We start from the raw sequence: 71569 nt of genomic DNA on the forward strand, positions 1-71569 counted from the left end.
TGACGAGGTTCAATCTGCTCCTTGTTCGACAATTTACATATCAAAACAAAGGAAATTTGTTCCTCTCTTTGATTTTGGCGGTACATTTTCAATTTGCGCTTGCTTAAGAGAGAAATCGCCCAAGACTCCTTGCTCGGTCTTGTTTTGACCACGAACGCCTTCTTAATTTTGACGGACCCGCTCGGGAAAAGGTGAAAATGACGAGGGAAAAACTTTACTTTGTAGTACGAAAATACACAAAATGGAAAGCCATGATATTATAGTTCAATATTTCGGTGGTACATTGTTAACTTTATATACAGAGAGTTGGCAAGATGATATAACATCCAAAAATCGCACTCCATTTGAGTGGGCCGATGAAGTGGGCGTGGTCACGAAATTCAGTAAGAGACTATTTGTACCCCGTGAGTTTGATATGGTTCTAGAAATATTGATACTCGACAGAAATACCCATTTTGATTGAAATTTCAAGTAACAATTTCCGTATTGAGCGGAATTTTGCGAATTTTCACGGATTGTGTGGGATTGTGCGGGTTTGACCGAATTGTGCGGTTCCGCACCCGCGCACACTGTCAGAAGGCCGGATCTTGTGAGAGATCCATATCATCCCTTCGGAATCTTAAGAACTATTTAAGAAATACTATGACCCAGGACAGACTTCATAGACTGGCACTGATGCATGCTCACAGAGACATGGATTTTGATTTAGACCGCATAATAGATTTATTTGCTGAGATACACCCTAGGAGAATGAGAATGGCATCCATTTTAATTTAAATTTTTGCAAAAGCTATTTTGCTCTCTTTAGTGCAATTAAATTATCTGAAAATGCAGGAAATAGCATTTAGAGAGCTTGAAATTTCAAATTTTCTCGGGGAGGGGGGGGGCACTCCTAGTGGGAGTGTCTCCTCGGGTGGAAACTACTCACTTCAAAACCTGCATCCACCCCTGCTGTGGTCCCAAACCGAATATTCTCAAGCCAGGTGCAATAATTTTATAATATTCACCTCCAAGCCCTTTGAATTTGGAGTGAGTTCTTTCAGCTGAAAACAAACTTCTTTTCTCTATGGATATTACGTCTCTTTACACTGTCATTCCTAATTGCGAAGGCCTTCTGACCCTTAAACATTTTTTTGATCAACGTACTGTTACGGAACCTAAATCTGAAACACTACTACGATTAGCCGAGCTAGTGCTCACACTCAATTGTTTTTCATTCGGCAACAACTTCTTCAAACAAACCAATGGTGTAGCCATGGGCACCAAAATGGGACCTAGCTGTGCCAATCTTTTTGTAGGTTTTGTCGAACATCAATTTTTCAGCCAAGACAACGTGTCCAAACCTGAACTCTACGGTCGCTACCTCGACGACTGTATCGGCGCTACCTGCTCTACCAGAGAGGAGCTCACTCAATTCATAACCGCAGTCAATTCTTTTCACCCGGCTCTGAAATATACTTGGGAAATTTCTGACAATTCTTTATCCTTTTTAGACATCAAAGTTTCAATTGAAGGTAACGGTTTATGCACTAGTGTGTATTACAAACCTACAGACTCGCATAATTACTTGTTATATTCGTCTTCGCATCCATCTCACGGGTTCTGTCCTCGTGTACCGGTTCACAAGAGCCAATAGAAAAGACCAAACAATACACAATAGCTAACCGATGACTCCTAAACAAAGAAAGAACAATGGTAATTCCCTTGTGAACCGGTACAGGACAGAACCCATCTCACGTTAAGAATTCCATTCCTTTTTCTCAGTTCCTAAGACTTCGTCGTTTATGTAGTGATGACTCTGATTTCTACCACAAATCAGAGTCAATGTGCCAGTTCTTCGATAAACGTGGTTACCCTGTTTCCGTCGTTCAAGCGGGTTACCACCGCGCTCAACTTATTGATCGACATCAGCACTACAAACGTCGCATAAGGAAGATTCCGACCGCATTCCATTCACTCTCACGTTTCACCCTCACAACCACTCAGTTAAATCCATCATTCTTAAAAACTTTAAATTGCTTCAAAACGATCCAGAGACAAGCACTATCTTTTCGCAGCCTCCGCTCATTTCATTCAAACGCGACAAAAACATAGGCAATTTTTTGGTCAGAAGTTCTTTTCAGACTAATGACCAACCAGGCACTTTTAAATGGGCTCGTGCACAATGCAAAACGTGTCCTTTCATTCACAACACTGATAAAATATCGGGGCCTAAACGATCCATTAAGATCACCGATCACTTTACGTGCACCTCCGCCAATGTAATCTATTGCATAACGCGCACTTATTGCAAAAAGATATACATCGGCGAAACAGGCAGAAGACTAGGTGACCGATTCCGAGAACACCTTCGAGACGTGGAAAGGAATGACAAGGATACGTCGAAACCAGTCGCTAGACATTTTAATCTACCTAATCATTCTAAGCAACATATGGCAATCTGCGGTCTTTCCTTGCACTTAGGTGGCACGGAAAGCCGTAAAAATCTTGAACAAGAGCTCATCTTAAACCGGCAGTGTAAATCCCACAGGGATCAACGAAAGCTTTTCATTCCACTAATTTTCTGCCTTTAAAAGCACACACAACCCACAATTCCTCTATTCGCTCCGACGAAGGGCTAACGCTCGAAACGTCAGCTTTTGTAATCGTTACGGTGGCTAATTTACCTTTCAACTTTGTTCAGTATATCCAAAATATCTCTTGATGGTTTCTAGTTTGTCCATGAACAGGATGGCCAGTGTACCTGAAATGTTAGAACCCATGGGTAGTCCTTCTCTTTGGCGAAAAACTTGATCTCTAAAGGGGAAGTACATGTTGTATAGTGTCACTTTGAGGATGTCTGAGATGTCTTGTTTGAAGGGGTGGAGTATTGGGTCCTGGATTCTATCTGTAGCGTTGGTGATAGCTTCTTGTATTGGTATTGTGGTGTATAGGGATTTCACATTGAGGCTGCATCGATGTGGTAGCGCTTCCAACACAGAATGGCATACCTTAAGATCCCGTACATTTCTGAATGACTCAGTCACAAGAATAAAGACTATAAAGGTATTCATGTCAAGATTATTATGAGCGAAAACGACCCCGCTAATTTACGCCTTTATGAAGCATTTTACATCAGAAAGTATAAGCCTACACTCAATTCCTGGGAATAATGTAGTGAATTCGCAGACCTTCTAGCAGTTTAGTATTTTATTTTCAAGACCATTCTTTAGCGCTCTTAGAGGGCCTTTGTCCAGAGACGGTCCATCATTAGAGCCTTGTGTTTCATTCGCAGTTTATTTCTATAGCTTTTATACATAGTCACATCTTTTACACATTTCAACGTATAATTTTTATACAGAGATATGATGCGGAAGATGGTGAAACAGATGAGGCCTGGAAGCGGATGAATGGGGCTCCGTTTGCCATCATGACAACGGTGGGAATATATTCCTTGCCTTTTTTTTTCTTTATGTGTCGATTGCTTTGGTCATCTAACTCATAATTTTCATACGAAAACGTTGACGCCATAAGATTTGTTGAAGGCTCTGAGCTTTTTTTGTTCCTTCTTTTTTGTTTTCTGTAGTATTTTCACAAAGTAACGTAAGGAAGGGCCGACGGAAACTAAATAGGAGGACAGAGAAGTGGCCATTCAGAACTAAAAGCAAAGCGCAGTATGAAATATGTTTTAGAAAATAGATTGCTTGTAAATAAAGTTTAATTCAATAAGAAAAGCAAATGCAATCGAGCTTTCGTAAAACTGTTTGAAAAAGCTTCATTTTGTAACCGACTTTAAAGTGTGATTAATATTATTTGCTTATCAAAAATAAAGTTGACCTTTGAGTGAGTTAGTTTTTAGAAAGTACTAGTTTTTGCTCTGTTTTATACAACCTTATTTCATGATTCACACCTTTTCTTTCATTATTTAACAATGTTTATTTAGCTTACATCCCTGTTGAATATTAACAAAGTGAAAGTCCGGGGAGGGCTTGATAATTAATGTAGCAGGGAAGAGCGTGCTGATGAATTGAATTTGATTGTAAATGAGGGATTTATCTGTGTAAATCCCTCGTTTCTGGGATTTATCTGTGTAAATCCCTCGTTTCTGGGATTTATCTATATAAATCCTTCGTTTCAGGGATCATTCCGTTTCGCTCCTCTGCCCATTCAGGTCAAGTACGAACTGCCCAAGATGTATTTATTCTTGTATTTGGCGATATTCGAGATTCCTTCCTCTTCTCAAGTTCTTTATCGTCAACGATAAAAATCTTCCTTACTGCTTCTGGGCAATTCGATGGGTCCTTCCGTCCATCGTTGATGCTTTCCTCAGTCACTGCTTGCTTGAATTCTTCCGCGCAGGAATTTCGTCGAGCAGGCTGATCACCAGCTACTAGCTAGGCCGTCTGAAGTAGAATCAATACTAAAATTGTGTTGTAATATTTCTTCCGAAAAACTATTTTGAGTAAGAAAAAGAAGGGGGGACTTTGAAGTCACTTATTAGACATGAATTACAAGATTTCTGGTGATTCTGTTGAATGGAGGAGGTGTTCCAACTAATTTTGCCGCTCATTGTAGCTTAACCAATCACCTCGATAATGGAATCGTAGATCTGTTTAATTAAACTTAGCATTGCAACAGGATTGTTTTGAAATGGCTCGATAGCTATCCAATAGCAAATAAGTCAAAAAGTATTAAAACAGAAATTTTCCGAGCTCTCAGTCATCATTGTGCCGAAGTATAGAGGTTTTGCACAGCAGCCATGTTGGATGGAAGGAACAATGAAAATATTTTCCATGAGAAGGAATTTTTTTCCCATGGGCAAAATAATCTATTTTTCCTGCCATCCAACATGGCTGCTGTGCAAAACCTCTATACAATCTTACCTGCGATGAAAGTAGAGCCAAGCAAATATACATGAACAGGGGGCGATGCAGAAAGGCTTTTAGGACGTTAGGACGTTAGAACTGTTTTACCTGCAGAATACATGACAGCCTGTGTACAACCTGATTTATTTCATCCCAAGCTTTGTCAGTTTATCATAGGAGAAAATAAAATATGCATTTTAAATGAGTGAACGTTATTGAGGATGTTTCTATGTAAGTGTTATAGGGGTGGGGTTTACGTGATCGTAGCTGGTGCTGTCAAGACAAAATGTCTCTCGTTACATGTAGTTACAAATAACAAAGTAACTGTTTCTTTCGTAAGGAAATGATGGAGAATATTTTCTAACATATGCCTTGTCTCCCGTTTTCAAGAAATGCGGCTCAAATTTCGATATAATTTCTATTTGTCATCTAACGGTATCACTGTTTCTCTTTCGATGCTCGATCGATTGAAATTGATTTACGCAAGCCGAGAAAAAAATTGAAAATATAAGCAAAGTATTATCTATATTTATTTAGGTAATTTGGGTTTTATCAACTGAGTTGATAATGTAAATTGGCCACTGTAAAGAAATTCGAAATAGTCTAAAGAATTTCATGGAATCTAGTCAGAATAAAAGGTGGCAGAGTTGCTAACTACTGAGAATTTAGAACCATACATGAAGTCCATCTCTGGGCGAAACCTTGGTCAAAACTATGAGGGCTCATGCCAAAACCTAAACACAGCCGTTCGAGAAAAATACATACGCCGGAAATTCATTGTGCAAAACAAATGGTTCACGTATTACGTTTAATTCAGCTCACATTAAACTAAAAAAGAAATCGTACACGTGGAAAAGATCTAATCATCTTTAATCAAGAATCACGAATAGCAAAAGTCAATTCCCAATTCACGAGAAAAAAAATCGCCCAATCACACCGGCTTCACCTTAAAAAGTATAGGGAACCTTCTTCTAGACTCCAGAGGAAGATTTGATTACAAGCACCTGCCATGGCAGCTTGTGTTCATGTAACAACCAAGGTTTTACCTCATCTCAGGAACAGTCAAATTAATAATAATATTATTTGCACGTGACACAAATTGTTCGTCAGAGAGATAGTAAAGGAAGATTTTTGGTAGCTCGAGGGAAGGGAATGATTGAATTTTGCAGGGAGAAAAAGGTAATAGACCGTGAAAGTTAACGGAAAGCAGACAATGATAAGGAGGGTTCTTTAATTTGCCACCGAAGTATTTCGTAACCGTCGAGTGATTGTCTCCGTTTTCAATTTTAGTCGGATGTGAGGGGCAGAGAAAAAAACGGTATGGAGTTTTCATTTACACAGTCTGCGTTGAAATCATGTCCAAATTGCATGCAGCTGATTAACGTTTCACCTTGAATATTAATTTTTCCTACCAACGCCAGTTTTCCTTAGCATCGGTGGCTTTTACACAATATTGTAAGATGATAGTAGCACATTTTTTAAAATTTTTTTTTCTTAATGTAAATTCATTCCAAGATTGAACTTAACCAGTTGGACCAACAGGAACTTATGACGCAGAACAAAGATAACTATCATGGATAATTGGCAAGAACATTTTCCCCTCCTGAAGAAATATCTCTATCGTTCATGGTGCCAAAAACAAAAATTTGGGATTTTGGAATGATTAATAAAAAGACTACCTGTTACAAGTGGACATGTGTGTATTCGCATTTTGAAAGAGTGAACGTTACGTTACTGCGGAAGTTTTTTTGTGAATGTTATTAAGAAAGTGTGGTGTACGTGATCGTTGCCTGGCAGGTGCTGTGAAGACAAAAATATCTCTCGCTATGTCGAGTTACAAGTAAACCGCAGGAATAACGAAACAACTGAATGTTTTATTAGCAAAATGATGGAAGATATTTCCAAGCATAAATATTTGCTCTTCTCTCAAGAAGTGCAATTTTCCTGGTTCAAATTTCATTTGACATCTCCTTGTCCGATAACTGTAAGTAACATTGTTTCTCTTTTGATGGTCGAGCGCTTGCTTGAAATTAATTTGCGAAAGCCGCAAAAAGAGGAGAAAATATGAACAAAGCAGCAAACAGGTCATACGTTAATACATTTTCTGCTTTTTTAGAACAGTTTGCTCCGGAAGAAGTTTTTTTTCTCATCACATAGTGAAACTATGGTACCAGTCATACACTTCCATGTATGTCCTATGCTCTTAGTTTTTTCTTTGTAATGTATAAGATGCTAAGACAAATAGTTGAGAAGCTTTCTCAGTGTAGAAGGTGGTTATACTCTTTCATAAAGACAAAAAAAGACGAAAATATCGCGCCATTTAAGGCTTAAAACTATTAACCTGTCATCAATTATGGTTTCGCCATTTTTTCTAAATAATTTTGATAAATTAAGAGCGATCCTCTCCATTTTTATTCGAAAGAATTCTATCTTACAAATTAGTGAATCTTTGATAAGCGCATTAAGGTGGAAGAGAGCGGGGGTCTCCTCTGATAATGCTGTTATAAAAAAAAATATTTCAGGTGAAATTTCCATATTTTGTCTATGAACTGACTTTATACATCTTGTACCTTGTAGCAAGAGAGAATTCCGTGAACTATATTATTGCAGTCGCAGCACTCTCCATAAAATTTGTGAAACTTACACGTTCGATCGCTGTTCACACGAGTGGTCCGGCAAAAAATCAATTTTGGCTTGTAGCGACGCAAAAAAAGAGAATTTGAGAAGAACTAAACTATTTTTGATAGATGTGGCTAATCCCATTTCATGGGCAAAAAATAAAAGAAAACTTTTTTCTCGAAGGGAAGTCGAGAGGTTCGTTCTTAGCGAGAGCGGCTTTCAACAACTATTCACCGAAGTGGATGTGGCTATGTAGCTAGCCACAGATGGTAACACTGAATGATTAGTTGTTTTAGTATATACTAAAACAATGAGATAATGTAGCACAAGAAGATGATTTCAACTATTTATTCCTGCAACGATTACAATATTGTCTGGCGCAAATCCCGCGCGAAAATGCTCGGAGATGAATCTTGCAAAGGATATTCGGAGTTTGATTAACAAATTAGAGCGCGACTTTAACGCCATTCACGATTTTAGTATATAATTAGTAACATCTACCCTATAGTGGAACAATCTAGAGAATTTTAAGGAATCTTATTAGCTGGTATCAGTGAGAAATTAATTCCTCCTTCAGATAATAGTAAATGCAAAACATAGACATACACAAGCGTGGCCATAAGCAAGGGTCTTCCAGGGGGGTCCTTGTTCCCTTGTTCCCTTCCAAAATTGTCCTAAGTTCCCATGTTCCCACACTGTTTCCTTATTTGTTCCCCGTTTAATAAATTTGCTTGCCACTTATCACCGCCCCCAATTCCCTCCCGCAAAAAAGAAAGACACAAAACAAAACTTATAAAAGAACAGAATACATTTTATGAGACGTTCAATTTGTGTGACATCATCTCGAACAACTGAATGAAATTCACAATCCATCAGATTGGAATGAGCTGCAGAACTAACCTTAATTTTCCTGGTCGATCATCATAATATCATAGCTATGTGACAAATTACTCCATAATTTTGGCGCGAAATTTCAGCATTAATTTTTAATTTCACATGTGAAATTACAAAATTGCCATGTAACATCTCTTGTATCTCGATCAGAGCCAAGATGGCGTCGAGATTTAAGACGGTGACCCTTGAAGAAGTTACGAAATTAAAAGAAGCGGCCGAAAATTTAAATACGCGAAAGAGTACAATTACTGGGTGCGAGTTTTTGAGAAGTGGTGTGACGAAAATAGCCTTGAGAAAAACCTGGAGATGATTCTTCCCGAGCAGTTGGATAAAGTACTGGAGCGATTTTACGCTTCCGTGTGTAAACAAGAACGTAATTTGTCACCCACGATATTGAAAGGTAATCAAATGGCGACGAGTGAAATTAGGAAATAATTTCACTTGCGTTTTGTCAAAATTCTGATAATTTCCCTCGCCTAAAAGCTCGGGAAATTATCAGAATTTTGACAAAACGCAAGTGAAATTATTTCCTAATTTCACTCGTCGCCATTTGATTACACATACTAATTATAAATTTGATAACCCTTATAAATGGAAGGTTATGTTAGAACAATCTAAAGAATTTTATGGAATGTCGTCAGAATGAAAGATAGCAGAGCTGCTAACGACTGATAATTTAGGTCTTCTCGTAGATGATAAAAATTGATGGAAGGTGAATAGATATTAAAAGGTAATGAGGTAAACTTGAAAGTAAAATTGAACGTTACCATACGTTTTCCTTTACTATTGTAATTATCATTATTATCTGTATTAATTAGTATCATCATCATCATCATCATCATCATCATCATTATTATTATTATTATTATTAAAATTATTATCATTATCATCATCAAGATTGTCGTTATCAGTATTAACATTACATGGATTGATTTCCGACTTCCCCATTTTGTCTTCAAATAATATTTGTTTGTTAATATTCCAAAACACTAAGCACCTGCAGCTTGTGTACCCGTTGGAAACCAAGCTTTTACCTCATATCGATCAAGCACAGTCAAATTGATATTAGTAATATTTGCACGTAATACAAATTGTTCGATGGAGAAATAGTAAGGGAAGATTTTTGATTGCTTGAGGGAAGGGAATGCTTGAATTTTGAAGGAAGAAAAAGGTAATAGATCATGAAAGATAACGGAAAGGAGACATGAGAAGGAGGGTACTTTAATTTGGCTGCGTAGTATTTCGTAACTTTCGAGTGATTGTCTCCGTTTTCAATTTTAGTCGAATGTGAACAACAGGAGAAAAACCGGTCTAGAGTTGTCATTTACGCAGTCTGCGTTCAAATCATTTCTAATTACATGCGGTCGATTAACATTTAACCTCGAATATTCATTTTTCCTATCAAGGACAGTTTTCTTTGGTATTGGCGGCTTTTACACCACATCGAGAAAATGATAATAGCACAATTTATACTTTTATCTCTTAGTGCAAATTCATTTCAAGATTGAACTAAACCATTTGGTTAAACACTCTGGAAGTTGTCACGTAGAACATATTTGGATGATAAACATCCTGCCTAACTAATTATTATGGATAATTGGCAAGAAGATCTTCCCCTCGAGAAGAGGGGAAAAGAATTACCTGTTACAAGTAAACATATGTGTATCCGCATTTTGAAGTAGTGAACGTTACTTCGTAAATTTCTGTTTGAATGTTATTATGAAAGTGAGGTTTTCGTCATCGTTGGCTGGCAGGTGCTGTCAATTTAAAAATGTCTCTCGTTACGTACAGTTACAAATAACCCTGAGGAGAATCGAAACATCTAAGGCTTTTTTAGAGAAATGATGGAAGAAGTTTCCTAAGAATAGTTTGCTTCGGAAGAAAGAGTTATGTCATCACAGAGCAAAATTATCATACTAGTGTCGAACATTTCTCTGTATGTCCTAAGTGCTAATTTAATAGCCTGAATACGCGGTTTTTAAAACACCTTTATCTCGTTTTGTTTTTATGTATAAGATGCCAAGACAAATAGTTGAGAAGCTTTTTCAGCGTAGAAGGTGGCTGTACTCTTTCAAAAATACAAAAGGACGAAGAGATCGCACCATTCAAGACTTAAAATTGCTTATCTGTCTTCACTAATGGTTTCGCGGTTTTCTGCTTTAACAATTTTAATTAAGGATATGAGAAATATTTAAGGAGAAATTTTCATAATTTGACGCAATACATCTTGTTTAGTTGATCTTTCATCTATTTCCCCTCCGATAAATTTACAATAACGCAAAATGTGGAATCGAAAAAAAAAGGAATTGTTATTAACAACGAAACTCTGACTCTAAACGAGGTGGAGTGTGTCGTGTCTAGCAGATGTCCCTTCAACTTTGACAGGGTACATTTAACAATTGATTCGAGTCTCAGTGCTCGTCCATTAAGATATGGACTCGGGGATTTAAGGTAACTTTTCAAAGAAAGTAGATTTTAGTATTGATGACTCGGTAGGTGCTGATGAGACGAAATATGATTTGCTGCAATTAAAACCGGAAAAAAGTGGCGACCTTTAACTAGGCTTGGTTGAAAAATGAACGCAACTGAATATTTGACACAAGGTGGAACGCAAGAAAGATTTGAAGAGCAGGCTTGCTCCCCTTCTTTGGTTGGTGGATTACAGCAACAAGCTATTTATTTGTCAGCATCCAATCTTGTCCTCTCCCTCACAGCATTTCTTGGGAATTCTCTTATCCTAACTGCCCTTCACAAGGAATCTTCTCTTCATCCACCGTCCAAACTCTTGTTTCGTTGTCTGGTAACAACTGATCTGTTGGTTGGTCTTGTTAGTCAGCCTCTCTTTTCTACTCACTGGATGTGTGTGGTTTATGAACAGTGGAGCCTTTGTCGACTCGCATTTGACGCATTCTCGATGACAAGTTATGCATTATGTTCAGTGTCGTTGTTCACAATGACGGCCATTAGCATGGACAGACTGCTCGCCCTGTTGTTGGGGCTGAGATACAGACAAATTGTAACTTTAAAGCGCACATATATCATTGTGGCTACCATTTGGGTTGTATCAGGTGTCGCTGCTTTATGTGAACCTTTAGATGGCCGAATAACGGATTGGTATGGCACGATGATAACACTGTCATGCTCCATGATGACTATCGCATCGTACACAAAGATCTTCCGCACTCTCAGTCGTCATCAGGCTCAAGTACAAGATCATTTTCAACAACAGCCGAGCCAACCAAATGCACTGAACGTGGCACAATATAGAAAGGCAGTGTCCAGTACATTGTGGGTCCAGTTAGCATTGGTTGTTTGTTACGTACCATTTAGTATAGTGGAAGTTGTAATGACTTATAGTAAAACATATTCCTCGAACTTCGTCGTCAGTTGGGGAATAGCAGTTGCCTTAATCTACTGTAACTCGACGTTAAACCCGTTTCTCTACTGCTGGAAGGTTAGAGAAGTAAGACAAGCAGTGAAGCAGAAGATCAGACAAGCACTTTGCCGCCCATGGAGTTAGATTCTTCCCGAGTTCAGCATTCATATCAACACATTCTGAGATGACTCGAAAGCGCACGGTTATTTTGAGAACGCTCGACGGATATGTTGTTGGATAGAAAGAGATAATAAACAGAAACAAATTGTTGATCGAAAGTTATCGATAGTTTTTTGCCTTTTGCAGCTAAGAAACTGACGGCAAGGTAGAGGAAACACTTACTGTATCTTTATAAAAGGAGATTTCATGTCAGCAAGCCTGCCTTTCACATCTTTCAAATAAGAAGCTCGATACAATTGCGACTGGCTATTGCTGATACTCAATATTTCTCAAGGGACAATTTAACGATAGGCTATAGTAATAAGCGCCTCCTTTTGCTGTTTAAAAACATTTATTCTTTTCATGCCACCATATGCATGCTAAAATACAAGAGGTCTGAATTGGACAGGAGATATGCATGCATTATTGCATTATACACTTCTCACAGCAATAGTAACGCCACGGCTTTGGATGTAATCTCGACGCGTAGTTTAAGAGAATCTTTCAAAGTATTCTGTGTTAGAATAAGACAAGTTAAATTATTTTTTCTTTCTAAAAGGAAGCGATTGTTGTTGATGCCATATTACCAAGCGGGCCCTTCCAGTACTGGTCTCGAATTTACTTTTATTAGGAAATAGTTAGTATGCTTATAAGTATGTGAAGATGTTTCAGTCACTTGTGAATGTGGACAAAGCTAATAAAGCATATAAGATAGCATCGACCATAACCAGCTGTTACATGCAGAGTTTTATCTTCAGAACTTTTGTTTTTCTGAAATTATATTTTAAAGGCGGAAAAGAAATATAAATTAAGAAACTAGAACGACTTTTTAAGTCAGTATTCAAAATTGAGGGTCGCTTTGTGCCTACCACCTTAGAGTGACCAACTGCCGGTCCTCTACTCTTTTTTTGTATTTTTGGAGTTAAGGATTGACTACAGTACAATGCAGCGGGATCATCTCAGACTTGAATAGCGGCCCTGGAAAATAACAGCATCTTTAAATACACTGCTTATTTTGTCATTTCAATAACTTTCAAAAAAGGGTTCCCTCGTCGTATTGTCAAACAATAACATAGGAGATGTAGTTTTGTTTATACCAATAAAATTGCCTTTTAATGTTAATTTGAACTGAAATTAAACTTTTTCTTCTGGAATAAACATCTGATCGCGACCAGTATGTTGTTGTTTAGTTAGAGCTAAAATAATCAGTCAGATAGAAATAGGAACTTGGGTCGACTCCTACATGAGAATTAGATATTTTAAATTTCTACTTCTTTTAGGGATTGAATTAATCCTTTGGTTCATCTTTCAGCTATTTCCGCTTCGGTAAATAAAATGGTAGAGTTACATTAAAGCGAAAAATGTTGAATCGAAAGAAAAGTAATTATTATTGGAAACGAAAGTTTATGAAAGCTGTGACTCTAATCGAGGTCGAGTGTATCATGTCCAGCAGATGTCTCTTCAACTTTGACATGTACATTTAACAATTGATTCGTGTGTCAGTGCTCGTATCTTAATATACAAAGTACGCTGAAAGTTTGGAGAGCTTGAAAGAAAAATCAAGGTACAAAGTTAACGAAATGTGATCACCAATTAAAGAAGATATAATTTTTAAATAAATTCTCCTTGTCAGCACCTAAGAAAGTGTAAGTTCTGTATGGAAAACAGTATGGAGAATGCGCACATTGAAATTTGGGTGTAAAGGGTTGGGAGGTTCTAACGGATTCTGAGTTTGATTTTATGTGAACATCTAGCACATGATCAGAGCTTTGCGCTTGAACTTTCTAACTTTTAAGGCGTATCTTCTTTGACTGTTACTGGAGCCTTTGGCTACAAAATAGACGGAAACCCCCGGCGATAACCTGAGTACAGCCGCACCTTACCCTCCAGAGGAAAATTGAGAAGGGGCTTACATGGCTGGGAAGCTGCGAAGTCTGGATATAAGACATGCTCGACATCCCATTCCTATATGATTGGCCTAGAGGAAGAGAGATCCTGGAAGCAAGGTTCTTCACTTCGTCGGCGTTTTCACAGATTTCTTTTAAGCGACCTCAGGTGCCAATGCTGTGTTTTGTAATCCCGCCCGCTGCAACGACGGAGTCATATGGATGGTCAGTCAATATTTCCCCAGATACGCACTATGTCTGATCGGAATAATTCTGAACAGAGGCTAACAGTACACCTGTGCTTCAAAAACTTAAACGAATACCAATATCCTTTATTTTTTTTTCTTCACAATGCGTAGACTAATCAATAAACACAGATCCTTAATTGATGAGACAACTGAAATCAAATCCCATCTGGAAACTTGATTTTTAAAAACTGTTTATTTCATCTTTACATGCTCACTTTGGAGGCTGGTTGGCTGCATGTGATGCTTTAACGCATGTGATGCTTTAATGTGACAGCGTGATGCTGTTAGTGAGCTTCTATGCGCTAGCTGATGTTTGGCTGTGTAGCCGCGTGATGCGGTTCCAGTCAATACCCACGGTCGAGGGGTTTAAGGATTACACTTAAACAATATTGCCGCTTAATGCAGATTTAATCGTACAAGGAATTTATGTGTAGTTTATTTACTACATTGAAGTTTACTACAAGGAATTTATGTGTAGTTTATTAAGGCACTCTTAGAGCGCCTTTCAAGTGGGTGTCGTAAAAGGACAGAAAGGTAATCAAAGTGGGCCATCATAGATGAACGGAACAACATGGCGGCAAGAGGGTTGGTTGGCATCTCGGCAGCTCTTTACTTATTTCACCTTCTTTGCTTTATTTTGCCGGTAAACCGGCATAAAATATTTCGACATGGCAGTCTGCTTGGTGAAGAACCTTTGGAAGGATTAAACGAGCGCTGGAAAAGCGACTTCAAGGCAAAAATAGCTCAAACTGCGCTGAATGAGTTTGCAGCTCGAGCAGTCGATACGGCGGGCAACCATAAAGTCAAACTCTCAAAGCACACCACCTCTACTTTGGCCTATTGCCTATGCTTATCGCTACTCTTGTCCAGTGGCAATGTTGAGCGAAACCCTGGTCCAAAATCAACTTCTCAAAGTGGAAACTTCAAGTTGAGTACGGTAAAAGGCTTAAGAATTTGTAATTTGAATGTGCGAAGTCTTGTCAACAAGATGGATGAGATCCGAGTTTTTTGTGAGACCCACCTACCGCACGTTCTGTCCCTAAACGAAAGTTGGCTAGATTCATCAATCAGTGACAGTGAAATTCAGCTTCCCGGCTACTCACTCGTACGAAGAGATAAAACCCGCCGAAATGGTGGTGTTCTCATTTACATTTCCTCGAACCTCAATTACAAAGTTATTCAAGAATTTGAAAATGATCAACCGGATATTCAATGCCTTTGGATGGAAATAACACCTCCAAAATCTAAAGGTTTTATTTTCTGTTCCTGCTACCGCCCACCGAATGCGGACAACGTTGCAACTTACGTTGAGGGCTTGAGAAATATGTTAACAGTAATGGCTGATCGGGAAAAGGAAATTGTCATTACCGGGGATCTGAATTTCGACCTGAAACAGTCGAATAAACCTGCATCTACGAAGCGCTTTATGAACATGGCGAAAGAGTTTAGTCTGCGGCAGATTATTGATAATTTCACTCGCATAACTGAAAATTCAAAGACCCTGATCGATTTATTTTTTACCAGTCGTCCGGATCTATATGTCTCTGGGGTAATACCAGTTGGCTTTAGTGATCATTCCGCAACATATGCCGTCCGTAAATTGCATCGTTTGAAACCGCCTCCCCCGAGGATAATTGATACCCGGAATTTCAAGCGTTTAAATCGTGATGCTTTCATTGAAGACCTAAATAAAGTTCCATGGTCATTGACGGATTCCTTCGCAGATGTTGAGGACGCATGGGACTCATTTAAACACCTTTTTTGTGAAGTAGCCGACACCCATGCCCCAAGAATCCGCGTACGAGTCAGGGGAAATAGGGTACCATGGCTGACACGTGAGGTGAGACATCTAATGAATGAGAGAGACCGCTTTCATAATCTGGCATTGAGGTCAAACAATGAGCTTCATTGGAGCTCTTACAAGCGCTTACGCAATGTTGTGACTTTGAAGCTCAGAAAAGAGAAAGAAAGATATTACAACGAACTGTTCCAGGAGACAAGAGGAGATTCCCGTGGGACCTGGAAAAACCTAAAACGGCTACTCGGAAATGGCTCAAAGAGTAGCAGCGCTACTGCTCGTACAGCTAATGAAGCAAAAGACAAGTGTAACACCTTCAATAGCTTCTTTGTCTCTTGTGCCGAAGATTTAAGGTCGATCCACCGATCAACCGCGCGATCCTTTTCCAAATGGCTACCGCAAATTGTCCGCCCAGAAAAATTTAATCTACGAAAGATCACCGCGACGGAAGTTAGAAAGGCTCTTAAAGATTTAAAACCGAAGAAAGCTACAGGTGTTGATGGTATTCCATCTCGTCTACTAAAAGACGGATCAGACGCCCTGGCCTATCCACTATCGCTCATTTTTAATTTAACTATCCAACAAAACGTTATTCCTGCAGAATGGAAAAAAGCGAAGGTGACCCCTTTACATAAATCAGGTTCAAAAGATGACCCAAGAAACTACCGCCCCATATCGGTATTACCAGTGGTATATAAAGTCCTAGAGCGTTTAATCCACAAGCAGCTTGCAAGTTTTTTTGATGATCATAACTTGCTCTGTAAATTACAGTCCGGTTTTAGAAGAATGCACTCAACTGAGACGGCTGTAACTTATTTCGCCGACGAGATTCTCCTGAATATGGATAAGGGCCTTGTTACTGGTTCTGTGTTTATTGACCTGGCAAAGGCTTTCGACACAGTTGACCATGACATTTTGCTCTGAAAATTAGAGTACTATGGTATATGCGAGGAAAGCCTTCTATGGTTTAAGGACTACTTTACGGGAAGAAAGCAGTTCGTGCAAATTGATTCTCATTCATCTGAAGAGCTTGCTATAACTTCTGGAGTGCCACAAGGGTCCATCCTCGGACCCCTGTTATTCATTGTCTACATTAATGATTTACCACGTTGTGTCAAACACTGTTCTGCAAATATGTACGCTGACGACACAGTTTTATATCTTGCTGGCCCAACAGTAGACAATTTAACTTTTTACTTTAATCAAGATCTTCAATGTCTATCTGAATGGCTAGAAGACAACAATCTTGTTCTCAATGTTTCAAAAACTAAGTGTGTACTATTTACATCTCGAAGGCATAAAGAGCGCGATTGTATTTTAAATCTTAATCTTATCGGAAAGCTCATTTCTTGCGAAACTACTTTTAAATACCTAGGCGTGGTGTTCGACAATTTTATGACTTGGAAGGCTCACACAGACTATATGTGTAAAAAGGTGGCGTCAAGAGTTAGTATTCTGGGCCGCATTAGAAGTTTCGTCACAAAAGAGGCAGCAATACTTGTTCATAATACCTTAATTCTTCCCTTATTTGATTACTGTGACATTGCCTGGAGTAACCTTTTACAACAAGATATAGATCGACTACAGTGCTTACAAAATAGATCTGCACGGATTATTACACGTTGCTCTCGGTCATCTGAAGCAATAGATCAGCTGCAATGGCCGACTCTCTCCAGTAGACGCTATTACCACAAGGCTAAACTCGTTTTTCTCTGTCTCCACTCATTAGTTCCTGGTTACTTTTCATCATATTTTACCAGACTTTCGAATATTCACAATTATTCCACGAGGCAAAGTCTGAGGCTATCCCTACCAAAAGTAAAACAGAATTTTGGGAGAAGGACCTTTCTTTTTACTGGCGCAGAAATTTTTAATAAACTTCCTTTAAACATTGTGAAGAGTGAAAACATTCAAACGTTCTGTCGCCGAGCAAAACATTTCCTTTTACCGTAATTTTGATATTTTATTTACTATGTTATGTTTTGATTGTGTTTTTTAGCTTTGTAGTTTTAGGCTGTTGATGTAGTTGTGAAATCTTAGTCATTGTATATATATATATATCTATTCTAGAAATTTGATGTAAATTATTTTCAATACAGGGCCCCTATGGATACCAGCCTTAGAGCTGAATGGGCTACCCTGTGTAAATAAAGTTTGCTTTGCTTTGCCACGCCTACGTCCTCTTAAGTTTTCAGTGTCATTCTCAATTTTTGTACAGGCTATGTTAACTTCTTTGGTCTTTCTCAGACCTCGTTATTAGCGCGCGGAGTTTCTTTGCATAACTAAATAGGATAGATAAGTGATATGGAGTCAGGTTTTTAAGGCAACTTTGTAAAGAAAGTAGATTTTAGTATTAATTACTCGGCAGGTGCTGATAAGACGAATTATGTTTTGCTGCAATGAAAGCCCGCGGGAAAATGAGGCGACCGTTTACTAGGCTTGGTTGAAAAATGAACGCAACTGAAAATTTGACACAAGGTGGAAAGCAACAAATATTTGGACATTTTTGCTTCCCTTCTTTGGTTGGTGGATTACAACAACAATCAATTTATTTGTCAGCATTCAATCTTGTCCTCTCCCTCACAACATTTCTTGGGAATTCTCTTATTCTAACTGTCCTTCACAAGGAATCTTCCCTCCATCCACCGTCCAAACTCCATGCCCAGTGATCGCAATCGCACCGCACACAAAGATTTTTCGCGCTGTTAGTCGTCATCACGTTTCAAGTACGAGATCTTGTTCAACAACAGCCGAGTCAACGAAATGCACTAAACGTTGCACGATACAGAAAGGCAGTGTCCAGTGCATTGTAGGTGCAGTTAGCATTAGTTGTTTGTTACGTGCCATTTAGCATAGTGGAAATGGTAATCACTTATAGCAAATCATATTCATCGAACCTCGTCGTCAGTTGGGGAATAGCAGTTGCCTCATCTACTGTAACTCGACGTTAAACCCATTTCTTTACTGCTGGAAGATTAGAGAAGTAAGACAGGCAGTGAAGCAGACAATCAGACAAGCACTTTGCTGCCCATGGAATTAGATCGTTCTCGAGTTTTGCGCGTATATCAACACATTGTGAGATAACTCACAAACTCACGGTTATTATTTTGAGAACGCTCGACGGGTACGTTATTGAAGAGAAAGAGATACGAAACAGAAATAAATTGGTGATCGAAGTTTGTCAATATTTCAAGTTTTTTTTTTTTTTTGCATTTAAAAAACTGGAGGCAAGGCAAAGAAAATACTCACTGTATTTTTCTAAAAGGATATTCAAGCCAGCACGTCTAACTTTCACTTTTCTAACCCAAGCTTTACTGGACTTCGGAATATACTGAATTGTAACCCAATCATTAAAATTTAAATTTTTTACAGATGTGAACTTATTTTGAAATAGTTGGGTAGGTTTGTAAGACGTGAAGTTCTGCAGCTTTCTGTACTCCGTTTCGCATGTCTTCAAAAGAATTTCAGTAACATAACTGTGGCAGGACATTTGGCTCTCAAACCATATTCTTTACAATTTTATTTTCTACCTACTCTATTTTTTTCCCTTGAAATTCATAGTGATCGTCTTTAACAACGACAAGCAATAGTTAGATTATTAGACTTTATCGGATCTAATTTCAGTTTTACGTCTGGTTCATGTGATAAAAGTACGTGTTTTGGTGTTACGTAAGCTGTCATATACAACAGGTGATGGATTTCTTAGCTTGTAATTGCGATTTTCTTGTGCGGTTAAAAAATTCTCCTTTTTTATCGCGACGGTTACATCCCAATGCTGAAGGGATCAAAACAATGTAAATTGCTCTTGGAAATGAATAGATAAATACTCGGGAACTCCTAAAACTTGCTGAACATTCATTTTATCCTAACTTCAATACGAATATTTTATTCAAAACTTCCTCATTCTATAACGAAATGTCTTTTAAGTTACAAATATGAGGTCTCTCTCAGACTGGTCATGGTTGTGCGTTTATCTATGTAATGCAACAGAAGGGGAGGTCTCATATAACACCTTTCTAAAAAGAAAAGAAAAGGGGAAAAAATAGAGCTGAGTAACGTTTGACCACAGCGGATGTGTTTCCAGAGGGAAGTCATTTCTGCTCACTCAGATCTGAGAGAGAGACTTGTACTTAAATGCATTTGGCTTTATCTTTGGTTAAAATATGATAAAATATGCTCTTTTGTCACTTTTTGAATGTGAAATTTATATAGTGAATTTCTTAAAAAAAACTTGTATTCATAATGGCTGGTAATTCTGAGCAACTCTTTTTTACTTGTACGTCTGAAAATTCTACGATATTTTACACTGGCAAGGCGTTTTTAAAAAGATTCAAACGAATGAAAAAAACAAGTTAAAATTGAGGAGAGTAATTCGCCTGGAAATAACAGAAATAGATACTTTGAATTAACTTTGAGATATACCAGCGGCATTCTAGATAACGACCATCTATAGCAAATATTTCAGATAATGACTACCTGTATTTGTCATTCGATGTCCCTGTTCCCCCGTTGACATTGAGTTTTGGAAAATAGATCGATCTTCAAAAGAATTCTCAAACAACTGGTGATTCCAATTTTGTTTTAAACACCCGCTTGCACATCGTAAACAGGGCAAAATACAATTCGGGAGCATAATAGTTTCGAAATTGTTAATGACAAAACAATTTTCAGTCAAGATATTGTAATATCTTGTTTGAGTCTATAAGCGGCCTCGGGATTTGCTGTTATTGAAACATGGCGGCATCGTTTATCGTGTTTCTCTCAGTAACTTGAAAAAAATTAAATAGTTCCTTCTTCAGAAAATAAAAACGTCTTACGATGCCAGTCTTTCGCATTAGTTTTGCTATCATATTATTATTACTATCATTATTATTATTACAATTATTAATATTATTATTTTATTGCACCCTTGAGTGCTCAACTAAGCATTATAACAAATTACCTTACTATTTCACAAACATTTCACTTACCTGATTACGGTATATGTTAGCTTCTAAAAGTGTTCCTTTGTTGGATTGGTCTTAAATCAAACAGCTTCAAGTTGCCTTCATTCGACTTCAATTAGGGACTAAGAGAACAATTTCGTTACCACAGTTTAAGAAGTTTCGAAAGTGAAAAAGTTAACGTCTTGCTCCTTTATGGTGAAAGCGACATGCGAACTATAGCAGACCTGTTAAATGTCATCAACATCCTGGGACTGAAACCGAGTTTTAGGAGGCAACTCCAATACAGTGAATGCGTAGCGCTGATCGGGTCAAGCCAGGCTTCGTCCTTCATTGAAAACAAACAGCAAGAAACCGTTGATAATTGACGGCAAAGCTATGCAAGAGTTCGCAGAAAACAGAGCCCGCGAACAAACAGGTTAAGGTTTTCCTCTCAGAACGAACCAAGAATGATTGGATCCCAAATGGCCTCGATGGAAAGAGGATATTTCATTTACAAAATGAGAATATTGAAAAAGGCTCGTTGCTATAACAGTTTGAATATTGCATTAGACGAATATTAGAAGCTGTGTTAGACATAAACAGTTTCACCGAATTAAAGCATGGACAGGAAAAAAATCGGATAGAACTTCGTAATACCGCCGTGAATCAACCCCATGAAATTCCAACTGTTTTCTTTCCTTAGCATTTTTTCAGTTGAATAATTTTTAAAGAATGTTGTCAGCACTTTTCACTGTCGAACGCGTACAAAAGCAAAAAAAAAAAAAAACTGTTCAGTTTGACATGATGTAAAAATGAAATTGTAGTTGTTTGTAATCAGACACCTCCTTCAAAACCAGAGGTATGCTACAAGTAGAATACAACTTTTCTCAATACTACGTGAGTGTTTAAAAGTTAAACTAGTAAAAGTTTACTATAATGAATTGCATGGTAGCGCAAAACAACATAATGTCTGGCTCAGCGTGGGGTTACATAGCGATGAAATACTGCTTATAGTTAAAGCACTGCACACCTCACTCGTGGTGAGATCATTATTTAACGACATATTAATTTAAGGGCAGAAACTGACGAAGGATATCAAATTTCACTTATCTATCCTATGTAGTTCTGCAAAGAAACTCCGCGTGAAAATAACGAGGTCTGAAAAAGGCTGAAGAAGTAAGATAGCGTGTACAAAAATAAAGAATGGTACTGAAAACTTAACAGGACGTAGGCGTGGCTTAGGCATGTAGGCCAACTGACCTCAGCACTACATTTTTTACGCATGTAATATTTCTCGATCACTAACTGACGAAAGCCATGTCTAAACGGATAAACTTCAAAACGAGAAATTTTGCGGGTCTTGGGAGAAACGCACGCCTGATTACGGAAGACTATCGAAATGTAACATCTACGAAGAGGAAACAATGTTCAAGAGGCAAACTTTGAGCTGTTGAATCTTCATATCAAACCGGCTTAATCTCCTTCATCTGGTAACGCATCGTCCTCAGAAATGGAGCTGTATGTAGCCTTAGGTTGTTGTCACTATTTGTGGAAAAGTGAGTCTAATTTTTTATACACGTTTTCCTCTATTTTCTTTGATTTTTAGCTTTGAGTGATAGTGGAAATTTGCCCTGATTGGTCTCAACCATAACAGGTTTAGTTCTAGCCCCTACGGAATTTGGCTAAAACTTCTTTTAAAAAAAATCACTCTCCTTTCTTTTGAAAATATATTTAAAACATCTAACATTGTTGAAAAACAACTGCAAGACGGGAGAAACTCCATAGAAAACAGTACAGAATAATATTCTTGTTGTGGCGATGCACTTGTTTATTCTTGTCCAGGCCTAATCTGTTTGACCATCTTTCTCATCAGATCCCTGGAAATGCAGCATAAAATGAGGAAAGTTCAGAGCTTAAAAAAATTGTGTTTTTGGGGGAGTGGAAGGTGCGTAGGGGTGGGTGGTAAGTAAGTAGAATCACTAGCGAGCGTAAGGTGTCCAAAGCAATCCAGGATTGTAACGACTCAGTTTGGCTTTACAATGTTTTCTGATTGGTCAAGAAGAACTCGTGACACTCCCCCAACCAATCGGATCCTAAACTGACACCAGCGGCGATTTCATCATTCTCGTGTTCCTGCAGTTCGGACACTGTTTGCTTTTCTTTGAGTATGAATCGCTCCTCGTAAAATTTATCCACATTCTGATTGGTCGCTGTCATAAATTTTCTTTTAATTCTACAACATTCGAGCGCATGCGCTCCCAATTTGGTTGATGGTAAGAAGGGTAGCCAATGCAGGAATCATTTTTACCTTATCTCATTAAGTTTCTCTTCTACTGACTCCCATGGATTGCGATCTTCACTGAATTCAAGCAGTTCTAAAAAACAAAACGGATGGTATCAGAACCTTATTTCAAATGATGATTTATTCTGCTCCCCACGGGGAAATTAAAATTGAAAATAATCTTAGAAGACACTGTTCTCTCAAATAGCTACATAGATTCAGCTAATTAAAAGAAGGCTTGTAACGTAAGCGGCCCCTCATACTCCTCCATGCGGTCGCAGCGTCATATTTGTTTTGTCCCCAATCTCCACTCCTCAGCTGACTTTCAACTGACAATACCATGAGATGGTTTGTCTAAATAACTAGTTTCCGTTATTTCACAACCGACCTTTTGCGAGTTTTATTTCACTGATCCAGTCTCCCTCTTTGTAATACCTCACGCGTAAATTCTGCAGAGAGAAAAGCATCTGTAAAAACCTCGTCCGTTCTCTATGCACACTCAGTTTTGCGAGTGGGTAGTACATTTGCGTGATCGCACGTAGTCTTAATGACAAGAGCCAATGTGTACTTCTTCACACTCCTTGCTGATTACCTAATGCCTACTTACCAGAAAAGGAAATCTCTCCATGCGCGTGAGCTGTAGAATACGATCCACATCATACTCCAGGCGAGCGACTTTCTTGGCCTGTATGTAGGTCGTACTCATTTGTGCAATGAGAATGTTGAGAAGAATTACAGTCACTGTCCCCATGTAGGCCATCATCAAAACAATTGACAGCCAGCTGCAGGAAAGAAATTATCAAAAACTGTAACTAATCTACACGAAACGAATACATAAGAGACTTATCATCCACTACAGCAAGCCTAAGCAAATCCCAATTCCTTATGAAAGACCTAATATCCGATCTTGTTATTCTTGAACTGGCTTTGAAACTCAAGTCGATGCAGTCGCTATGTGCCAGAGAAGTAATAGCTTCAAAACAATAGTGCCACTTACTTGAAAGTTGAGTAATCTTTTGCCATTGGATACTGCTCGGACAGTGCACGAAACGCGCTCAACAAGACGTCTCCAAAACCACTAAAAGCAAAAATTAAAAATCAAAATTAGTATGTTGGGTTTTAGCACTTCGTGCGCATTATATCCCCCATCTTAGTTCCCGCGGACAGAAATTGCTTTTGTGTAGAACGAAAAAGGTTTGAATAAATACAAAATCTAGCCAGTAAAGGCACAGATCAAACGAATTCCAGAGGAAATTCTCGAATATTTTTCTGACCAAAAAGATCACAGTCTTCATTGTTTTGTTTTGTTTTGTTTGTTTGTCTGTTTGTTTGTTTTCAAAGACAGCTTCATAGTTTTGAAAGGAGATATACTCAACAGAAACGCACCGAGGTTCTTGGTTTTCACTTGATCCGGAGTAACAGAGTGATAAAGACAGAGCACCACAGAAGGAGAAAAAGGTCACAATAAAAACTGCCATGGATCTTGTAACGTCATGTAAAATGATCTTGGCCAAGGTTTGGGTGTATAATCCCGTTGTCCTAGGAAAGATACAAAGTTAGGTTAGATGTAAGTGGTGATTTAATTTTAAGTCACATTAAGCAAAATCCGAACTATCAATCTAAACTAATCTAGTGGGAGTTACCTTGACACACATGAAAACTTAAATATCCTCAGGAAGTTGAACAAGAAGGCCAAAGATGACACCATCCACTGTGCTTTATGATCCATGTACCGGAGAAGTATTATACACAGGATCAAAAGCAGGCCTAACCAGTCAAACAAGGTCATCCATTCTGTGAAATAAGAATGTCCCTCTCTGCAAGAAATCAGGCAATTTGGTTTATGTTGCTCCTCTCTTTGAAATATTTCGTCAAACAAACCATCTGAACTTCGTACGGATTGCATAAAGAGTGCGCGAAAGACGAAAACACCAATGAAATTAACAGCTATCGCGGCCAACAAAATAATCTAACAACAACAAACATATGAAACATATGTATGAACTGCGGTTATGAAACGTATATATGCACGATCCTTCGCAGTAAAGCACTATTTGAGCAATAGTGAAAATCAGACCTGAAAAAAATTTCAGGCCTGTACGGGATTCGAACCACTGACCTCTGCGATACTAGTGCAGCGCTCTACCAATTGAACCTGTACGGCGAAGGATCGTGCATATATACGTTTCATAACCGCAGTTCACACATATGTTTCATATGTTTGTTGTTGTTTGATTTATCATCTACGGGTTTATGTCGAATTAATTTGATGGCCTGCTCCCAGTTGGCTTGTTAGCTCAATTGGTAGAGCGCTGCACTAGTATCGCAGAGGTCAGTGGTTCAAATCCCGTACAGGCCTGAAATTTTTTTCAGGTCTGATTTTCACTATTGCTCAAATAGTGCTTTACTGCGAAGGATCGTGCATATATACGTAAAATAATCTAAGGCGGATAAAAGTTCGTTGTTTAAAAAGCAAACCCTGAAAAAAAAAAAAAAAAGAAAGAGTTCGGACTGTTCAATGTTCTGATTTTACCCTAACCACAATTACTTACATTCTTATTTGATTGATTTCTTCACAGATGTAAAACACAACTATAAGAAGAGTGACAACCTCACAAAATCCACGCAGTAAGTCCAGCGCACCGCTGTAATGGGTGGGGTCCAGTTTGGTTGATGCATGCAGCAAAGAATATGACAAGAACAGCAAAAAGACGCAATACAATGCTGCTTGAAGTCTACAGAAAAGAAAACGCAGTGTTACCTCTGGAGGAACAGAATGAGGAAGGCAAAAGAGGAATGGGTATGACGATCATCATGAGGATATAAAACCTCAAGCGCAATCTTATCAAGTATTTTTGAATCAGCAACCTTCAAGATATAAAAGGCTACAAAAGTTTTCCAGTATTGAGTATTCACAATGATCTAAAATAACAAAAACCTGAATCAGAGACACAAAAATGTAGAGGTAAAAAAATCAGATACCACCTTAAGTGTACTTTGTACATGAGCACATGATAAGGCTACGTGTCTAAATAGAGTTAGATGGTGTGGAGCCTGCACAGATATTAACTGGTTTACCTGAGAAATAAATGCCCATAACTTTTCCATTTCGATTTAATCAGCATCCTGACCACAGGATGTTGCAAGGCTTCCTAAAAGTTAAAATCAAGAACTTATTTCTGCCAAAAACATGGGGTGGGGGTGATCAAGGTGTTAATTCCTGCAGTGGCACAATTATGTTACTGACAAGCAAACCTATTTTGCTAAAGAACTACAATTTTTTATAAATCAATCTTACTTTATTGTTGCTCATGGCAATTGCATGTAAACAAGACTTGTATCTCCAGTTGAAATACTTGTTTTCTGTCTGCTGGTGTTCATCTGAAGCCAAAATCTTTGGGGGCCGTCCTCCCTCATCACCATCCAAAATATGATAATAAAAGTGATAATTTAGTGGATCATCCGAGATTGTATTCCAGACTCCCTCAATTGCCTCTCTCTCTTCTTCAGTTTCATAGTTTTCTTGGCGTTTTGGAAGATATGGCCAGTGAGGGCTCATCATCTGGTCTAACACAGCCACCACTGTTTGCTGTAAGCAACACCAATTACAAGATTCCTATCAAAACATTACTAGTGTACATGTAAGTTAAATAATATTGAAAAAGTAATAAAAGTGTTCCTCAATTTGATCTTCACACATAGCTGCAAACCACAATGAAACAATAAAAATGACAATTTGTATTAATAATCACTAGGGTAGTTGCATGTACTCCCTTACTTGCCCATTCGGCATGTACATTGTCCCAGTAACCATCACCAGAATAAAAAAAATTGGAATATACCAGATTCAACAATGGTACACCTCTAAAGAGTCGCTAAATAGAAGGTATCATTTGCAAATTTTCAAAACAACGCTTCAACTTTAAAGTGTTTAGAGTAGAAATGTCATTTACAAGCCATTTATAACTGATTTTGGAATGATAGGCTTGGGATTCGAGAATGGCAGAATTTCCTCTCACCTCAACCCCCCGCCCCTTTGTAAACTGCTACAGGAGATGTTTTTTGAAGAACGTTTTGACTGTAAATTGTGCTAATGAGCCATTGTTAGTGTACGATGGCCCACAGGGGACACGCTGCAAACAAAAATAAACGCTGCAAACAAAAAAGAAACGCTGCAAATAAAAAAGAGACGCTGCAAACAAAAAAGAAACGCTGCAAACGAAAAAGAAACGCTGCAAACAAAAAAGAAACGCCGCAAACAAAAAGCGAACGCTGCAAATAAAAAAAGGAAGCTGCAAATAAAAAAAACGAGCACTGTAAATAAAAGACGTATGCTGCAAATAACAGAAACGCTGTAAACAAAAAACGGACGCTGCAAATAAAAAAGAACTCGTCATGCGCGCGCACTTGGCTAAAGGGACTGGGCAAATTCATCTCCAGAGCTCAAAGAAAGTCAGCTTTTCCCGCGAATTTTGCTGTTCGCCATGTTCTGCTTGGGTTGTAGCTCAAGATTACTCACAGCGGCCAAATTTTGTCATGGCTGCAGGTTAGCAATAGGAGTAAAAGATGACGATTCTTTGAGTATTGCTGAATTAGAAATGGAATCTTTAGAAAGAAAGCGACACCAAAGCACTCCACTCACCTTTGTGGAGTATAGAGCAAGAAAAGGAAAGGAGCGAAGCTCGCGGTTTGATAGTAGGAAATCTGTGAAGAAAGCGAAAAAGGAGAACAGCGAAAGTGAAGTGACTATACATATCGGCCTTATAAGGTTACAAGACGGAGAGCTGAAAGTAATCCGCGGGTCGACATTGCCGCTTAAAGTGTTGCCATCGATTGGTGCGGAGGAGCTTCTTCGGAGAGGAAACGAAAAGATTGTGAAGTTCAACAGCGATTTAAGCTTATATGGTGCCAGAAGTTTTGCGTTGATGTATCCTGATATAACCAAAGTAAAGTGCCCACCAGGGGTAACGGAACCGTTTACACAACAGCGGTACAAAGAGGAACTTGGGAAGTCTTACAACCGGACTACCTTAGACCTTTGCAAGAAAACAGCTATTATAGATGCCCTGTTTATGAATTCATACAACAGTGATGAAAGTGACTCCGATTTTCCTACTTACGAAGAGGTATAAACATTTTAATTAACGCTTACTGATTCAGATTACAGTATGTGGTAGTCAGTGGGCTCTGGTATTAGATTGATTGGTACTTTAACAGTCCATCCCTCTAAGCTACTGTACATATTACATTTAGCTCATACAAAAAATTGAATATCTAAAGGGTTAAAGATGTGCTTGATGTAGCAGTAAAGATTAATGGGTCAGTTTTCATGCTTAATGCAATTGATGAAAATGACACAGGAGACAGAAAGTGAAGGTATACCATCATATAAGGGAGATACTTGGAGACCCAGGGTAAACCATGCTGTCACAGACAAGCTCACAACCAACTCAACCACATTCCACCCAGCTGTCACTTCCACAGTTACAAGGAACACATTCACAGACTGCACAGTCCAGACAGCTTCAAGCAATGTATGCACAGTCCAGACAGCTACAAACAACATATCCACAGTCCAGACAGCTACAAGTAACGTAGCCACGGTCCAGACAGCTACAAGCAACATAGCCCCAGCTGAGACAGCAGCAAACTCAGATACATTAACTCAAGGGGTTCAGTCAGCAATCACAGGTCAGAGCAAATCTGCTTTGCATGTTTTTTTTTTTTTTTTTTTTTGTTTTCTCCTAAACGTATTTTGTTTCATCTAAAAATGATTTGGTTGTGACAGTCTCAGTCATTTTATTCTTTTTTGGAAATAGTTTTATACACCCTCACCAAAACTTAAATATGTTCAAAGTTCTTTAAAATAGTGTTCAACTTCAGAGAAAATAAATAAATAAATAAATTAATTGATTACCATTCAGTATAACTACTAATGTTAAAAAAATGTTTTAAAAATGTAATAAAAATTTCTATTGATTGAGGCAAGACACAGAAAACTGGTCAGGGTAGATTTTTAAGTGATTATTGGATGAGGTTTTTCCAGAATAATGAAGGTCAAGGTGGAGGTCATCAGCCAAAGCAAAAGGCTAAGGCTGATAATCCCTACTGAGACCTTGATTATTCTGGATATCACAAAAACCGAATCTAATAATATTGTTTATGATACATTGAATGGAAAAAAACAAAAGAGGAAAGTCAGTCATACAATGAGCTCATACAATGAGCTGTTGCAGTAATTCACTGAATTACTGCAACATAAAGAGGTGTGGCATTTCAAAATTGTTGAGTAACACCATGAAGAGGTCACTGAAAACTTTATACTGAGTTTAACACTTGTGATTACTTGATCAATTTTATGGAGTTATTTCAATGTTCCTGTTTCATGTTGTGTGAAAATCAGATGGGTGGGGTGGTATGGAGAGACATACAGTTGGGTTTACTATGTGCTGTCATATTGTTTAAGCAATGCTATATAGCCAGTCCATTGTTCATGTTTCAATATTTCCTTCAAAATGCAAACTCCCTGCTGTCCAATACTACGTTTTATAGCATGAACTGATTGGTAACTACGGATATTGAAAACCACAAAGTATTCTTTCATGTGCTGATCAAAGCTTATACACAAAAAACTGTTGTATCACTGGCTAAATATAGTTTGGTTACTTTGTTAATAATGTAACAACAAATTAAAGTGGTGTTCTTTATGTGTTGGTACTGATAAATGTGTTGTGTTAATGAATCATTAAATGGTTTTCCCAGCTGGGTAAAATCAACTCACCCATGAACTACTTCATGTCAGAAGATAATTATGCCCTGAATCAGTGTTTTTTTTCTTTTTTCACTTATTCATTCTGCAACTCTATTATTTGTTCATAGAGTCTTAGGGCCTCTCCTGCAGTACTTGGGTAAACCCAGCCTTCGGTTTCTAAAATACACTCAAAATAGTCAATGTATATATTGTCTTCCATCTCACTCTGGCAGTGTACTTTCATCTCCTCTGCCAGTTGTTCAGACACAGAAACTAAGCATTCTTCATGTCCATGATATTCTGGTAAAAAGTACATGACATCTGGTACCCTATAAACAGAACTGTATGGAGACTTGGAAATCTTGTGACTATTCCAATGATCTTTCACTTTGTTCAAGTCATCCTGAAGCACCTTTGAAAAACAGAACCACAAGCACTCCATATGAAATCCATTTCCCACACTAAGTAGTCCATAATCAACCATGTCCTTGAACAGGGTTATCCACCAATTACATCTATTTCGCCTGAAAGAGGACCACCACCCTTCAATTCTTTGATTGGCAGGTGATGAGCAATATCTGTGAGACTTAACACCTGCCTGTTCCTTGTGATCATTGGTACAAAACATGCACTGTATGGAAGCAGCAATACCATTTTCTATGCCACAGTCAGTCACAAGGAGCAAAAGGCAAACACTTATTTCTTTCACTTGATTTAAGTACAAGGCTGCAGGTACTCTTGGGTCATTGTTAGACCAGGCTACTTCTAACCATAAAATTCATGGACTAAATCCATCCACCGTGCCATGTATAGGGAACCCTTAAGGTTTGAGTTTGCCGTATCCTAAAAGCATCAGAATCTCTACATTAGAAACTGATGCAGATCAGTCATAACTTACTCATCTTGAAATGGGAAGGTTCTGTGGTCCTTTAATAGCTCCAAGTTTACAGATGTGCATACCAGACCTACCTACCCACCTACCCCCCCCCCCACAAAAATTCATTACTTATCCGTGATTACAAAGCAAAAAACAAATACCATCCATATGCCATGAAGCATTGGCTCCTTTTGAGTGAAACGTCCTTCTCTTCGGCTGTCGAGATCTCCTCTCTTCTACCCCCACTGGATCAATTTCCGTCATTATTTTTGCCACCAACTTGCGAGGAACATGGATATGATGTCGCAATCTGAGGGCGTGCCAAATACTTCTGTAGCCTAATAAACTTCCAGGACCTCTCATTTCCTCACGAATAATAGTTCGTAAATCTGAATCATCCATTACCTCGGCATTACCTTTCCTCTTTAACCCTAGAGATCTCAGGTGTCTCTTAAGTATTTGCACACACATTTGAAATCCTTCACATTTCTCGAGAAGACCCACAATAACGTCATAAGGATAACCTCAATGAAAATAGTACGCTACTACTTCGTCTACATCTTTTTCAGCCACACATTTATCGCAGATGCTCTCTTGAACTTCCCCAATACCACAAAAACTACAAAACATCACAAATACTACAGCTGCTTGCTCGACGAGAATCGCTTGGATTTTGAAAAAAAGGTGGGAAATACCCAGGAGTTACCCAGTCCCTTTGGCTGATTGCATGTGCATGATGAGTTTTCTTGTCTTTGCACCGCACGTTTCTGTGATTTGCAGAGTACGCTTTTTATTTGCCGTGTACTTTTTTTGTTTGCATCTTTTGCTTTTTGTTTGCAGCGCTTCTTTTTTGTTTGCAGGGTCTCTTTTTTGTTTGCAGCGTCTCTTTTTTGTTTGCAGTGTCCCTTTTTTATTTGCAGCGTCTCTTTTTTGTTTGCAGCATGTCCCTTGTGGGCCATTGTATTAATGTAATGTTTTACAACGTATGTCTAAAGAATCCCTAACCCATCAAATCATTTACTTAATGATAAATCAAACCTGGGATCCATTCAAATTTCTGTTGATAATACTAGCTCACCTTTAATTTTGGATTCTCAATAATTGCCTTGAAACTGAAGAAGGAAGGTTCAGGATTTGCCATATTATTGCCAGGCGTCCAGAAAAATAGCTTTTGAACTCTGAAAATGCCATTATAAATAAACTTGAAAAGTTCAGGTTGCAACATTTTGATTTATCAGTTTACTTACTTGCAGGGAAAGTACAGAATTTTTTAAAGGAGATCCACCTCTCTTGATTTTTTCAAATATTGTAACTTACATTTAATCAGCATTAAATTTTTTCAACATGGGAACTAAAAATAAGACTGGTAGAGAATGTATTCAGTTCTTTTTAATGACCTTGACTTTTAAAGATTTCGGCTCATCCTCAGTGTAAAAACCTGTGAAGCTCACGAGTGACATAAAACAAAGACAATAAAAAATTATAAACAATAGCGTACAGCAAAACAATACCTCAAGAAACAAAAAAAACCTCGTCAGGTTTTTACACCGAGGATGACCCAAGATTTCAGTCTCCGCAAACAAAAGAAACTCATGTCTTTAGAGACTGATGCTACAATTAATTAGAAAGTTGATTTTTTAATATCAAAACTGTATGGATTTTACCTTTCATGCCTCATGGCTCTTATCAAAAATGCTGCCACATCATCTTTCTCTGCCTCAATAGCAAATTCCACAGGTAGCATTGCTCTTTTATGCACAGGTTTTCGTTGATCTTTAGTCTTAACAGCAAGCAGCAGAGGGCACTTCCTCAAGAGTGTTTTCATGACATGTAAAAAGCCAAGCTCTGCCACATAGTGCATTAGTGTCTTCCTAATTTTGTCATCTTGATCTCGGAAAGCATTGTATCTGTTGCATAAGTTTATTTCACTTTCTAACAGAATCTCCAAAAAACGATTTATCTACAAAATGCATGACAAGAAAAGTTTCTTTTAATTAATAGCATTATAGAAAAGGTACAGATGTTGTTTTAATATCCCTCTGTTTTGGTCACTGCATGGCTGAAAGCAAAAAATTGTTGCCCACTTGTTTAATTTTTAGAGGAATTCTCTTACTGGTGCCCTGTCAATGTAACAAGCTTTACATTTATGGTCAAAATTCAAAGTGAGATAATCATGCACATAAAAAATGCACAACATTACTTCTCTATCATTCTCTTTAAATTTATCAAGAATGCCTCTTTTATTTTGGTTGCCAGAGTATGAAACATTGAGAAGCTTGAGGCCTAGGACTCTACTGAACCCTCTTAGTTCTGTAAAAGAAAGGAAACTTTGTTTCTGCATGCAAAACTTATTTCTACATACCCTCTGCTCAAGTCCAGGAAGTTTTTCAGGATTATCTTTAAACTGTTTAGATGCAGGCCACTGTTTTAACATCACAAGTGCTGGATCCTCACTATCAACTTCCCCATTATCCTTGTATTTCTGGATCAGTCTTTCAACCTGGACTTCATCCATAGCTCTGTTCCATGATAACCCACTTTTCTGTTTTTGATGAACCTTGATAAATAAATAACTTTAGGTACACAAGTAGCTTTTGTGGGTCCAGTTCAAGTACAATTGTTGCTGAAAAAACTATGGCAACCAAGGATATAATTTATTACCGACAACCACTTCATACATAAGGATTAAACGAACCTCAATCTGTTATTGAACACGTTTGTTTGGTCAAGACAGCACTTTAATCCGTAATTGAACACGTTAGTTTGCTCGAGACAGCTGGATTTCCCGACGTTCATTTTTGGCGTTTCAGGGAGGTCTGACTTTGACGATGTCAAGGTACACAACGAAAGAAAACAGAGCACAAAGACAGTATCTAGCCATCTTGACCGAACAACTAAACTTGACCTAAAAAGGATCTATTTCACGAAATACACAAAATATTTTCAAAATGACGTAAATGAAACGCTCGCCTTTCAACGTCTACACTACCTTAATCCAGAACTCTTCGCCATGATCGTCTAGCTCCTCCAACAAACCAATTTTATGCTGATCTCCTCGTTCATTCAACTTATCAGTGCGCTCAAACCCTTTTTCTCCTTTACTCATAACTGAACCGTTCAACAACAGCCACATTGAAGCAATGTGAGCTAAATTTACCCTCTACTTCGAGATAGATATGGGATTTTTGTAAGGCAAGATCTGTTCGGTCAGTCAGTACTTAAAGAGCGGAAATTGTTAGCCGAGCGACTACTGAAAGCCTGGGCGCAACTCATCACCAGGAATTTATTGGCTTCTCGTTAGGAAGAGTGAATCTTTCCCCTTTTTGGAAAAGAAGAATAAAAAGAAGAGAAAAATTGATGCTCCACGCCAATGCCACTTAGGGATGTCTAGTGACATGAACACAGTTACCTTTAAATGCATATTTATTTGCATATTTACATATATATCATATAGGATCGTGCATCATATGCATACATATTTCTTCATGAGATATTTTTAAAATCATTGTAAAGCGTTATTGTATAGCGATAGAAATAGCGCTATATTATTTTATTATAAAGATAAAACTTAAAAGAGATCTTAATTTGCTTGGAATAGACCACTTTGTCTCAAAAACGTTTTTTCCTAATAGAGGTCTCAGAAAATTTCCTCGTCTTTTGCGAATTACGGGTATATCTGTAGGCGAATAGGACGAAATATGAAAACAAATATAGCTCTCTAGAGTAATAATTTGGATATATCAACAAAGTTAAAATAGTAAATTGGCCACCGTAACGATTTCAAAAGCTGACGTTTCGAGCGTTATCCCTTCGTCGGAGCGACTAGAGGAATTGTTGGTTGTGTGTGCTTTTAAAGGCAGAAAATGGAGCTACGTTATTGGTGGAAACATGGCAACGAGAAAAACAAGAATGGAATGGAATAGTGGAATGAAAAGCGTTCGTTGATCCCTGTGGGATTTAGACTGCCAGTTTGAAAGATGAGCTTTTGTTCAAGATTTCCACGGCTTTCCGTGCTACCTAAATGTTAGGAAAGACCGCAGATTGCCATATGTTGCTTAGAATGATTAGGTAAATTAAAATGTCTAGCAACTGGTTTCGATGTGTCCTTGTCATTCCTTTCCACGTCTCGAAGATGTTCTCGGAATCGGTCACCTAGTCTTCCGCCTGTTTCGCCGATGTATATCTTTTTGCAATAAGTGCAAGTTATGCAATAGATTACATTGGCGGAGGTGTACATGAAGTGATGGGTGATCTCAATGGATCGTTTAGGTCCCGATATTTTATCAGTGTTGTGAATGAAAGGACACGTTTTGCATCGTGCACGAGCGCATTCAAAAGTGCCTGGTTGGTCATTAGTCTGAAAAGAACTTCTGACCAAAATATTGCCGATGTTTTTGTCGCGTTTGAATGAAATGAGCGGAGGCTGCGAAAAGATAGTGCTTGTCTCTGGATCGTTTTGAAGTAATTTAAAGTTTTTAAGAATTATGGATTTAACTGAGTGGTTGTGAGGGTGAAACGTGAGAGTGAATGGAATGTGGTCGGAATCTTCCTTATGCGACGTTTGAAGTGCTGAATGTCGATCAATAAGTTGGGTGCGGTGGTAACCCGCTTGAACGACAGAAACAGGGTAACCACGTTTATCGAAGAACTGGCACATTGACTCTGATTTGTGGTGGAAATCAGAGTCATCTCTACATAAACGACGAAGTCTTAGAAACTGAGAAAAAGGAATGGAATTCTTAAGCGAGATGGATGCGAAGACGAATATAACAAGTAATTATGCGAGTCTGTAGGTTTGTAATACACACTAGTGCATAAAACGTTACCTTCAATTGAAACTTTGATGTCTAAAAAGGATAAAGAATTGTCAGAAATTTCCCAGGTATATTTCAGAAGCGGGTGAAAAGAATTGACTGCGGTTATGAATTGAGTGAGCTCCTCTCTGGTAGAGGAGGTAGCGCCGATACAGTCGTAGATTTAGCGACCGTAGAGTTCAGGTCTGGACCCGTTGTATTGGCTGAAAAATTGATGTTCGAGAAAACCTACATAAAGATTGGCATAGCTAGGTGCTATTTTGGTGCCCATGGCTACACCATTGGTTTGTTTGAAGAAGTTGTTTCCAAATGAAAAACAATTGAGTGTGAGCACTAGTTCGGCTAATGGTAGTAGTGTTTCATATTTAGGTTCCTTATCAGTACGTTGATCAAAAAAATGTTTAAGGGTCAGAAGGCCTTCGCCATTAGGAATGACAGTGTAAAGAGACATAATATCCATGGTGAAAAGAAGTTTGTTTTGGCCAAGGAAATTAAAGTCTAGATTGATTTTGCTTGATCAATATTGAGAAAAAAAAACGTTTTAAGCTCAAGAGGTCTTTTGTGCACGAGACTACGAGACGAGACGAGGTATAGAGGTTTTGCACAGCAGCCATGTTGGATGGCAGGAACAATGAAAATATTTTTCCCATGGGTAAAATAATCTATTGTTCCTGCCATCCAACATGGCTGCTGTGCAAAACCTCTATAGGTCCCTGAAAGAGCGAGAAGAGTTTACACCATGTCAATCCAGAGCCAGTTTCTTACATTTCTTTTAGCGGAATTAAAGCCAAAAGAAAGGTCCAATTTGCTCACTTGGGTAGGTAATTAGAATGTGTGTTTCGAATTGTGTCTTCCTCTCTCAGAGCTTGCCATTCGGCTTGTATACAGCCACCTTCCTACCCTCCATAAGAAAATGGGGATTAATCCCGATTTTCTTTTGGACGATAGGGGGTGTACACAGGTTATTTGCCATGGGTCCAAAAGGGGACGTATACAAAACCTGGACCGGGGTCCGTGGACCACCCCTATGGACGCGGTCCATGGACCACCCCTACTTTTTGAAAAGGAGATCGCCCTTAGCTCAATTGGTATAGCGCCGAACTGTTGTGCGGGAGGTCGAGAGTTCAAATCCGGCCGGACCAACACTCAGGGTCTTTAAATAACTGAGTAGAAAGTGCTGCCTTTGTAATCATATCTGCAAACGGTTAGACTTTCAAGTCTTCTCGGATAGGGACGATAAATGGAGGTCCCGTCTCGCAAGCCCTTATATGTGACTTAAATTTGTGGGACGTTAAAGAACCCACACACTCCTCGAAAAGAGCGGTGCACGTAGTGCCCGGTGTTGTGGTCTATCTCTGTGCAGTGTCTATCCAGGGGGAATTGGGGGGAGTGGTGGTGCCTCGCATGGACCTTGTGTTCCGTTCGCACTAACCCTTCTGGGTCTAGTCACACCCGGTAAAGTCGTTAAAACAAAAAAAGCCCCTGTTAATATGAAAATTTACCGGAGGTCAGGGTATGAAAAACACGGACTCGTATTTATGGCGACCCCATAAATAGGAAGACCATAAACTCGTTTTGAGATACAGAAGATCGAGTGCATTTCTACCCCCAATATTTTCATTCCAAAACTTCCTAATTGCAATTCGATCGGGAAGACACCCCTAACCCGCTTATTATACTCTATCGTCCATAAAAATAAGCCAATTTATTTTATAAGCGATGTTTACCCTGCGAACACAAATTTGTAATCAAGGTATATTGATGAAAAAGTTTAATGGATAGATTGTAATTTTAATGAGAGAGCACAGAATCATTTAGTTTCCGTATTAAACGAAGCGTAACCTTGGAGGGGGTAGGTTGCCGGATAACATAAACTCGCTCCAGCTCCTTCGCACTCCCTCATCCAAGATGGCAGCTGCCTTGAAACGATCCAAAGGTCAGGTGAGTATTTATTGCTCGTACCCACAAAGTACGCCTATATTGCGAGCTATGTACAGTCGCAAGACTTTTTTGTACCGCCTCCCGGTTTGCTCAATTGGTTGGAGCGCTGGACTGTTGTGCGGGAGGTAGAGGTCCATGGTCCGAGCTCCGGCCGGACCAACGCTGAAGGTCTTAAAATAACTGAGGAGAATGCGCTACCTTTCTTTAATAACAAATGGATAGACATTCTAGTCTTCTCGGATAAGGACGAATAAACCGTAGGTCTCGTCTCCTGCATCTATTAATTACGAGATTACTGTGACGTGGTCTGGCCTGTTTACTGGGAATTGGGGGGAGGGGGCATCTTGAAATAAGTTTCCCTCGATTGTTTGTAAACTGCTGATGCAGTCTGGCCAAAGTCCCCCGAACAGTGTTGTGATGCGCATTTGATCATATCGACATGTTAATTTGCGCAATATAAATATTAAATTATTATTATTATTATTATTATTATTATTGTACTACCCAGCGCAAAAGGAAGTCTTTTCACTTATTTATTTATTCATTTAGTGCAATAGCAACACTTTCCCTTCTCACCTTCCTCCATGTTTCCCACGTGTACGACAAAACTCAGTTCCAGTGGGGTGGTCCATGGACCCCGGTCCATGTTTTGTATACGTCCGTCGAAAAGGTATGGAGGCTTGCACAAGAATTTACAACGCTATGTTCTCTATCACAAGTCGGTGCACTGAGTAATTTATGTAATTTATGGACGACAAGAATTAAGCACAGTTTGACGTCCGAATGCCAACCGCTTTTATCACTTAGAAGTGATTGAAAGCTCTGACAAAGCACGGGCCACAATGAATTTTTGCTCCAAATACACATGGCATCGAAGCAATCTTTGAAAGTAAATCGACTTGAATGACAGCTTTCAATGAATAATTTTTTTTTACATAGAGTGTAGAACATTCGTTCAACACACATTTCGCACGTTTCCCTTTGGTATAAATTAGAGTAACTACCTGCCTTCCCAGAAAATCGTTGCAATTTCTTGTGTGAAACACTCAAGCAGAACATTCGAAGTGGTCTACTCAATTCGCTTGAATCTCCACCCACGAATTCGAGTCGAAAATGAAATGCACGTTGTTTTTGTACACTGAAAGCGACAGCAACAAAGCTGAGAGAATGATGGATTATTTTCAAGGTAAGCTGCGAAATATTGCAGATATGAGGAATATCGACAACATTTTGGTTAGGAACCACGATTTCAGGTACGAACTTCGCCACAGCGAATGTGTTGTGTTGATCGGAACACCCCAAGCTTTGTCCCTCATTCAAAAGAAGCAGCAAGAAAAAGACGAAGATGACATAATTTTTGACGGCAAAGTTATGCATGAAGAGTTCACAGAAAACAAAGAACTTGTCAAGAACAGACTTGTTATCGTCCACTTCGCCCAAAGAACCGAGAATGACTGGATCCCTAACGGTTTTGATGAAAAACGACTGTTTCATGTGGAAAATGGAATTGTTCCTCTCGACGGAAGTCCCACCTTGGCCCACCTTGAATATCGCCTGAAGAAAATATTACTTGGAGATGACTTAATGTACTAAGCTTGTCTATCCATGGAGAGCTAGAGTCATAGTTGTAAGAGGCTGGCTCTTAGACTGATTTCTTTGGAATATCTGTTTCAGAGTGTAAGACAATGATAATTAATCGTATTCTGGTGTGTATCGATAAATTTTCTTCAATCGTAACAATTTTTTTATGGTTATGCGCTCGGCTTATAATAAACGCAAAATTCAATTTAAACAGTGATGTAGACAAGTACTTTAATACTGTTTCGAGGAGATCTCAGAATTTTAAAAATCATAACAGCTCACGGAATTTGCTCACAGAGCTTGCTAACAGCCTGTAGAAGGGAAAACACTGAACAAAGTCAGTTTTAAATTCTTTTAATTGCTCAACGAATGTCTACAATCCGGGAGCAAATGTCAGAATACATACTCCCGTGGGAATTTTGTAAAGCAAGCAAGCCACCAAGTTTGATGTGGTCATTAGACCCCAAGTAATGCAAAGAAGTTTGGTGGCACCTTTGGAAGTTTTTCCCACAATTTACAACAATTACAATTTTTTTTTTCAGCAATTAAGTTACAAAAGAATGAATAAAGTTTGGTTTACAGAAGTTGACAATGACGCCATATCGAAAAGATTGTCAATTCTTATCATACTTGACAAACTTAACAGTTTTTCTTAATAAGAACGTTGTCTGCTTTGATTATATGTTAAAATTGTTTCGTCAAAAATCCTTCATTTTTCTTTCAAGAAATTCCGTTTTATTTGATTTGAAATATATGTGTTTTTCAGTCTCATTTTTTATTACCAAAATTCTTGTGAAGTGGCTGAAGGAAGGTAATGTTTCTTCACCCCAGTCGACAAGTCCATCACTTTTGGAAGTTGCACGGACGACTTTTCTGGGGCATTTCTAAAAGGGACTTATCTTCGGAAGATTCGTTCGGTGGTACTTTTGGAAATTGCATGACTTTTGACTACGACTTTGTGGTCATTCTTAGAAGACCATATCTTTTATTCTCACTGTATATTGAAAGTGATAAGATCATCTTCGGTTTTAGTGGCGTTTGTTTTGAAAGAGACACCATGATGCATGACAAGATCCTATCCCCGCCAAAATTCAACTTTTGTTTGCAACATTGTTGCATTGAATCATCGCTCGTTTCTACACCCCAACATTGCCCATTCATAAATTCAGTGTCCATATTTTATATGCAACTGTAGTTCCATAACATGCCACATGCATTCTTGTCTTCCGCATTGGCAAGCATTATGCATATTTTGCTTTCAAATTTCATCGTTTTAAATGTAACCTTCGTGTCTTTTAATGTAATGTTGGTACTCGTTGTGCCTGTTGTGGTCCAGAGTGCGATATGCTTGCCACACAATCTAATCCTGAGTGACCTGACGTTAAGGAGGTAAGCCGCTGTGCAAAATATATGGGCTCAAAGTATATTGACAACAGCATCAAACTGGAAACAAATCGACCCTTCGTTTTACATAACTTAAAAAGTCGATCTAATTTCTTAATTGATATTCCTTTTCCGCTGTTAACAAGCAATTTCAGATAAACAATAGTTCTGAAGATAGAACTCTGTAATAACTGGTTATAGTCGATTCCATTTCATACGCTTATTAACATCGTTCACATTTACGGTGACCGAAACATCACGTATTTATAAGCATACTAAACATTTTTCAAGTAAAAAAGCAAATTCGAGGGCCCGCTTAGAAATATGGCATCAGCATTAAGCGCTTCCTTTTAGTAAGGAAAAAAATTTAAATCGTCTTTTTCTAACACAGAAATATTTTGATAGATTCTTTTAAACTACGTATCGAGGTTTTAACCAAAGCGTTTCTATTGCTACGAAGAGTGTATAATGCATGCATATCTCTTGTTCAGTTAAGACCTTGTATTTTTAGCATGATGACATGAAATGAAGTACTGTTTTTAAACAGTAAAAATACGTGGTTATTGTTACCATAGCACGTTGTTAAATTGTCATTTGAGAAATATGGAGTATCAGCAATAGCCAGTGTAACAGATGTATCCAGCTTCTTATTTGAAAGAAGTGAAAGGTAGGCGTGCTGGCATGAAATAACCTTTTACAAAGATACAATGAATGTTTCCTTTGTATTGCCTTCAGTTTTTTTAGGTGCAAAAAAATAACATATCGACAAACTTCGATCACCAATTTATTTCTGTTTCTTATCTCTTTCTCCCCGATAACGTATCCGTCGAGCGCTCTCAAATTAATAACCGTACGTTTTTGAGTCATCTTGGAATGTGTTGAGTATACGTGCAAAACTCGAGAAGGACCGAACTCCATGGGCAGCAAAGTGCTTGTCTGATTGTCTGCTTCACTGCTCGTCTCACTTCTCTAATCTTCCAGCAGTAGAGAAACGAGTTTTAACGTCGGGTTACAGTAGATTAAGGCAACTGCTACTCCCCAACTGACGACTAGGTTCGATATATATGTTTCACTATAAGTGATTACAACTTCCACCATTCTAAATGGGAAGTAACAAACAACCAATGCCAACTGGACCCACAATGCACTAGACACTGCCTTTCTGTATCGTGCGATGTTCGGTACTCTTGGTTGGCTCGGCTGTTGTTGGAAATGATCTTGTACTTGAGCCTGATGACGACTGAGAGTTCGGAAAATCTTTATGTATGACGCGATTGTGATCACGGAGCATGGCGGTGACATTATCGTGCCATACCAATCCGTTATTCGGCCATTTAAAGGCCAGTACACACGAACGAGCTTGCAACACGCTCCCGGGTAAGTACCCCAACCAAAAAACACAAACTCCAGTGGTAGTGTCATTAAAAAACTAATTTTGAATGCTGCTCCAGAAAGTACAAAAAAGTCAACGATATTTGCTATCAATGCGCTAAACGAAAAGTAATCGGAAGGTACAATTATAAAAGAAATAAAACCCCTATTGGCTGGCTGGTCTATCGACAAATAATAACTTTGGCTGACAGATTGTCCTCAAAATTTCCTAAAGTTTGCAAACCATTTGTAACATTTTCCGGAACCTTTTCTGCGAGATAAAAGTCAGTGCCCAGTTGTTCAAAGGCCAATTAGCGCTAACCGATTAAATTTTAGTCCCGGTTTCCATATTTCTCTGTTCAAAAGCCGTTTTGGAACAATTTTCCCAATTCTTTTTAGAGTATTTAATCATCAAATTGTAGACAATGGAATTAAACTGATTTTTCTGTTAAAGCTTTCAGACCTGATATCAAATTTCACATTAACCCTGGGTTATCTTAGCTCAGCTTTGAACAACCCGGCCCAGTAGTATGACAAAAGTAGCAAAATCGAAAGACAACAACATTGAGCTGTGTAAACTTGTTGAAGCGCCGTTCAGCCATTCCTTTTTTACTCGCGAGACACTTTTCCTTTTACCAACTTTGTGTCTATTGCCTCTGTTTAAATTTGCCTCTGCTTGAATTAAAGCTTTCACGAAGCCCTCGTGAAAATTGACATAGAGTACTTAAAATCTTAAACTTGGCAAAAACCGTCAGTTGAAAGTTAACATCGCGGACAGGAAACCACAACTCTTGTGCTCGTAATGTATTTGAAGTTTAAAAAATGAAGAGTCAAATGAAAAGTATTTATGTAATGAAAATGAAGTGGATAATTCGGTACCTAAGGACACTCAAGACTCAATACAAAACCGAGTGTGTCCTGTCTAACTGATCTCTCTTCGACTCCTACAGCCGGGTATATTTAACAATTGATCAGTGCGTCAAAGTGCGAGAAGTACATTTCTTGACCGTCCTATGCCAAACAACAATGTGAAATCACCAAATTAAAATTTGGGTCGTCTGAGAATGAAAATTCTGACAGCAAAATGTTCAAGTTTCCGTTTGGAACTCAACGCAGCTCCCTTGAAATAGTAGTCATATCCAGCCAGTTGAAAAATTCTAACTTAATGTGCTAATGTACCATATTTCCAAGCTGGCCCTTCTAGTATTGGTCTCGAATTTACTTTTTTAAAAGAAAAATGTTTAGTATACTAATATATTTGTGAAGATGCTTCAGTCACTGTAAACGTCAACAAAGTTGATAAAGGGTATGAAATAATATCGACTACAAAAAGTTGTCACAGAGTACTATCTTCAGAGCTATTGTTTTTCTGAAATCATATACTAACGATGGAAAAGAAAGATCATTTAAGAAATGAGGTCGACTTTAAATGGACACTGTCATGGGTTGACATGCGCAGTAGCATACACTCTCTCCGAGACTTGTCACGCTCGACGGCCATTATGGAAATCTCAGTGAGTTGAAGAATTCTTCATATAGTTTTCATTTAAATCAAGTTTATCCAAGGCAAATGCTCATGAAAGTGAATTTCTTTCACTGAGGAACCTTCGGTGATCTTTTGTAAATGTAAAAGTGCTTGTACGACGAAACGCAAAGAAAATAGTTCTCGGTGCACGTTCAAAGGGAGAAGCGTGCTGTGTACAGATGAATGTAAATGTGGAACAAGCAATAAACCTTGCAGAAACAGGGAAAGCATATTATTTTGTGGCTCGAATGCCCAAAAAGCATACGAAATAATTTGTGTATTCCCTTTCTTCAGGATTCGAACGAGCAGTCGTCATCTGCCTATATTTATGAAAGCCGTAGAGTTCGCCTGATGCTTACCTGTATTCCAATTATAATGTGTAGTAGAATAAACATCTGCCTCGCAAATGCTACAAATGTCTGTGATATCTGGCATTATTTTATTTTCCTATCAGTGAAATCGCTGTCGCTGAATGACTCATAACCTGCATCAAATTTTGCCTGCAGCCACAACTTAAATGTCTTTTCTTCCACATAAATACGCTTATGGTTCCTCAGCCACGCTTTCTTGTATTCCCCTCTGTCTTCAACCTTTCGTTTCCGCCCTGAGTTAATGCGTTTACCGCTATGTTCGGATCCTCCGCTTGACGCCATTTTGAACTTGTGAATGCAACTTGAAAAAGTCAGGATGACTTTTTCAAGTTTCGATCGACTACAGGAGTATGCGCAGACCGTGACCGTGTCCCTTTAAAGTTATTCAAAATTAAAGATCGCTTAGGCCTAGTTTATACGTCGCGCTACAGTCGAATTTAAATCAGACGAATTTAGTTCCATTAAATTCGTCGTTCCGTCGACGTAAATCGTGGCATGGTTTTATGCGTCGAAATCAATACGATCGAATTCAATAGCCCTTATCGCATTTGTGACTGCAATGCAAAGGGTCCGCGGAGTTACAGTTTCAGGACGAGGCTATCGGATCAACGTTTCTCGTGGAACACCAGAAATACTCCATGTCTGACCATGTCTGGAATCTGCGTTGTTTTTCGCCGAGGAAAAGGTTAAAATCCTTAGTGGTAATTGTCCTGGCATCACGAAAGAAAGATTGAAAGAATGGCTGTCATTTCGGAAAGGAACGGCAAATTTTTGTCGCGTTTGTTCATGACTGCGGTTGTTGTTCTTTTGTCGGCCTTTGTGAGGTTTAACTCAGAGTCGCGTTTCAAGGCCCTCAGCGCCTTGCGTTCGGCCGGAAGCAAATTATCTTTTGGCTTTGTAATTTCTATTACTTAAAGGTCACTTTTAACCTCTTCTAAATAGCTTTCAAGGGCTACTGATTTTTGTATTGGTGGTATCCATGTAGATTTGACTTGGCAGGGATGGGTATTTTTACATATGATGCACGATCCTCGCAGTAGATAGCGCTATTTAAGCATTAGCGAAAATCAGACCTGAAAAAAATCAGGCCTGTACGGGATTCGAACCACTGACCTCTGCGATACTAGTGCAGCGCTCTACCAATTGAGCTATCAAGCCAACTGGGAGCAGGCCGTTGATTCGTAATAAACCCGTGAAAGTGATACTGAGTCTTTTTGCCGGAGTTTAGAATTGACTAGTACAATTGGCGAGATCGTCTTATATTTAAGTAGAGGCCCCGTGGAAATAACAGAATAATTAAATGTAAAGCTTATTTTGTGATTTTAACAACTTTCTGAAGAGAGTTCCCTTGTCGTATTGTCAAACAATAACAGCCAATGTGTTTTTGTCTCCCAATGAAATTACCTTTTAATGCTAATTTGAACTTGAATTAAACTCTTTCTACTGCAACAAACAGCTGATTGCGACCAGTCTGTTAATGTTTATTCATAATTGGAGCTGCTGTGGCTATTCTAAATAATCAGTTAGGAATAGCAAGGAGCTTAAGACAACTCCTACGTGAGAATTAAATCTTTTTCCTTCTTTTAGCGATAATATTAATCGTTTAGTTCATCTTTCAGCTACTTTTCCTCCGGTAAATTTGCATTAAGGAAAAAATTTAGAATCGAAAAAAAGTTATTATTATTCAAAACGAAATCTAATGAAACTCAGACTCTAAACGAGGTGGAGTGTATCGTGTCCAGCAGGTGTCTCTTCAACTTTGACAGGGTACATTTAACAACTGATTCGAGCGTCAGTGCTCGTCCATTGAGATATGGACTCCGATTTTTAAGGCAACTTTGTAAAGAAAGTAGATTTTGGTATTGATGACTCAGCAAGTGCTTGATGAGACGAAATATGATATGCGGCAATTGAAACCGGAAAAAGGTGTCGATCGTTAGTAAGTCTTGATTGAAAAATGAACGCAACTAAATATTTGGCACAAGGTGGAACGCAAGAAGATTTGAAGACCTGGCTTGCTCCCCTTCTTTGGTTGGTGGATTACAGCAACAAGCTATTTATTTGTCAGCATCCAATCTTGTCCTCTCCCTCACAGCATTTCTTGGGAATTCTCTTATCCTAACTGTCTTTCACAAGGAATCTTCTCTTCATCCGCCGTCCAAACTCTTGTATCGTTGTCTGGTAACAACTGATCTGTTGGTTGGTCTTGTTAGTCAACCTCTCTTTTCTACTTACTGGATGTGCGTGGTTTATGAACAGTAGAGCCTTTGTCGACTCGCATTTGATGCATTCTCGATGACAAGTTATGTATTATGTTCAGTGTCGTTGTTCACGATGACAGCCATAAGCGTGGAGAGACTTCTCGCCCTGTTGTTGGGGCTGAGATACAGACAAATTGTAACTTTGAAACGCACATATATCATTGTGGCTACCATTTGGGTTGTATCAGGTGTCGCTGCTTTATGTGAACCTTTAGATGGCCGAATAACGGATTGGTATGGCACGATAATGTCACTGCCATGCTCCGTGATCACAATCGCATCATATGTTCGGGCCCGGACCCGCAGTGGGAGGATCTCACGTCCCCCAGTGAGACTGGACTTATGACGGGACCACTCTACTGAGGACATTTTGTTGTGTTACTATTATGGTATATAAAAATACATGTGGTTTTCGCTTGAAGTTATTTTAGTAGTCTGAACAAGTTATTTTAGTAGTCGGAACAAAACCTTTTAGTAGTCTGAACAGAACATTATACACAAAGATTTTCCGAGCTCTCAGTCACGGTCCAGGCTCAAGTACAAGATCATTTTCAGCAACAGCCGAGCCACACAAGTGCACTGAACATGGCACGATACAGAAAGGCAGTGTCTAGTGCATTGTGGTTCCAGTTAACATTGGTTGTTTGTTACGTCCCATTTAGCATAGTGGAAGTTGGAATGACATAGTGAAACATATTCATCAAACCTAACCGTAAGTTGGGGAATAGCAGTTGCCTTAATCTATTGTAACTCGACGTTAAACCCGTTTCTTTACTGCTGGAAGATGAGAGAAGTGAGATGAGCAGTGAAGCAGAGAATCAGACAAGCGCTTTGCTACCCCTGGAGTTCGGTCCTTCTCGAGTTTTGTACGTATACTCAACACATTCCGAGATGACTCAAACACGTACGGTTATTATTTTAAGAGCGCTCGACGGATACGTTATTGGGGAGAAAGAGATAAGAAACAGAAATAAATTGGTCATCGAAGTATGTCGATATGTTTTTTTTGTACCTAAAAAAACTGAAGGCAAGCGGACAAAGGAAACATTCACTGTATCTTTGAAAAAGGATATTTCATGCCAGCACGCCTACCTTTCACTTCTTTCAAATAAGAAGCTGGATACATCTGTTACACTGGCTATTGCTGATACTCCATATTTCTCAAATGAAAATTAAACAACAGGCCATGGTAACAATAACCACGTATTTTTACTCTTTAAAACAGTACTTATTTTCATGCCACCATGCTAAAATACAAGAGGTCTTAACTAAACAGGAGATATGCATGCATTATACTCTCTTCGTAGCAATAAAAACGCTTTGGTTAAAATCTCGATGCGTAGTTTAAGAGAATCTATCAAAATATTTTTGTGTTAGAAAAAGACGATTTAAAAAGTTTTTCCTTACTAAAGGGAAGCGCTTGACGTTGATGCTATATTTCCAAGCGGGCCCTCGAATTTGCTTTTTTACTTGAAAAATGTTTGGTATGCTTATACGTGAAGATGTTTCGGTCACCGTAAATGTGAACGAAGTTAACAAAGCGTATGAAAATAGAATCGAGTATAACCAGTTATTTCAGAGTTCTATCTTCAGACCTATTGTTTTTCTGAAATTGCTTGTTAACAGCAGAAAAGGAATATCAATTAAGAAATTAGATCGACTTTTTAAGTTATTTAAAACGAAGGGTCGATTTGTTTCCATACAGGCCTACATACAGGCCAAGAAAGTCGCTCGTCTGGAATATGATGGATCGTATTTTACAGCTCACACGCATGGAGAGATTTCCTTTACTGGTAAGTATATAAGCATTGGGGAATGCTCCGGCTTGCGCGATTGACACTTTGTGCCACCTTGAAAGTGTGACATGAGTGCGTGCAAACGTCAATGAGAGTGTGAGCAGGCTAGGGTTATGAACCTGGATGTTATGAATATGTCTAAATTCGGCATCGTGTGAGAAAGCATGTGTACACATGTACACGATGATCACAAAATTTTGTTTGTTTTTGTTTCTTCTGTTTGCTTGTTTTTACTTTATGCAGTAGCTCAAGCTTTAATTGAGTGATGTACTAATGTACTAATCGATTTCGTTTGCAACAACCTCCTTCCAATAGAATTTGCGCGTGAAGTATTACAAAGGAGAAGACTGGATTAGTGAAGTGAAACTCGCGGAAGGTTTGTGTTTAAACATCCAATTAAAACTGTTCATACCTATTCAGAATTCGTAGCCAATCTCAGAAAAAAGTTTATTCTTATCTTGTCTATGATTTATATTCTTTCACTTTGGGCAGTGGAAAACTTCGTGCCAGGCCTTGGTACGAGGTGAAAAGGAAAAACACCATATTGCGTGGACGTTTCTGTAGGTTCTTGCATGTCATTAAGGTTTGCTTCCAGAACTTCTTGAATTCAGTGAAGATCGGAACCTCTGGGAGTCAGTTGAAGAAAAACTTAATTAATGCGATTGATGAAACCATGAACTCAATCAACCGGACATGGAGGGCATCTGCACGAGGTGCATTGAAAAACAAAGTCGAGCCAGTTAGAACGACGAAACACTGTGGTTCAACTGAATATCACAAGGAGCCGATGAGAACTCAAATTAAAAACAGCCAACTCGCTTTAAGCGCGGGAAAACACGAGGGACCAAGACGCAATTTTTTCTCTGACTGGTTTTCAGGGTCAGGCATGTTATTTGCAAAGTATAGAAAAGGAGAATCCAGAGCAATCGTGAATTGCTTTTGAAACTCAAATATGAGCTGTTTTGTACTCTCTAGTGAAGTTACCCTGAATAAGTCATCTCAAAGTAATAAATTCTTGACCTGGGCCCAGTAGTTCAAAGCCTTACTAGCATTAACCCAGGGTTAAATCTTAATCTAGCCTTTTTACGATAATTCTCCCTATTCTTTTTAGAGAATCCGACTATCAAATTGTCGACAAAAACGATTATTAAACTGATTTTTTTTTGAAGCTTTCAAATATGAAGTAAAACTCCACCAACCGTGGGTTATCTTAAACCAGCTTTGAACAACCTAGCCCTGATATCCTCAACCTTTTCGTAATAATAAATACTTAAATATTATCGATCAAAATTCCATCGAAGCTTGATATGCTTAAGTTCAAAGTTAAGTTTTTGATTAAGCAGGCCGGAAGGAATTAACCTAACTTTTATTGATAGTTTCAGACTCCTGCTGTTAACAAAGGAAGAAATGTTTATTTCCAAGGCATCATCATCTGTTCCACGCTAGTTTTTCCATCCAAAATGCTCTTCATAAAAAATTCAAGCTGGTTTAGAGTGGGGTTTCCTCGCTGGATTTTCTCACCTTTTAGGCAAAAGATTTTCCTTTCATCAAAACCATCCGGGATCCAATCATTCCTGTTCCTTTCAGTGAAGGAGACAATAATCAGTCTTTCCAAGAGTTCTTTGTTTTCTTTGAACTCGTCATGTACAACTTTACCATCAAAAGTAACGAACTCGTCTTCGACTTCTTGCCGTTTGTTTTGAATCAAGGAGGAGGACAGGCGGGATACAATCAATACGACACAGTGACTGCGGCGAAGTTCCCAAGTAAATTCTTGTTCCCCTGCTATGGCGTCGCCGACGTTCCTCAACTCGGCAAAGCTTCGCAGCTTGCCCTGTAAATAATCCTTCAGTGCTTCAGCCTCGTCCTTGTCGCTTTCCGCGTACAAAAACAAAATGTACTGCATTTTCAATCTAACTTTTCTGGCAAGGTGCAGTCAAGTTAGAACCGACGTTTTGAATTCTACAGTAGAACTTTAACGTCCAGAGTAAAATCAAATATACAAACACTCGACAACTGCATTGGAAAATTATGGGAGATCTAATTTATACCCGACGTAAATGTGTGAAATGAATGTGTAACATTTAAACTCATTCTGGTAATGTTAATGTTTTCATGTCCTAATCAACATTTTAATTTAGAAAAGATCTTACACTCCTGGGTATTCTCAGGCGAATAGAATCTCTATTGAAGCGAAAATTGAAGAGTGAAGAACTTTAGCTGCAAACGGGCATACAAAATAATACCACAACTCTTAATTATTTCTCCACTTCTCGAGCCTTGATGGAATGCCATAGGAAAAGAAAGCTCCGTTCTTTTCGCAGGTTTCGGCTGGTATAAGCATTCCATTTCAGTGCCGTGTCAATAGATTATAAAAAAAAAAGAACATGTAGGAAAGGAGGATACACGTGTTTCGTTAGGCTTAGCCATTTTGAAAGCTAAACACTCGTACGAGCAAGGATTTTGAGGTCAGTACGCTCTTTAGGGCCTTTATATTTGTTTATTAAGAAGATTTTGGATGATGTCAGCGTACACGATGAATACTGAAGGAATTTTACATGGTGAACGGTGAATCGTATGCACCGCGTGCAGCAAGAACATCTGGACAAGAATATAGAAATGAAAACCAAATCCAGTGACAAGAACATATATTTAAGGAGAATTCTATCCCACAACGTCCGAAGACAGCCTTTTTTACGCCTGATAGACAAACAAATGCTCGCTCCGTATTTGACGCCTTCGCAAATTGTAAAGTTTCTCCTACCGATATTCAGTGCCTGCAACGCAAGTTAACTCCGAAAAACTACGCTCTGCAAGATATTGATAAATCTCTGACCTTCCTAACGATTTACGACGTCCCTTTTGAACTCTCTGACCTTGCAACCATTTTAACGTCTACCACCCTACTGTGATGTCTTAAACCACCGCCGCGGAAAACATACCGTACGCCCCAAATATCTACAATGGTCTCCGACATTACCGCGTACGAATCTCCAAACCAATTCCTAGTTTTCTTCGCTTCGGCAAGTACCAAATTTTTATTAAGTATTCTGGCAAACTCCTACATGTAGAAAATGCAATCGCCCCGGTCACTTCAACAACGCCTGGCCAAACAAAATATGTTTTAATTGTGAAAACACTGGCTACGAAGCCCGTGAGTGTCAACGTCCAACACTGCCGGCTGTATTTGCAAACAAGAGGGTCATATAGGCGTTAATTGCGAATACTCTTGGGTCTTCCCAACAGTACATGGCGCTTCGATGGAAAATTTGCCGCTCGCCCCTGCCCTTCCTCCGCCTAATCAATCCGAGAAACCGTCCACCCCCCTGACTCGGATTCCTCGTCTATTGACGAAAATCTCCCGCTGGCCTCCGTTCTGCCACCGCCCGTACAGTTTACTTTGCCTGCTGAACAACTCACTGATCCTTCTTCTGCACTTCCTGCTTCTGATCCAACCATTCAACCGCCTCCTGAACAGCCCAATGAACTTAACCAGCCCGATCTTCCGTCTGAACAACTTGATCCTACGTCTGAATAACCTGGCCAATCTTCTGAATCTACCCCTACGGTCTCTCCTCTCATCACTTCTCAAGGACTCATCGCCACAATCAAATCTGCCATTAAACCATCTTCCCGCCGAACACCTGCCAAATTGCCCGACGAATTTTCTCTTGCGTGCTCCCGAAAATCTACTGTGCCAACACTTGTCACCGGAAAAGCCCGTTCTTCTATCCCTGCACCTACCGCATCACACACTCCCATATTGGTCACTCCTAACAACCCAGAAGAAGAGATGGAAACTACACACGAACTGAAAAGAAAATCATCATCATCTGAACTCTCGACCCCTACCTCAGAGAGGAAAAAGGGGAGAAACAGGTCAAGGAAACCCAAGTAAGCTTATAATTCTTAAGCGAGTCTTTTTTCCAAGAATCTTCAAGTGGAATGTGTCTTTTTTCCAGGAATCCTTCAAAACTTTAACTATCAATGCAAGGGGGCTAGCGAACCCCCTTACCTACAGTTTCTTGTTTGATTTGATCGAGAAGTCCGACTGTGATGTCTGTTTTGTACAAGAAACGTTAATTCATTCTGAATCTACTATCAAATCTCTATCCCGTAGATGGCTGGGCCGTAGTTTTTGGTCCCCTGCCTTCGGGAAACAGGGTGGTGTCGTCACCTTGATTTCTTCGAAATGCTCAGACGAAATCGTATCTTGGAAGAAGGACTCACAAGGTCGTATTGTAAGTGGTTTGATAAGGTGCAACGACGTTGATATTATTCTAGTCAATTCCTACCAATCCTACCGAACGGAAAAGTTTTTTTGTTTCGATTCACGAATTTTTTATTCCCTCCTCTGCGATTATCATCGGAAGAGATTTTAATTGTTGCGACAACGCTCTCATAAATTTTGTGGGAATATCTCTATACACAAAGATTACGAATCTTTAAAAAGTGATTTCGCGCTTTCAGATGTTTGGCGAAATTTTCATCCAAGATAAAGAGAATTTACGTGGTTTAATTCCACACGGTGAATTGGGAGCATACTCAACAAGTTTTTGACTTCGAAAGATTTATGGTCACCCAATGTTAAGTGTGACATTCGCCCTTGTTCGATATCAGACCACGATTTTGTTTTTCTTACCTTTGATATTCCTACCGCTTTAAAACGCGGTCCAGGCTTTTGGTGTTTTAACAACTCTCTTTTGAACGATAAGGATTTTTGTGCTACTATAGAGAAACTAATTGATGCTCATGTACGTTTTTTATCTTGTTTTCCGTGTCTCCAAGATTGGTAGGAGTTTTTAGAACAGTCTATTATAGAAGAAACGATCTCCTTTTCCCGCAAAAAGCGAAGACAATTGCAAAGAGACCAGGTGATTTTGGCGAACAAATTGACCCGTCTTCGTCAACGTTTAGTTGACGGAGACAATTCCGTTATCCCTTTAATTTCTGACACCGAAGGTCGTTTGAAAGCCCTTCGAACTAAACAAGTCGAAGGAATCATTATTCGTAGTAGAGCAGAATAGCTAGAGGAAGGCGAACGCTCCAGTCGGTATTTTTTTTAATTTACAAAGAATTAAAGCTCGACGATCCCACATCTCTTCGGTTTATGATTCTACCGGTATCGAAGTCTCCTCCCAAGAGGAGATTCAAAAAGCTCATATCGATTTCTACGCTCAGCTCTTTTCCGAAGAACCGATAGATGCTGCTCTTCAAGACGATCTTTTATCTTTTCTGTCACGGAAATTAACTTTTGATCAGGCGTCATCTTGTGAAGGCGAGATCGTGCTTGACGAACTTACTCTCGCTATGAAAAGTATGAATAGGAATAAATCGCCTGGCCCTGATGGCCTTTCGGTTGAATTCTACGCTAGATTTTGGGATCGTTTAGCTCCACATTTATGTCGAGTCTTGAATGCATGCTACCAAACCGGAGAGATGGGTAATTCCATGAAGATGACCAACACACGCGTTATTTTTAACAAAGGAGATCGTAAGAATCTCAAAAATTGGCGTCCGATTTCCCTCTTAAACGTTGATTGTAAGTTATGCTCAGAAGTTCTCTCTCTTCGACTCTCTAAAGTTCTGGAATGTATCGTTGACCCTGATCAAACTTGCTCTGTGCCCGGACGCAAAATTACTTCAAACTTACATTTACTTAGAGATATCTTAGATTACATCGACCGCACGAATAAAACCGGAATTTTGCTCAGTTTAGATCAAGAGAAAGCCTTCGATCGCGTTAATCGCACCTTTCTGCAAAGCCTCTTACCCCGTTTTGGTTTTGGCCCGTCTTTTTGTTTTTGGATCAACACTTTATATAATGGCGCCAATACGCGTGTTATTGTTCATGAATGGCTAACCGATGCGATTCCTTCGTCTCGTGGGGTGAGACAGGGGGATTCCCTGTCTCCCCTGCTCTATGTTTTGTGCGTTGAAACTCTCGCATGCAAAATCCGAAATAATCCTGAGATCGAAGGCTTTCTCCTTCCGGGCGCACATGGTCTCTGCAATAAAGTTGGAAATTATGCTGACGATACGACCTGTATAGTGAAATCTTATCGCTCTCTGCAAGTTCTATTCAACATGATTATTATTTACGAGCGTGGCTCTGGGGCACGCCTTGATCTCATGAAGACAGAGGCCATGTGGTTGGGGGCGTCGCGTACGCGCAACGACCAACCACTTGGCCTCAAATGGATGACAAAAATTAAAATTCTAGGTGTTGTTTTCGGCCGCGATACTGAATTAGACAACTGGCAGCCAAAACTAGAGAAATTAGAAAAACATCTAAATTTATGGAAACCCCGCTCTCTTTCTCTTGTCGGCCGATCGCTCATCGTTAACACCCTCGGAATTAGCAAGCTCCTATATCTCTCTACAGTTTTCTGTGTCCCGAAATGGGTCATTTCTAATGTTAACGCTTTAATCTGGCCATTTGTCTGGGGCTTTCGAATTGAAACGGTTAGCGGAGCGTCCTGCCACCGATCTCTTAGCAATGGCGGTCTCGACATTTTGAATTTCCTGATCAAAGGTAACTCTCTTAAATTTAGCCTCGGTAATTTTCAATCTAGATGATCGCGAATCAAAATCCTTTTATTTGGCCAGATATTTTCTAGGCTCTAGGCTTGCCTCCTGTCGCTCGGAGAGGAGCTCTCTTCGAGATAACTCCACCCCGAGTATACAGATCTTGACGCCCTATTATGAGAATGTTCTCTCGGCGCTCACCACTCTACGTGGGATTCTCTCCCGCACGGAGTGGTGCGATTTTGAATTTTCTTCCAAGAAATGTTATCGAACTCTCTTGAAGGAAACTTCACATCTCCAATTCTTCATCGCTTTTGGACTCCCTTCCTTCCGATTGACTTTGATCTTGACAAATTTTGGAATTTAGTGCGAGATGACTTTTCTGAATATTATAAGAACAACATACTCTGGAAAATTGTACTTCGCGCGTTAAGGTCCGCGATTCTCTAAAGAATTGGGGATATCTCGACTCAGTGCGCCTTCTGTTCCCGTAAAGAAACTATAGATCACTGTTTTCTTAATTGCCCCCGTGTGAAATCTGTGTGGTCCCACTTTTCCCCTGTTATCTCCTCTATCCTTGGAACTAGCTTTCTCCCATCCTCTACCAATGTTTTCTTTTTTCGTTGGACCCCCGCTAGCCCAAAACAGAATCGTATTGCTCGCTTTCTAATTAAGACAATTCTGTACAGAATCTGGAAATTTCGAAATAAATCTACCTTCCACAGTGGGAATGACCCCCCTGAGGGTATAATTCGCCATGCCCTCAGCGAGATCAAAAGCAGAATTGCGTGCGACTACTTCCGACTCTCGTTATCTAACTCTAGAAACGCTTTGGAGTCCCCATCAATCTGTACAATTTGATGGGGCCTCCTATAGAATACTTTTGTAAATATATTACCTTAAGCTTTAGTTAACATTACATTAAATTAACTTGGAATTATTTACAACTTAGAATTAGCAATCCTAGCGTTACATTAATATTAGTCTACATTAGCCCTAGCCATATCAATATTATAGATTAAGCTTATATTAATATTAGACCTAACTATTTTGGAATTATTTATAACATTACATCAATATTAGTAATATTTAATACTCGTATATATTAAAGAACTCTTGAACTTTGGAACTTTGGACTGTTTATTAATAATTAGTTGGGGCCAAGCCCACGTGCTTTAGCACTTTTATTTTGTAACTTAGGTGGTTTGTTATGAATAAACCCTTTTCAAAACTTAAAATGTCGGAGAGAAATATACATACAACTACTACAAGTGTATGAATCAGAACAATGTTCATATCAGCTCGTTCGTTATATGAATTTCTGTGCGCCGCTAATTTGGATTTGGATCATGAAGTTTTTTTGGGATGAAATGCTAGCACCTCCGTCGTTCCAAGAGTACTTTTCTCATTGTATGCCTCCAAGAACGAGGTTAACGTATTGTTTCCAGCGGGCAAGAAATTTATATAGGAAGAGGTTACCTGTGCAGGTAAGAGCTAAAATAGCGCCTTTGAGTAGGGGTGATGTTTGAAAGAGGGATGGGATGGGAATGAAGATTTTATCCCCGAGTGTCGCGTTCTGTGAATTCAAACATCAGCCCAGTTTGGTCAGTAAATATTTCAATAGTTAATTCCTTTCTCTCTGCCCCTTTAAAATCATTGCAGAACTTATTACACGGAAGTAGCAGGGCTTTCCTCTGGGTTAAGCCACCTCGCATTTCTGTTTGGGTGCTCTTCAGTAAAGCGAACTGACACCTGCGAAGGCGTCATCCTGCTAGAGTCCTAACCAGTCCCTTCTGCATCTCTACTAGATCATAATCGCAATGCGCATGATCACCATACAGTTTGACGAATCAGAGCCGAATCAGGACTTTCATAAGCGAAGAACCTGAACGTTGCTGAACTTAAGTCTCTGCATCCACGACAAAGTTGCTTATTAATATTGTTCTCGATGCGTAGATATGAGTTCAATTAACTTCCAAGTAAGATATGGTTGGTGATTGATGACTGAAAATGAGCAGCGAGAAGCAAACGTCGGATGGCAATGAAACTCAACTGTCCTCCTACGTAGAAGAGGATTTATTGGAAAATGAATACGATGAAGAATTTTGGAACAGGGTAAGAAAGGTGACGTTGGCATTGGCCTACAAAAGGATACCTTTTCTTTTATCCTTGTACGGTACCATAAGTGAAATTGTGCTGGATATCGATTTGTAATCAGTACAAGCGTGCGTGGGTCGGCTGTTGGTAGCATGACAAGTTTGGCTGCTTCCTACAATATTAAGAAAATGTTTACTTACTTACGCCAAGTAATAAAACAAACAAAAAAAAAATGAATAAACGAACTGGATTAACCGGCCACAGCTGCAACAGTTGCTTCCCAGTGTTGCTTTCAAGGCAGCCTGGTTGCCGGAAGGAATTTACGTCGTACTCTATAGTTAAGGACGCTAGGCTGATCGAAGTGAGTTAAATAATGCGTTTATGCTTAAACTTTCAAGACTCAGTCAGGCCTTGACTAGAACTAATGTCCGAGAAACCACCCCCTCCTAAACTCCCGTGGGGATCCCTCCCTTAATTCAGTGGAAGTAGTAAATAGTAAATAAAAAATTTGGACTAAAGTAATTTACAAGGTTAGTATTCTTTTGTAGGTATATCAAAAGCAGAGCAAAGGACTGATTTTCATGGAACAGGGCTATGGATGAAGTTAGTGTTGAAAGACTGATTAAAGAATACCAGGATAAAGGTCAAATGGACAATGAGGATCCAGCACTCTTGATGTTGAAAAAATGGCCATCAGCTAAACAGTTCACAGAAAATTCTGACAAACTTCCTGGACTGGAGCAGTTGGTATGTATTAGCTGCCCAGTTTGCTTAGTAAGATACTGGTTGCTAAAAATTAGAAATGGTCTTTCCTTATCATTATTTACATGCAAGCATGATGCAAATGGACATGTTTGCCCAGTTTTTGCTTTTGTCAAAGCTTGGAAGTAATGTATCAGTTAGGTGTAATTTTTAAATACAACTTGTAGACTCATTGTATGATGTAGAAGAGGTTTTTTCTTTTTCTTACCACGTCATGCATTACATGATCTGGGTTTTAACTTGCAGATAAATCGACTTTTAGAAATCCTGTTGGAAAGTGAACTTAACTCGGACAACAGATATGAGAAGGTTCGGGATAAAGAGGACAAACAAAAAAGGACTTTACTACACTATGTTGCAGAACTTGGTTTTTTACATGTCACCAAAGCAATTGTGAAAAAATGCCCAGGACTGCTAGCTCTGAAGACAATAGAACCAAAGAGAAACAGAGCCTTGTTACCAGTTGAATTGGCATTACAAAAAGAGAATGATGAAGTGGTAGCCTATTTGATTAGAATGATGTGGCATGAAAGGTATGTTGCTAGCAGCAAACCCAACCTTATCAAGTTCTGAGAATGATTTAATTTAATTTAATAGCTACGCCAACCGGCAGGGACACCGCAACAGCTTGCACCAATTACTACGGGCCCAATAAACCCACCCATCCCACCTTAGAGGAGGACATCCATCACACAGTAATCTTGTGTGTGGGAAATTAACGTCTCCTACCCCAACCCTGCAGGAGACAGGACCTCCATTTATTTGTCCCTATCCGAGAAGACTAGAATATCTAACCATTTCTTGATGTTATAGAAAGGCAGCAAATTCTTCTCAATTGTTTTAAGACCCCAAGTGTTGGTCTCAAACCCTCGACCTCCTGCACAACAGGCCAGTGCTCTATCCATTGACCTAACCGAGAGGCGGTTGTTTGTATGTAGTGAGTGCATGGGAATGTAGATTTTGTGAAGTATCACAATGATTGAGATATGTAGTATAGAGCAGGGAATGATTGTTTGAAGACTGACTAGTAATATATTTTAATCTAGTTTTCTAGTATATTTCTTTCTTCAAAATCCTTTTTGGGATGATGTTCTCTATTGTTTTTAGAAATCCCAATTATCAAATTGTAGTAAAGAAGAATAGAAGTGAATTTTCTTTAAAGCTTTCAGATCCAAAAGAATTTTATGTCACTCTAACCCTGAGTTATCTGAACCCAGCTTTGAACAACCCAGGCCAGTATGAGTGGGAGACATCAAGTTTCTCTAAGTTTATTATACAATGTTTTTAAGTATTCAAAATGAAAGTTCTCCATTGAGTTCCCTACCAAGCCTTATGTATTTTTTATTATCTTCGCTTAGCAAGTTTAATGTTGTTTAGATTGATGAGATTGTAGTCACATTCACCATGATGGTAAATTCCAACATTATCTTTTGGTTGAATGCATGTGAGTGTGTCTTGCAAAAAATGCAAAAAAAATCTGTGATAGAGACTATTAAAAAGCTCCTGAACTTCACCAGAGAACAGCTATGTTTGTTGATACTGACTTTAAATTCATTGTTATTTAAGGGCACAAAAATTATTTTCTTGGATACCGGGCAACATGGAAAAACCTCAACCATCTTTCTTCAGTTTTAAGTCTGTGATTGAGAATCCTAAAATGAAGGTGAGAACTGTTGCTTTTTGTCAATGCCATTATCAGGGTTACTGTTATTTTCATATTTGTCATTTCCACTGTCACAGTCACAATTTCCTAGTTACTTTGAAAGTCATGGCTCCAACATAACATATAGTACTAACAGCGCTAACATTGGTGACAACAGTTATGCCAATTGCTGTTTTTGCTTTTATTGTTATTAGCAAGTTATTGCTATTATAAACAGTAGCAGCAGTAGATCAATTAGTGGCTGAAGTGGCATTGGCTCACATTTTTTTTGATGGTATGTATTATAATGTTCCAAGAAAACAGTAATGGCTATGCTAGATCAAATGGTGAACCCTCACTGGCCTTACCTTCCACAACGCAAAGAGAGCTACGACACAGATGAAGAGGAAGAGGGAGTTGAAGGTGCCTGGAACACAATCACAGATGATCCCTTGGACTATCACTTACATTATCATATTTTGGATGGTGATGAGGGAGGATGCCCTCCATGCTTTAAAATCTCTGGGGAACATCAGCCAAGAGATAATGAATATTTCAACTGGAAAGACAAGTCATGTCTGCACTTGATTGCTAAAAGCCATAATAAGGTAAAGTTAAAAGGATTTAAATTTTAACTTCATAAATTTGATGTAACAAAAAAATTATTGGACATGTTTGCAGTGGAAGACAAGTTTTAACTGGTTACCAAGAGACAAAATACAATATTAATTGTTTTGTGTTTGCCAGATGAACTAAGGATAACATGTCTTCCATATTTGCATTGAAAATCATACCTTATGACTACTGTTTTTAGGAGGCTTTGCAACACCCTGTGGTCAGAATGTTGATAAAAACAAAATGGAAGAACTATGGACACTTGTTTCTCAGGTAAAGTCATTCATTATCAGTAGTGGTAGACATGGTGTGCAAGGCATATTTATATGGTTACTAGAAAGGGAACAAAATGAAGAATAGTGTACCTTCCCGAGCCATAGGAAAGCCATCTTAGTAGATGGAAGTTACCACCGATGTTGTGTAATGGGGGAAATTTGTAACCGGACTTTGCTCTCAACATGGATGATCGAGTTAGCATTTAGGACATTTAGTTTGGTCTATACTAAAGTGTTTTTGTACAACGATAACTAAATACTTTTTTCTTTTTTATCAGCCTTCAAGCAGCGTTCTATGTTATCTTCCTTTTTTTCCTGTCATGTTCCCTACTGCATGCATCCACAAGAAAAGACGCCACACAGTACTATGATGCAGCTGACTCGCTGCGTGGATTTTGTGAGATTGTTACACTTCTCTTTGTTGTGCTTTATGTCTGCGAAGAAGTGAATCAAATGAGAATGTAAGCGTGTTGCATTGCAGGTGCTTTTACACTTTAAGAATTTAAACGTGGAGCTCGTTAGCTCCTTCCTATTTGAAAAAAATAGCCCCCAAATCTCAGTAGAAGAAGGAATTGAAAAACTCAAACCCTGCTTGGTTTATTTTTTTTTTTCCAGTGAGAGGCGTTCATATTTCACCGAATGGATGACCCTGTTTGACTGGTTAGGCCTGGTTTTGATCCTGTGTCTAATACCCTTACGTTACAATAACAGCAATGCACAGTGGCTGGTGGCATCTCTAGCTTTCCTGTTCAATTTCCTAAGGATATTTAAGTTTTCTTGTGTGACAAGGTAATCAAAAGATAAAGCTACATGCAAGTTGTTTAATTTTTGCAAGGCATCCTTCCCAGACACTGTTAAAAGTTTTTTGGGGAAAACGTTTAAACATCGTCTGTTTTCATTATCATAACCATTATCATTATAATCATTTGCATCATCATCATCGTGATCAAAACCCACGTCATCATCAAAATCATTCTTTTGCAAATTGAAGGTTCATTATTTGACTTAGATCTTAAATGTAACCAAGAGTTACCTCTTTTTCAGGACTACGGGACTTTATACCAAAACTATGGCTAAGATGATTCAGCAAGATTTAACAAGATTCTTGACAGTTTTTGCAGTAATTGTTCTCTCATTCTGTGGTGCTTTGTTTTTATCTCTTCGTTACTCTGAGAAAAGCCAACAGTTTAAGTACGTTTTAATACAGTACAGTATTCTAGCTCGACTGAATTTTTAGAATGTAGTTTATGTCTCGGATAGCGGTCCATGTTCATTCAAATGAATGCTAATTCTCCATTGGCCGTCCGCCAATTACCCAAAGGTAAAAAGATTTTACAAGCTGAAAGAATTCCTTTACTTAGTTACGCGTAATTTTCAAGTTTTATTAGCAATGTTACGTTGTGCATGTTACCTGATTATTGAGTTATCTATTACAGTAAACGTTTGTTTAGTCATGTTTTTTGTTTATTTTTCAGGGGCTTAAAAGATGTACTTTTGAGTGGGTTTCGTGTGCTATTTGAACAGCGGGCTTTTGCGGAGGATTACTCCGGTTCCAAGTAAAAGAGACGTTTTCAAGTTATTACTTCTCCTCAACATCTGCCAGTGCCGCTCGATTAAGAAATTACTGTGCGGAAATATGTTAGGTTACTTGTCCACGGAAATTATCTTTTCTTTTGAAGAGTGATTAGTTTTTGAGGGCGAGGTTCGACCATAACTGTGAGCTTTGAGATACAGTTTAGGTCCAAGGACAAATACATGAGCATATTTTTGAGGCAAATTGCAGTTATTGTGCTTAGTATCCTTCAAGAAATTTTCGCAGCGCACGAAAAGAAACGTTTACATACAGATTACCTTCGAAAAACGGGTTTGGATGACTTTTCAGAGCGACTTAGTAAACAAACAAGTTTTTATCTTCATCTGTAGCAACGTACAGTTAAATACTTCAGGGAAAAAATACCAGAAATTTCCCATTTTAAAGCAATGACACTAGCGGAAAAATATAAATGAACTTTTACAAATTACGCGAGTAATTTTCGTGCTGGAGCAAACTATCTTAACCAGAAAGGTTACCAAAAAAATACGAACTTGGTAGGCTGGAAGGACAGCAAAGACTGAAAAGATTACATCAGATTACAGCAACAACAAAAAAAGGTTGTTGTTAAGCTCCCTTCACTATAGTTTTGCTTTCTTATGACATAACTTAGCTTTTTGAATCTGATTTTCTTGTAGCTGGCTGGCAGTTCTCCTGACAATGGTGTACATGGGGACTGTGACTGTGATTCTGTTCAACATACTTATTGCACAGATGAGTACGACCTACACACAGGCTAAGAAAGTCGCTCGTCTTGAATATGATGTGGACCGTATTTTACAACTCACACGCATGGAGAGAATTCCTTTTCTGGTATGCGCCGTAGAAAAAGAAATCGAGCTACGAGATCGTACGTATGTGGTAGTGTACGTAATCGTGTGACGTCATGTTACGGGCTTGTTAACGTTTGTATTTACGTGTGCACGATGTAACAGATTGTCAGACGACCAATTATCGATTGAAAATTTGTTTTTGTAAGGACCTAAGTCGTTTAGCGATAGTAGCTGAGATTGTAATTGAGTCTATATACTTATTTAGTTTTTGTATTTCTCGATGTAATCATCTATTTATTAATTCCTATGCAGAATTTGCGTACGAAATATTATAAAGAAGGGGAGTGGATCAGTGAGAAGAAACTCGCAGAAGGTGAAGTACCCTTACTTCTTCAAAATGGCTGAGCGCAAGAAAATTTGTCGTTAATTTTGATATGAATTCTGCCGCTACTGCGCATTTACGCGACTTGTTTATTAAGTCTTAAGTTACAGAAGAAAGTAATCAGAAGTCATGTTCCTTTTGTGAAAAGTAGGGAATATCCCTAACCCAAAACTAACGAACCTTCTTTTGCATCTCTTTAACCCCCTCTCTTTTAAGAACGGCCCCAAGTGTATTGTTTTATTTTTTCTTCTAATCTTCTTTTTTTTTTTTTTAAGAACTTCTGGAATTCAGTGAAGATCGCAATCCTTGGGAGTCGGTGGAAGAGAAACTTCTTGCGATCAGGTAAGAAAATGTTTGATGTTTCGGCTCACCTCACAATCTATTGTCCATTCTTTATTCTTTTAAGTTTCAGTTTTTCCTTGTTAATTTTTTTCTAGAGGAATGATGAGAAAAATGGTGAAAGATATGAGACACGGGAGAGAGTGAACAGTTATCTTCCAAAACTACAGTAGGGCTATTTTTCATGTCGTCGAGTGATCAGTAATTTTATATTCAGCGTTTTTCGTACATACAAAACCTCTTTTGACGCCAAAGAGACTGATGGTGGTTGAGGTGATTTGAACGGAATCCCTCTCTATCCTATTCTAAGAAAATTTAGGAACGAACCAAGAGAACAAACTGACACTACAAAAGAGGCACGTCTGAGAAACAAAACCACGTGAAACCCACATGTGGAATGTATGCGAAGAAAAGCAACATCAACATAAAGAGTAGTTACTGCAGTAACAACATCAACAATGACAAACAAGAGCAACTTAAATTTAAGATCATTGGCACCAACCACACGTAATTTATAGTAGTGATGAAGTACCAGATTTCAGATTTTTGTCACCGATATAATTTTCCGTGAAAGAAGCGAATATGTTTGTTATTATATTCTCTCGTTATTTCATTTGTAACCGGAAACATTTCAGTCGAAATTGTTGTATACAAAAGATACTTATCAATGAAAGAAAAAACAAACAAACAACGAAAAAAAAAAAAAAAGAAATGGCTGAGACAAGTTATTAGTTGAAGGTTATTTCCAGCAGTGTAAAAATCTTTAAAGGAGTAGTTTTATTCAGTTCATCTTACAACTGATTGTGAAAATAGTTGCAAGAATAAAAGTGAACAAAAAAAAAAAACAACGTGGATGGTAGATTTAGGCAAAATTAACTGCAAGTTCGAACTGTATACATCAAATGCCCAATTGAATTTTTGCCGATCAGGTAAATACTTGGTTTTGGACCGTACCTTTCGCTTGGTTAGTACTGAAATGGCATTTGTTTCTGTTACAAACTAGAGAGAGAATTTTTACAACAACAGTCTACAAATTTCTCGGCAGTCAACATTGTCCTCTTCGTCACAGACTTCGTGGAAATTGCCTTATCCTTGTTGCCTTTCGCATGGTGTCACGTTTACGGATACGAACTCTAATCTTTTTTACTTATGTAACTCTTCCGTTTTTAGCACAAAGACACTAAGAAACTTTCAATGACTTTCTATTAAATTTGTTAGCGCGCTTCGTTTGATTTCTATTCCGTGACTAGCGAATATCCGCTCGAAGCTAGCTACACAAAGCACTGTTCATTTCTATTTCCCTTACGTCAAGGTGTAAGATCTAAATTCGCTTTCTATTAGCAAGTAGTTCAGTTGCGAGGAGTCACTGTAGCGAAACCATTTCGGAGCCGAACGGAGTTTAGGAGTTCTCTACCCCGGAGTCAAGATCCGATGTAAGTTACGCTTGTAATATTCCTCAATTTTATCATTTCTAGTTTCGTAGTCTTTCGGTTTCCCTTCTATCGAACCTTCATGTATCCGTTCTATAGTTTTTACCGCCTGTGCTGTACAAAGACTGCCAGCTTAAGTGAATAAAGAGTTTGATGCTGCTGCTTGTCTAAAGTTCAACACTGTGGTTATACTGGCGAACTCCGGTGCACAACACCACGTATCTGCGGCACCGGGAACGCGACACAGGGAAACTTCCCGTCATCCGCCATCCAAACTCTTGTATCGTTTTCCAGCAACAAGTGATCTGTTACTTGGTCTTGTTCGTATTGGATATCTATAATTCACGATCACTGAATTATTTTTCGATACTCATGTGCCACAGTCTACATAACAAGCTACGCATTATACAGATTATACAGAGCGACAGTAATTACTGTCGTTGGGGCGGAGATGCATGTCACTTTGAAGCGCACCTTTATCACTGTAGTTCCTTTCTGGTTTGTTTGGGTATTGCTAATTGAAGCTGTATTTCAGATAAGCGAATAAACTTTTGTTTTGGCCGTGTTGTGGCATCATCTTAACTAAGAATCTTATTTGCCTCGTAAACAAAAATATTTCGCGATCTCAGTCGTCACTAGGCTCGAGTACAATCTCATCTTCGACAAAAGCCGAGCCAATTAGATATTCTGAACATGATTGTACAAAAATTTATTTTTAAGCCAATTGAAATGTCAGCTTTCGAGATTTCGTGGTCTTAAATCATTCACAGGTTTTTCCCGAGGCTAGCAAAAATTTCAGATTTCCTGAAGAAATCCCATGAATAATTATCAGCATTTTTTTTTTTTTTTATGGCAACATATTTCTTAAGCGAGGTCTAGATGATAGTCATATTTAGAGCATTTATTGGTATATATAGTAAAAATGGTACTGGTGACCCACTAAATTGTAAGAAGTTTATTGATAATATTGTTTAAATCAGTAAACATCCGGAAGAGGTCGTACAGGCAATTTCTTCGCGTAAATGAAGAGATCATACAGAATACAACTGATGAGAATAGTTTGTTCCTATTTTGAGGGTGTTGTCATTATTCAACACCAGATTCTAATAACCATTTTACATTGAAATGCTCAGAATGGCGAAAGAACATTTTACAGGCATCTCCTGACGGAGATTCACCTGACATACACGTCATTAAGGTAGAACTGGTTATGGGCTCCATGATGGAAAATCGGCTAAACTTTAGAATACCCGGCCACATCATTTCTATGTCACTGAATAAGAATAGCGTCTATTGTGTGATGCCTCATTCTTCAAAGCCTCCCGACGTATGTAAATGATGTGGACGGGTATTCTGAAGTTGCTCCGGAAAATCTAAAGTAAAGGGATTCTAACCTGATAACAGTTTGTGGTGCGTGGCATGTAACCAAACTTGATTATCACTATTTCTTGCATGGTTCTCTTTTAAGCACCAATCATTTGCCAAATAGAAAGTTTGTAACAGAGGAAAATCAGATACTGATCAAGTTTCGACCAGGATTACTACGTTCGCTGTTGCTGTAGAAGTAAATTCTGATGAGAATATTCCAAACATAAGAAGAACGTTTCATAGCTGCATACGTGAGAGCTTTTGTAACAACCTAATTTTATCTAACTTCAAGCATTTTCAGTTTATCATTGGAGGAAAAAAATACAGGACAGTTTCTGTTGTCACAAGCTTTTGCATAAGCGTTTCGTTTATGCATTTTAAACGAGTATAGGTTATTGAGGATGTTTCTCTCGAAATGTAATTAAAAAAAGTAAGTTTTGTGAGCGTAGCATGGCAGGTACTGTCAAGACAAAAATTATCTCTCTTTACATGCAGTTACAAATAAGCTGCAGGAAAAATGGAACAACTTTCCATTAAGAAACGAAATGATGGAGATTTTTTTCTAAAATAAATATTTTGTCTCCTTTTCAAGGAATGCGATTTTTCTGCATCGAATTTTAATATAAATCTTTTTGTCACTCAGCGGTATCACTGTTCCTCTTTTGACGCTCGATCGATTGAAATTGATTCGCGCATGCCAAAAAAAAAATGATATGAGCAGAGTATCATCTAGGTTAGATGGGTTGCCTTTATCGTAAAATTTTGAAACCAATGTCGCAATTTTCTATGTATGTCCTTAAAGCTAAGTAACATCTGCATTACCTACGCAGGTTTGGTAAACAGCTGTGCGGTGACAAAACTTCCTGTTTTTGCTGTGTAATACGGGACATCTTGCCGAGAAGTTTCCTTGCGTTGAAGAGGGTTGTACTCCTTAGACAAAACAAAAACGGAAAAGATCACAGTTTAGGTCGTCTCGTCGGGATGGTAAAAATTGATAAAGGTGACTAGATATTAACCGCCTCCCGGTTAGCTCAATTGATAGAGCGCTGGACTGATGTGCGGGAGGTTCGAGCCCCGGCTGGACCAACACTCAAGGTCTTAAAATAATTGACAAGAATATGCTGCCTTTCTATAACATCAAGAAATGGTTTAAATGTTCTAGTCTTCTCGGATAGGGACGAATAAATGGAGGTCCCGTCTCCTGCAGGGTTAGGGGTAGGAGACGTTAATTTCCCACGCACGAGATTACTGTGTGATGGATGCCCTCCCCTGGGGTGGGATGGGTGGGTTGTTGTCTTGCGTTTACATGAGCCTCTTGCTCGGGCAATATGGGCAACCATGCCCCACGTGAAGACATTAAACTTGATTACAGGAAACTTGATTGTCATCAGCAGTATTAACATTATATGGATTGATTTCCGACTTCACCATTTTGTTTTCAAATAAGATTGTTTGTTAATTTTTCAAAGCGCAAAGCACCTGCAGCTAGTGTACATGTTGAAAACCAAGCTTTTTCTCATATTGATCAAGTACAGACGAATTAATATTCCCATTGACACTTACGTGTAACACGTGCCGACGAAAAGTCAAAATTTTGGAGAAACCAAGAAGGCAAACACAATGCGCAGTAAATTTTTAAAAATCAGCTTTTCCAAAAAACAAGCTCCAGTGAAAGAGGACTAATTAAAGAACTTATTTCCGGCGAAAAAAGCGATAGGTGCATATTATGTTTTAACTCAAAAATCAAGATGAAAGATAAAAATCGCTAAATATTTTCGCATGTGTGAAAATGGGCATGTGGATCATATTTCAGAAGGGAATATGAGAATTTGTCCGTGAGTGAAGAGATCTCAAGTTCCATGGAATCTATCAATAGGATGCAAGACTAAAATGGCCAAGAAATATTTCGGGACGTCAGATTTATTCAAAACAGTTTTTGATTTGCTGTTATAAGCGAAAAACGTACGAATTTCTTACGTGTACAAAGCCCACGCGGTAAAATTCATCATGCTTAGATCGTTGTTTACTTGCCTTCATGGCCAGAAATTGCACAACGTTATGTTGAAAATTCTGAAAAAACTTTGATTTGAGGCAAAATCTTCTATGAAACTATACTTTCTGAACACATTGTTACTCGAACATAATATTTACCGGGCCATCGAATAGTCAAATTGTCGCCAGGCCCTGCTTGAAGTCCGAAAGTTCAGTTTTCACTTTACGTCCATAATTCGCATCGCCTTAGAGAATCGTAGTGTCGTTGACTTGAGAGCTTATTCTGTCACTTTTAAGACCTGGATATCCATTCTTTTCCAAGCAGAGTATTCTAGAGCATTGTTACTTTACATTCTGAATTCCACAAGGTCTAACACGATCGCAAATGAACGAAAAATCCGACCTGAAAATTTTGAGGGTCGGCCGCGTGGACGCCATATTTTCAAATTTGATCATTTAGTGAAGACGCATAGAGTAATGCCCCTCTAGTACCCCCTAAAGTCGAAAAAATATCTGCGCAAACAACGGATTCTGATTGGCTTATTGATCTCCAAACTATAGAGGAATTTGGGGACAAAGCTCCACTTAGTATGGGAGGTAGGTGGGAAAGCGTTCTCGCGTGAGGCGATCGCGAGGTTCGCGCGGTTACGGGCGGTTCAGGAGTCAATGTGATAATGATATTTGCTCGTAATACAAATCGTTCGTAAGAGAGATAGTAGGGGAAGATTTTTGATAGCTTGAGGGATGGGAATGATTGAATTTTGTAGGAAGAAAAAGGTAATAGAAAGCCGATAAAAGATAACGGAAAGGAGACATTGATAAGGAGGGTACTTTCATCAGTTTGGCGGCGTAGTATTTCGTAACCGTCGGGTGATTGTGTCCGTTTTCAATTTTAGTCGGATGTGAAGGACGGAGAAAAAAAGGGTATGCAGTTGTCATGTACGCAGTCTGTATTTAAATTATTTCCAATTGTATGCAGCTGGTTAACATTTCACCTTAAATATTCAGTTTCCTACCGACGACAGTTTTCCTTAGTATCGGTGGCTTTTACACAACATTATAAGGTGATAATTGCACAATCTTTAACTTTTTTTTTTTTTTATATGTCAATGCAAGTTAATTCCAAGATTGAATTTAACGAGTTGGATAAACAGGAACTTGTGGCGCAGAACCCTTTTATTTGGTAAACAACCTGCCTAACTAATTATCATGGATAATTGGCAGGATTGTTTTCCCTTCGCCGGGAAGAAATATGGTTATCATTCATGGCGCGTAAATAAAAATTTGGGATCTGTAGAGAAATTAATCAAAGAATTACCTGTTACAAGTAAATATGTTTGTATTCACATTTTGAAGGAGTGAACGTTACTGCGGAAGTTTTTGTGTGAATTTTATTAAGAAAGTGAGGTTTACGTGAGCGTTCCTTGGCAGATGCTGTCAAGACAAAATATCTCTCGTTGTGTACAGTTACAAATATAGTAGAGGAATATCGAAACAACTGGGCCGGGTTGTTCGAAGGTGGGTTAAGATAATCCAGGGTTACCGTGAAATTTAATTGAAGATCTGAAAGCTTTAAAATTAATTTCACTTTAATTCCATTTGTTTACAATTTTTTGATTGAATGCTCTAAGAAGAATTGGTAAAATTATTTTAAAACGGCTTATCAACAGAGAAATATAGAAACCTGGATTAAACTTTAACCCTGGGTTAGCGCTAATCGGTCTTCGAACAACTGGGCCCTGAATGTTTTGTTCGCGAGAAGAAGTGTGATTTTCCTGGTTAAAATTTCATTTACCATCTCCTTGTCAGATAACGGTAAGTAACATTGTTTCTCTTTTGATGCTTGAGCGCTTGCTTGAAATAAATTTGCAAAAGCCGCAAAAAAAGGAGAAAATATGAACGAAGCAGCAAACATGTCGTATCTTAATACATTTTCTACTTTTCTAGAACAAATTGCTTCGGAAGAAAGTTTTGTTCTCATCACATGGTAAAACAATGGTACCAGTGTCACACATTTCTATGTATGTCCTATGATAAAACTTCTTAGTTTTTTCTTTGTATTGTATAAGATGCTAAAACAAATAGTTGAGAAGCTTTCTCAGCGTTGAAGGTTGTTGTACTTCTTCATAAAGACAAATAAAGACGAAAATATCGCGCCATTTAAGGCGTAAAACTATTAATCTGTCATCAATTATGGTTTCACCATTTTCCCTAAATATTTCTATAAATTAAGAGCGATCTTTATTTTTATTGGAAAGAATTCTATCTTACAAATTAGTGAATCTTTGATATGCGAATTAAGGTAGAAGGGAGGGTCACCTCTGATAGCGCTGTTATAAAAAAAAGAATATTTCAGATGAAATTTCTATATTTTGTCTATGAACTGACTGAATACATCTTGTATCTTGTAGCAAGAGACAATTCGGTGAACAATATTATTGCAGTCGCAGCGTTCTCGATAAAATTTGTGAAATTTACACGTTCGATTGCTGTTCACATGAGTGGTCCGGCCATAAATCAAGTTTGGCTTGTAGCGACGCTAAAAAAGAGAATTGGAGAAGAACTAAACTATTTTTGATTGATATAGCTAATCCCTTTTCATGGGCAAAAAATAAAAGAAAACTTTTTTTTCGAAGGGTAGTCGAGAGGATCGCTCTTAGCGAGAGCGGCACTGAACAACTATTCACCGAAGTAGATGTGGCTATGTCGCTAGCCACAGATGGTAACACTGAATGATTAGTTGTTTTAGTAGATACTAAAGCAATGAGATAATGTAGCACAAGAAGATGATTTCAACTATTTATTCCTGCAACGATTACAATATTGTCTGGCGCAAATCCCGCGCGAAAATGCTCGGAGATGGATCTTGCAAAGGATATTCGGAGTTTGATTAACAAATTAGAGCGAGCCTTTAACGCCATTCACTATTTTAGTATATATTTAGTAACATCTACCCTATAGTGGAACGATATAGGGAGCTTTAAGGAATCTTCTTAGCTGGTATCAGTGAGAAATTAATTCCTCCCTCAGATTATAGTAAATGCAAAACATAGACATACACAAGCGTGGCCACTGAGCTTGGCCGGACTTGTCGCCCAGACTTCTCGCCCTATTGTTGGGACTGAAATACAGACAAATTGTGACTTCAAAGAGGACATAGAACATCGTAGTTCTATTTTGGGTTCTATCCAGTGTCACTGATGTCTGTTACAATTTGGATTCCCGTGTAAGTTTTTGGTGTGGATATACAGGTTTACCATCCTGCCTAGTTACTTCTTTCGCCTCGTACACAAATATTTTCCACGCTCCTAGTCGTCAATAGCCCAGCCAAACAAATGCTCTGAACATGGCGCGATACAGAAAGGCAGTGCACAGTGCACTGTGGGTACAGTTGGCATTAGCTGTTTGTTATATACCGAGTTTTACGGTAGATATTATGCTCATCTACACTAACATCTTCAGCGTCCCAAATTATTAGTAGAGGAACTGCGTCTTTTTATTTTTCTTTAATTCGACGTTAAACCCGTTTCTCTACTGCCTGAAGACTAGTGAAATAAGACTAGCCGTGAGACAGACAATCAGAGTGCAATCACACAAAATAATTTCCATTGCTGTGCGTGGAAGTAATTTTGTGTGATTGCACGAGAAGCTGTCATGCTTTAAAAAGTCTAGTGTACTTAATTGAATCAAACTGCTAACAACTGAAGAAAAGTTGGAAACAACCTTATCAGAGGAACTTCACCTCAACAACAGTTTTAGGTAATAACATTTTCAGATGATAAACACCCTCCTCCCTTCAAAGATAGTTTGCTGAAAAAAGTATTTTCCCCGTGGGAAGGAATATTTCTATCATGCATGATGTTGGAAAACAAAAGTTTTAGATCGATGGAGGGGCCTTTTAGAGTACATAAACGGAAGGATATGTCAAAGTATTACTTGTTCCAAAGAAATTGTGAAGAAGTTACATTTGATAAAGGGTAATTTCACGAACTGTCACATGTTGAGAAATTGACATCTCTTGTGACAAAATAGACATTCGTATTCACATTTTAATGAGTGAACGTTGCTGAGGAA

General features: G+C 38.6%; 5 protein-coding genes and 1 pseudogene across 7 annotated transcripts; 3 read left to right on the forward strand and 3 right to left on the reverse strand.

The window, feature by feature from the left end:
• Nucleotides 1–10493: 10493 nt before the first annotated feature.
• On the forward strand, nt 10494–12211 carry LOC148720011 (melanocyte-stimulating hormone receptor-like). The gene has a single exon (XM_088739383.1). The coding sequence runs from the start codon at nt 10933–10935 to the stop codon at nt 11875–11877; it is 945 nt and encodes a 314-aa protein (XP_088595509.1). The 5' UTR covers nt 10494–10932; the 3' UTR covers nt 11878–12211.
• A 9345-nt stretch (nt 12212–21556) lies between these two features.
• LOC111346398 (uncharacterized) lies at nt 21557–33863 on the reverse strand. The gene is made up of 14 exons (XM_022953687.2): nt 33648–33863; nt 33021–33215; nt 32323–32618; nt 31737–31836; nt 26329–26619; nt 26109–26182; nt 25583–25765; nt 24674–24847; nt 24417–24569; nt 24028–24108; nt 23638–23812; nt 23419–23479; nt 23058–23124; nt 21557–22626 (listed from the first exon to the last, which is right to left on the reverse strand). Exons 1-14 carry the CDS (start codon nt 33789–33791, stop codon nt 22578–22580), a joined length of 2043 nt encoding a protein of 680 aa, XP_022809422.2. The 5' UTR covers nt 33792–33863; the 3' UTR covers nt 21557–22577.
• On the forward strand, nt 27515–29042 carry LOC148720012 (uncharacterized). Its single transcript, XM_088739601.1, has 2 exons — nt 27515–28156; nt 28355–29042. The coding sequence occupies exons 1-2, from the start codon at nt 27515–27517 to the stop codon at nt 28796–28798; spliced, it is 1086 nt and encodes a 361-aa protein (XP_088595727.1). The 3' UTR covers nt 28799–29042.
• LOC148720013 (uncharacterized) lies at nt 29876–31288 on the reverse strand (annotated as a pseudogene).
• Nucleotides 33864–49108: 15245 nt separating the features above from the next.
• On the reverse strand, nt 49109–49641 carry LOC148720014 (uncharacterized). Its single transcript, XM_088737781.1, has one exon. It carries the CDS (start codon nt 49605–49607, stop codon nt 49113–49115), a length of 495 nt encoding a protein of 164 aa, XP_088593907.1. The 5' UTR covers nt 49608–49641; the 3' UTR covers nt 49109–49112.
• A 6546-nt stretch (nt 49642–56187) lies between these two features.
• LOC111343973 (uncharacterized) lies at nt 56188–64307 on the forward strand. 3 transcript variants are annotated; one of them, XM_088739357.1, is made up of 14 exons: nt 56188–56344; nt 56875–57073; nt 57335–57621; nt 58655–58751; nt 59048–59338; nt 59545–59618; nt 59899–60081; nt 60236–60409; nt 60665–60811; nt 61096–61176; nt 61850–62024; nt 62297–62357; nt 62642–62708; nt 62804–64307. In XM_088739357.1, exons 2-14 carry the CDS (start codon nt 56921–56923, stop codon nt 62850–62852), a joined length of 1839 nt encoding a protein of 612 aa, XP_088595483.1. In that variant the 5' UTR covers nt 56188–56344; nt 56875–56920; the 3' UTR covers nt 62853–64307. The 3 variants fall into 3 exon arrangements, 2 of the variants coding, with proteins under 2 accessions (XP_088595483.1, XP_088595484.1); XR_015993407.1 differs by lacking the exon at nt 56188–56344 and having other exon boundaries at nt 62804–64138; nt 64235–64307; XM_088739358.1 differs by lacking the exons at nt 62297–62357; nt 62642–62708; nt 62804–64307 and having other exon boundaries at nt 61096–61169; nt 61850–62010.
• The last annotated feature ends 7262 nt before the right edge of the window (nt 64308–71569 follow it).

The sequence above is a fragment of the Stylophora pistillata genome, chromosome 11, assembly GCF_964205215.1.
Source record: "Stylophora pistillata chromosome 11, jaStyPist1.2, whole genome shotgun sequence".
Classification (NCBI taxonomy): Eukaryota; Metazoa; Cnidaria; class Anthozoa; order Scleractinia; family Pocilloporidae; genus Stylophora; species Stylophora pistillata.

Coding starts and splice junctions, on each gene's coding strand:
- LOC111343973 (XM_088739357.1), top strand. CDS start 56,921: ATGGATGAAGTTAGTGTTGAAAGACTGATTAAAGAATACCAGGATAAA. Junction 60,812..61,095: donor GAGAAAAGCCAACAGTTTAA/GTACGTTTTAAT, acceptor TTTATTTTTCAG/GGGCTTAAAAGATGTACTTT. Junction 62,709..62,803: donor GAGAAACTTCTTGCGATCAG/GTAAGAAAATGT, acceptor ATTTTTTTCTAG/AGGAATGATGAGAAAAATGG.
- LOC148720011 (XM_088739383.1), top strand. CDS start 10,933: ATGAACGCAACTGAATATTTGACACAAGGTGGAACGCAAGAAAGATTT.
- LOC111346398 (XM_022953687.2), bottom strand. CDS start 33,791: ATGTGGCTGTTGTTGAACGGTTCAGTTATGAGTAAAGGAGAAAAAGGG. Junction 24,848..25,582: donor GAAATCAATCAAATAAGAAT/GTAAGTAATTGT, acceptor GATTTCTTGCAG/AGAGGGACATTCTTATTTCA. Junction 23,125..23,418: donor TGAAATAAAACTCGCAAAAG/GTCGGTTGTGAA, acceptor TTTGTTTTTTAG/AACTGCTTGAATTCAGTGAA.
- LOC148720012 (XM_088739601.1), top strand. CDS start 27,515: ATGTTCTGCTTGGGTTGTAGCTCAAGATTACTCACAGCGGCCAAATTT. Junction 28,157..28,354: donor ATTTTCCTACTTACGAAGAG/GTATAAACATTT, acceptor TTAATGGGTCAG/TTTTCATGCTTAATGCAATT.
- LOC148720014 (XM_088737781.1), bottom strand. CDS start 49,607: ATGCAGTACATTTTGTTTTTGTACGCGGAAAGCGACAAGGACGAGGCT.